The sequence below is a fragment of the Armigeres subalbatus genome, chromosome 1 (genome assembly GCF_024139115.2).
Source record: "Armigeres subalbatus isolate Guangzhou_Male chromosome 1, GZ_Asu_2, whole genome shotgun sequence".
In the NCBI taxonomy this organism is placed as follows: domain Eukaryota; kingdom Metazoa; phylum Arthropoda; class Insecta; order Diptera; family Culicidae; genus Armigeres; species Armigeres subalbatus.
This window is the reverse complement of record NC_085139.1, coordinates 267,228,478-267,289,425: the sequence shown is the minus strand read 5'-3', so window position 1 is coordinate 267,289,425 and position 60,948 is coordinate 267,228,478. Positions and strand designations below refer to the sequence as shown.

The window sequence follows — 60,948 nt, the reverse complement described above, 5'->3', positions numbered from 1 at the left end:
AAATCGAATTAAACTTAAAAGTGACAGTACGGAAATTATGAAATCCCCCGCTCATAAGAATGGCTGGTGCTACCCAGCAAGACCAACAAAACATCTATCAAAAATGATTCAATATCTGTCAAAAGTAATCTTGCTCTGCGAGCAGGGTTATTTGGAAATTTTAGAACTGTCACTTTTAAGTTTAATTCGATTTTGATTTACGAATCGGACCAAAGCCTTAATATTTATAAACTTTGAGTGCGACCCTGGAGAGCCGAACTGTTCCGAACAGTTCCGAATCTGTTCCGAAGTAACTCGAAAATACGAAGATTGGCATTTGTTTTGGTTTTGTAAATATTCTGTTATCAAAATTTTGCAGTTTTGTTTAGAGGAGCAGGTGCAAATCTAATTTGTTTCAAAAGAAATTTGTGCATTTTATCTTGCGATACGATTAATCGTCATCCGACTCTTCATTAAGCCATTTTCCGGAATGTCACTGCTGTACAACACCGGCGATTGGTTCTCGCTTGGCCATGGAAACTCCTATAGGTAAATTATTCTGGCAGAGCCTTCCGAAAGCAATGACTCATTGGCTGCAAAACTCCTCGTTTCTTTTTGGGGCGGACATTTTTAGGAAAGTCGATCTATACACCATGGATTGGCCGGCCAGTATCAATTTGGAGCACATGACAGTTCATGCCGCACCGTATGGCGGCCCGATCGCCCTGGTCAAAGATTCCAAGCAGTTCATCAAATTGTCGGGGGGAGAATCAGCAAAACCTGTGATCCGAATATTCAACTGTTCCGGACGATTGATTTCGACGATTAATGTGAGTTTTTTTTTCCGGGGGTTGGGTTGGATTGTCTTTTTCATCAAAAATTTAACTCATCATTTTTTTTGTTCTGCATCCAGTGGGATAATGGCAACAGCGGCAATATCATTTGTATGGGTTGGTCCGATGCGGAAGAATTCCTAGTGGTGCAGGCGGATGGGTCCGTATGGCGATACGACATGTTCGGAAACTTTCTGCACAAATTCAGCATGGGTGCGGATGTAACGGACGTACAGGATGCAAAGATTTTTGCTTCCAGTTCGGGCACGGGAATCGCTGTGCTGACCAGTAGTTGGAAAATTTACATCGTCAACAGCGTGACGGACCCGAAGCTGCGGCCGTTGTCAGAATTACTCTCTATTTCCAGGTAATATTGAATGAAGATTTGAAGAATGAAGAATTTAAATTGTATTTAACATCTTAGTGATCTCACCTGTTGGGAGCTGGTGTCCAAAGACAGGAACACATGTTGTCTTCTAGCACACGGAACCGACGTAGTTTTAGTTCGTCATGGAGATAGTGCCCCCATAAATCACATTCTAAATATGAAGAGCGAATACAGCAGCATCATTGCCATGGCGGTTTCCTTCAATCATCGCCATCTGGCGATCTACACGAACACCGGGGCCATTTGGTTGGGGTCGGCCGATCTTCGCACCAAATATTGCGAATTTGCAACTGGTCGCACCGAGCGGCCGCAGCAGATTGCCTGGTGCTGCAACGAGGATCTTCACCCGGATAGTCAGGCCGTAATTGTTAGCTACGTTTCGTTGGTTCAGGTAATAGGAATAACCGGCGATTTTAACATCTATACGTACGACTCGCCAACGACGTTGATCCCTGAAATGGACGCCGTTCGGGTGCTGACCAATAGTTCGCACGAGCTTTTCCAGCGGGTACCGCAAAGCACGAGCAAGATTTTTGGGATCATCAGCTCCCAGCCGGCCAGTTTCCTGTTCGAGGCACATATGGAGTTCCAGAAACGCAGCCACAAATCGGACGAATTCCTGTGTTTGATTCAGGACGACTTGGGTTCGGCTGTGGGCGTGTGCGTGGAAGCCGCCGGCCAAGAGTTCGATTCGCTCACCCAGAAGAGTCTCATTCGAGCGGCCCATTTTGGAAAGAGTTTTCTCCCAAGCTACAATCCGGACGGGTACATTGAGATGTGCCGGGTGCTGAGAGTGCTGAATGCGCTGCGGGAGCCGATCGTTGGAATGCCATTGACGATGAGGCAGTGAGTTGATCTGGAGGTGACGATTTCCTAATTAGGAGGATTAATTTTGGTTCAATTCCAGGTTCAACCATTTGCAACCGTTGGTCATATTGGATCGGTTGATATTCCGGAAGCATTACGCTTTGGCGATTCAGATTGCAAAACATCTGAAGTTGCCCGAATCAAGGATTCTGGAGCACTGGGCTTTCCATAAGATTGAGCACGACAAAAGTAAGTCTGATCAGTATTAAGAAGAACAAATTGCAGAGCAATTCACTAACTAACAGTAATGATTTTCTTTCAACAGACGATGAAGAAGTGGCGCGCAAGATTTCCGACAAGTTCCGTTATCACCCGATGGGTGAGCGGGAGCGCATTTCCTTCGCCAACGTGGCCAAAAAAGCCCAACAAAAGGGTCGCAACAAGTTGGCAATTACCCTACTGGAGCAGGAACCACGCAAGAATCTACGCGTTCCGCTGCTGCTGGAGCTGGACGCCAGTGAAAAAGCTCTCACAGCGGCCACCCAGTCCGGCGATACAGACTTGATATACATGGTAATCCTCAAGATGAAAAGCACGACAGCACTCAGCAAGTTCCAGATGATCATAAGGCGGTTCCCATTGGCGCATGATCTATACAAAAAGTACTGCCAGACGAACAGCCTCTCCACGTTGAAGGACATCTACTCGCAGGAGGATGATTTCCAGGCCCAAGCGGAATTGGGATTAAGAGAAGCGTTGGATATCAACAACGTGGAGGTGTCCATTCCGGACATCAGTGGAAACTACAAAAAGGCAACCCGAATGCTCGAAGCGGACGCGTGCGATGAAGCGAAGAAATTGATGAAACATCAAAAGGTATTGGACGAAAAGTACCAGAAACGCTTGTACGGAAAACCCCTGCATGAAACCATCCACCAGCTATTGATTCTGGGTGACATAAAGTACGCTGACCGGCTGAAAAGTGAATTCAAAGTCCCAGAAAGACGATACTGGTGGCTCCGGATAAGCGTACTAGCCCTGCAGTTCCAGTGGGATGAGTTGGAAAAATTTGCCAAATCCAAAAAGAGTCCCATCGGGTACGAACCGTTTGTCGAGGTTTGTCTCAAACACAACAACGTTGAGCAGGCGAAGAAATATCTCCCGCGATGCAGCGAGGAGAAGAAGTTCAATTGGTATTTGAAGGCGGGCTGTCTGTTGGAGGCTGCTTCTTTCGCGTACGATCAGAAGGACATTGACGGACTGTGGCTGGTTCACGGTCGTTGTGCGACGGATTCGGCACTGATGGCCAAGGTGGATGGCTTGATCCAGCAGTTGACGACGAAGAAGTGAGGTCAGACTGGCCTTTCCGGATCGGTTTAGGTTTAACTATCGAGGTAAGCTATAATCAAACTCCAATATATGTGTAATGTGTTATATGCTGAGTTTTACATGGAAAGAAAGCCTTTTCAAAGTTACTTTAAAATGTTTTTGAGATTATGTAGGATTATGTGTTTGTTGAACAAAAGGGGAATATCATGATTGGATAACTGAAGCACTGAGAATCTGAAGGAAATTTAATCAAATCGGTTGCCCCGAGTAACAATGTTAACCATATTAGTCACATGAATTAGGTAGAAGGCCGGAATAAGCTCTGTTTTTTCGTAATTTAAAGCAATATAAACCTTGGTATTTATGGTCTCTTTGACGTAATCGCGTAATGGGACTGTTGTTGTCAAAAGAATGAGTAGGAAAGTGACGCAAATCATCGATCGATCCATCGTGTTTTCTATGCATTGAGGAACAGGTCCTAGCTCAAAACAGGTTTCTACTGCTGCTTCGATAACAAATCTATGACACTGTTTCAGTGTTATTGACCGTGAAACCATTGACAAGGTCCACAACTAAAATAATAGGCTGGAGGATAGGATGATGACATTGATATTGAGATGCATCTACTCGATTGAATATTTATATGTTTGTATTTTTTTCATCGTAAAGCAGTCAGAAGAATCAAAACATGATCATTATCTAAGGATATTTGGACCAAGATATTAACATCCGAATTCCTAAGTCGTTCTGGATTCCGGACATAATTTGCTGGTGTGACGACTCGTCACTGACGAGTTCCTTTGAAACCCGCGAGCCTGCTAATCTCTGCTATTCAACGTCGTTTCAAGTGGATTAATACGAAGAGCAGAGACGGACACGATTGGAGATTTCCCATAAGGTGCATTCTACTAGTTGGCTAAAATGCTCTGCCGCCGCTGATGATTCTGCGTCGTCGCTCCGCAGATCATAATTTTATCACACTTACTTACTTACTTATGGATCCTGTACACCTCCGGTGGTGCAAAGGGCCGACTTGAAAGATCTCCATCCTAAGCGATGCCCGGCTATCGCTTTAACCTGTTGCCAGGTTAGATTTCGGTCGACTTCTTTTATTTCTTTATTGAGGCTTCTCCGCCATGAGCCTCTGGGTCTGCCTCTGCTGCGATGTCCCGCTGGGTTCCAGTCTAATGCTTGCTTACAGATTTCGTTTCCGCCCCTACGTAGAGTGTGGCCGACCCAGCCCCACTTCCGATCCCGAATTTCTGTTGTTATCGGCCTCTGGTGACAACGACGATGGAGCTCGTTGTTTGAGATCCAGTTGTGAGGCCACCAGGCCCGAATTATATACCGCAGGCATCTGTTAATGAACACCTGCAGCCGTTGAGTGTTCTCCACTGATACACACCATGTTTCGCTAGCGTATAACAGCACAGATTTCACGTTAGAGTTGAAAATTCGTATTTTGGTGCGTTCACTTATCTGCCTGTTTTTCCAGATATTTCTTAAACTCGCAAAGGCAGCCCTTGCTTTCTTGATCCGTGCGCCTATGTCGATCTTGGTACCGCCGTCTGACGCCATTTGGCTACCAAGATATTGGAAGCTTTCAACATTCTCCACTGGTTGCCCGGCTACTGTGAAACTGGAAGGAGTCACCGTGTTTACATCCAACGATTTGGTTTTGTTGACGTTGATGACTAAACCTGCCGAGGAGGAGCGATCGGCAAGGTCGTTGAGCTTACTCTGCATATCAGAGCGCCGTTGCGCGAGTAGTGCAACGTCATCCGCCAATTCGAAGTCGTTTAGGTGCTCCATGGTTATAGGCTGCCATAACAGCCCGCGGTTTGGTTCACGGTCAATCGCATCTACCAGAATCTCATCGATTACGATGAGGAACAGTAACGGTGATAGAATACATCCTTGTCTCACACCAGCTACGACCCGGATAGGGTCGGACAGGACCCCATTGTGCAGCACTCTACACGAAAAGGCCTCGTACTGTGCTTCGATGAGGCCGATGATTTTCTCAGGAACCCCCTTGCGTCTCAGGGCGCCCCACATATTCTCGTGATTGAGACGGTCGAAAGCTTTTTCGTAGTCAATGAATACCAAGTAAAGGGACTCTTGGAATTCGTTGACCTGCTCCAAAATGATGCGGAGCGTGACAATATGGTCCACACAGGATCTTCCGGCACGGAATCCGGCTTGCTGCCGCCGGAGAGTCGCATCGATCTTCTCCTGAATCCGGGCTAGGATAATTTTGCACAGAACTTTGAGAACGGTACACAGCAACATAATGCCTCGCCAGTTATCGCATACAGTCAGGTCACCCTTTTTGGGCACCTTCACTAAGATACCTTGCATCCAGTCGACCGGGAAAGTTGCGGTGTCCCAGATATTACGAAATAAACGATGCAGTAGTTGAGCGGATGTCATGGGGTCAGCTTTGAGCATCTCGGCTGATATGCGGTCGACTCCTGGGGCTTTATTCGATTTCATGCTTTGGATGGCTGTTTGAATCTCTAGCAGTGATGGAGCTTCGGTATTGACACGTGTTATACGTCGGATCCTAGGCAGATCATGCCGAGGTGGTGATGGCCTGGTTGGCACTTGAAAAAGTTGTTCGAAGTGCTCGAACCAGCGTTTCAGCTGGTCAGTTGGGTCGGTCAATAACTGATCATTCACGTCTTTCACAGGCATCGTTGCATTCATCTTCGCCCCGCTTAAGCGTCGTTAGATATCGTAGAGGAGGCGAATGTCCCCGGTTGCGGCGGCTCTCTCTCCTTCGTCGGCCAGAGAGTCTGCCCACGCTCGCTTGTCCCGTCGACATGAGCGTTTTACTTCCTTCTCAAGAGCCGCGTATCGTTGACGGGCTAAGACTTTGGCTCCTCTGGTTTTCGATCGCTCTATCGCGGCTTTGGCTTCTCTTCGCTCCTCTATCTTCCTCCAGGTCTCATCGGTGATCCATTGTTTTCTCTGGGTGCGTAGTTCGCCCAGATTGTTCTCGCTGGTGGCGATGAAGGCATTCTTGATGGCGGTCCATTGGTCTTCCACGCTGCCACCTTCCGGAATATCTGCAGCACGCGTCTCCAGTTCTTCAACGAAGGACCGTGTCGTATTCCAGCCGAAAACGGCTGAATGGAATCCGCCGTTGAAGAGCGGTGCGACTGTTCGTTTTAAAATTCGACAACAAACTGCCGGTGCAATCTTCGTCGTCGCTTATCAACCCGATGGCGCTACCAACACCATCTCACACTGCGGTGGCAGCAATGCGTTAGCATTGCCATACTCCGCCGCGCAACCTCTCCCAGCCCCTCACAAGCTACCGATTCATTGGCACACACTAAAATGAAGCAAAGTTCGTCAGAAAATTCAATATGTTGCTCTCCATACTCTCAAATACTCAATCATGCACAGATTCTTTCACGATAGAGATCAGTATTAGCGCATATGCAAAATTGAGAGTTCGAATCAATTCTAATGTAAAACTTGCCACATTGTACGGTAAATTGGGGCACGCGAAATATGTGATTTCACGATTGGTATATTTGATTGCTTATGTTTAATGTACAATCCGCAATAGCAGAATCAATTCATAGTCTAGAATCACTTATACAAACTAAAATAATTAGCCGCTTGCTCTGAATACTACATCTTTCTCCTTCCCTACTCTTTCAACTTTGTAAGAATATGATTTCAATTTTATAAATATTTCATTATAATGAAAAATCATACCTAAATTGCTTCAAAATAAATTAAAACAATTCATAATATTGTAATACCATCAACATCTAATGCAAAGAAGAACAAACTTGATATGTCAAGTACCGTCATTTTTTTTTTAAAAACTAATTATGATTGTGGGTCACATTTTAATTTTTTTTTCTTCGAATTCTACTTGCTCTTGCACAATTCGGAATACACAAAAATGCCTCGAGTCCTGCTCGGTACTCGCAAAGAGCAATCCTCTATAGAACTTACAAACGTAGTCCTACGTCAACATTCTTTGGAGTTCTACTCACTCTGGAATAAATAAAAAAACGCCTCGGAGTCCATTTGCAAAATGTATTCCTTCATAGAAGCCACAGACGTAATCCTACGTCCTTCTATAGAATACCCAGATGAACATGTCTTGGAGTTGCATCGGAGTCCTGCTCTGCATTCGCAAAGTATACTCTTCTATAGAATACACAAACGATGTCCTACCTCAAAATGCCTTGGAGTTCTACTCGCTCCGGAATAACCAAAAATGCTTTGGTTCACATTCGCAAGGTGCACACTTCCATAGAATACACAGACGAATTCCTACGTCAAAATGCCTCGGATTTTTACTCGCTCCGGAATGAACACAAAATGGAATAAACAAAAAAATTCTCGGAGTCGTGCTCTGTATTCGCAGAGTGTGGTCCTCTATAGAATACCCAGACGTAGTCCTACGTCAACATGCTTCTGCGTTCTACTCGCTTCCAGAATAAACACGAAAATGCCTCGAAGGTCGGCTCGCATTCAAAAAGTGTACTCCACATAATACACAGACGTAGTCCAGCGTCAACATGTCTCGAAGTTCTACTCGCTCCGAAAAGAAACAAAAATGTCACGGGATCTTGCCATGCATTCGCAAAGTGTACTCCTCTTTAGAATACCCAGATGCAGTCCTACGTCAAAATGTCTCTGATGTTTACCCGCTCCGGAATGAAGACAAAATGCCTTGGAGTCCTGCTTTGCATTTTCAAAGTGTACTCTTCTTTTGAATACACAGATGAAGCCCTACTCCAACATGCCTCGGAGTTCTACTCGCTCCGGAATAAACACGAGAATGCCTCGAGTCCTTCACATTTGCAAAGTGTACTCCTCTATAGAATACACAGCCGTAGTCCTACGTCTACGGAATGAACACAAAATGTCTTCGCGTTTGCAAAGTGGTCACAGACGTAGTTCGACGTCAACATGCCTCGGAGTTCTACTCGCATTCACAAAATAAAATGCCTTGGATTTTTACTCGCTCCGGAATGAACAGAAAATGTAAACAAAAATTTTCTCGGAGTCGTGCTCTGTATTCGCAGAGTGTGGTCCTCTATAGAATACCCAGACGAAGCCCTACTCCAACATGCCTCGGAGTTCTACTCGCTCCGGAATAAACACGAAAATGCCTAAGAGTCCTTCACATTCTCAAAGTGTACTCTTGTATAGAACACACAGACGTAGTCCTACGTCAATATTCTTCGGCGTTCTACTCGCTTCAGAATAAACACGAAAATGCCTCGAAGGTCGACTTGCATTCACAAAATAAAATGCCTCGGAGACCTGCTCGCTCCGGAATAAACAAAAATACCTCGGAAACCCGTTTGTTCCGGAATAAAAAATGCCTCGAAACCTGCTCGTTCCGGAATAAACAAAAAATGCCTCGGAGACCTGCTCGCTCCGGTATCTTTTATTCGATCCTCAGGAGACCTGCTCGCTCCGGGATCATGTTTTAAAACACTCGAAGACCTGCTCGCTTCGGTTTTTTTTCTATGATTTCGGAGACTTAAATGAAGCAAAGTTCGTCAGAAAATTCAATATGTTGCTCTCCATACTCTCAAATACTCAATCATGCACAGATTCTTTCACGATAGAGGTCAGTATTAGCGCATATGCAAAATTGAGAATTCGAATCAAGTGTAATGTAAAACTTGCCACAATGTACGGTAAATTGGGGCACGCGAAATATGTGATTTCACGATTGGTATATTTGATTGCTTATGTTTAATGTACAATCCGCAATAGCAGAATCAATTCATAGTCTAGAATCACTTATACAAACTAAAATCATTAGCCGCTTGCTCTGAATACTACAGACCGTTTCACCGTGGCATCTTCCAGTCGGCGTGTGTTGAATCGTCGTCCAACTCTTTCCTCCTGCCGACGAATCCGCGCAATGCGCAGGCGTATTTCGCCGATGAGGAGGTGATGATCAGACGCGATATCGGCACTACGTTTATTCCGTACATCAAGAAGGCTCCGTTTCCATTTTCGGCTGATGCAGATGTGGTCGATTTGATTTTCTGTAAAGCCTGGAGACCCACGTGACCTTGTGAACCGGTCGATGAGGGAAGAGCGATCCCCCGATCACCATGTCGTTATTACCACAAAATTCTGCGAACAGCTCTCCGTTTTCGCTCATTTCTCCGAGACCATGGCGTCCCATAATGCGCTCATGGTTCGAGTTGTCGGATCCGATCTTCGCATTGAAGTCGCCCAAACAGATCTTGATATCACCCTTCGGAATTTTATCACGCCGACGACTAATTTCAAATTATGAAAAATGTTTTTCAATCAAGTCAAGAATCCAAAATTTGCATTCAAGTTTTTTCGAAACGGTTTTAATAAATTTCTATAGATTAAGAGTTTGTTTTTGTGGTAAAATTAAACTGTCGTAAATTTCAAATTGATGTTAACCTTCCGCAACTCGCGTGGTCCTGGATCACTAACGCAGCCCCGTCGCTCATGTGTCTTTATTAGAGACACATCCAGCCTGGCTCACCTATTATAGTCAAAAGATTATTGTATTGCTCGGTTGCCATTTATCCGGGTACGTTGGAGAATTTCCTCCAAGAAGAACAATTCGTCAGTCATCATCAGGCAAGTCTTCTTCTTCTTATTTCTGTTTTGGGTGGTGCTTTCTTTTGTGCACACACCCACCTAATTGGACCGGCATCGCAGGCCATATGTCCACCTATCTCTACTTTATACTCCGGTGGAGTTTACAATCATTGTTTGCACTCTTCTTTATCGACATGTTTCGATGTTTCTTAAATGTGTCTTACAATGGCGAGTCTTCTTCTCTTCTCTTCTTCTCATTGGATTTACATACCCACACTGGGACAGAGCCGCCTCGCAGCTTAGTGTTCATTAAACACTTCCACAGTTGTTAACTGCGAGGTTTCTAAGCCAGGTTACCATTTTTGCATTCGTATATCATGAGGCTAACACGATGATACTTTTATGCCCGGGGAGTCAAGATAATTTCCAATCCGAAAATTGCCTAGACCGGCACCGGGAATCGAACCCAGCCACCCTCAGCATGGTCTTGCTTTGTAGCCGCGCGTCTTACCTCACGGCTAAGGAGGGCCCAAATGGCGAGTGTTTGTTTGATTTTACGTCCGTAGACTTTTTTATTCGTGTATAGTCATATAGACTTTAATCCCTTTATATTAAAGGGTGTGGAATCGAACCCATGAACCCATCTGATTTAGAGTCAGACGTGTAGACAACCCCCTACAATCAGGCAGTCATGACGGTAATGGAACGTACACACGGTCAAGCAGTTTGACCAACATTGACTCCACCTCTCGTTTATTCAAACATCCATCAAGTTTTACCAACAGCGGCACGAACAATCAATTTATTCGACCAACAATATCACACACGAGCGACCGAAGCGCCAACTTGAGCACCAACCATCAACACATATATGGGGGTTTGTGCAACTTCACTACAAATGCTCAAACATGTTCGACGAACCTTGACTCCACCCCCGACAACTAAAACCAAAATCAAACCGTTCCAACCGAGCCGCCAACTGTCAAATGGTTGTTCGAACTTCACACATACGAGACGAGCTAGCCTTGGGCTGAAAGTTTCTTTAATAAAGATATATATAAAAAAACACACGCGTTCAAACAAAGGAGCAACCGAAGCGTTTTCTTGGGGGCGGAGTCAATGTTCGTCAAACTGCTTGACTGGTATGTACGTTGCATAAGGCTCGTTCCCCAAAACGCTACCGTATGTGTGTGGTACTACATGATAAACATAAACAGAGCATGCCACATGGTAGTGGTCATATGACAACTCCTCGCACTTGCATTCATTGCAAGTGCAAGTATTCACGCGTCGTAGTAACCCAGAATATCTCTTCCTCATAGGCTGACCAGATCATTTCGGTGCAAAAACGGGACAAACGCACTTGCAAAACGGAACATGTCAAAAAACCTTGTGATAACATTCAAGAGCTGTGGAAATTTCAAAATCGATTGGCTTTATTTTTATTTTCCGTGTGAGAAGTTAGAGAAAGTTTTTAGAGTGCATCATTCACCACCCTTTAAGCTAGTTGTGGAAAAATACTAAACTACAAATATTTTACTCTTCAAAGGGGCTTGGACAAAAACACGAAGGAATAAAAAAATAAGCATCATCATTTTTTTTTAAATTGAGGAATTTTGAAATTTTATTTTAATCCACTCTCAAACATGCAATTAGGCTATCCATGAGGACATTCAGCGATGGGACTGACAATCTAAATCAAAACAAAGTGTGTATGCAGTTGAGGCCCTCCTTAGCCGTGCGGTAAGATGCGCGGCTACAAAGCAAGACCATGCTGAGGGTGGCTGGGTTCGATTCCCGGTGCCGGTCTAGGCAATTTTTGGATTGGAAATTGTCTCGACGACCCTGGGCATAAAAGTATCATCGTGTTAGCCTCATGATATACGAATGCAGAAATGGTATCCTGGCTTAGAAACCTCGCAGTTAATAACTGTGGAAGTGCTTAATGAACACTAAGCTGCGAGGCGGCAATGTCCCAGTGTGGGGATGTAATGCCAATGAAGAAGAAGAAGAAGAAGAAGAAGCAGTTGAAGGCAACTCACTTCTGGTGTAAATCGCGTTTTTCGCAATTTCCTTTGGATTGTTCTGTCAGTCCGGTCAGAATCTGTCAAAAAATCAAGGTAAACAAAAATCGTCAGCTGATCGCAGCTGTCTTATGGATTGTCTAATATTATAATAATTTTATTACTAACCATTATCACGTTGTTGTACGATTAAGGCAAAAATGTCAAAAGACAAATACGAAAAGAGCAATAGGGTGGGATTATTGATTTCCCGTGCCAAAACCCTTTCCCATGAATATAAGTGGCGGAAAATCTGCGGATAAGAATAACATAACAAGAATCTCAACAAATGTAATTCAATTATTTCCATGTCAAATCTAATCAATCCACAGTCCTTTTTGATCGAAATTGATTTAAATGACGGTAAAAGTAACCTCATGTCTTGGGAATCTTGTCCATTTATTTTGTCCCCTTGTGCTTCCAAAGAGGCGAGACTCATGCAATTTCGTCGCTAAAAGTAAAACAGATCCTGGCTAATTTGGTAGACTGCTTTACAGCTCGGACTCTTAGAGATTTCCGCCGGATTGTATTTTAAATCAGGCCGAAATTCTAATTTTCTACCAACGGAATCCACACATATGGAAGCAAAATTTGCAGACAAGCTTCTGATCTGTAAACCAGTCTTAAAGCGTGGGAAGACCAAATTTTCCCTTGGTTTGAAACCGCTCTAGACTTTGAATAATTATATCTTTATTAATACATAATAAAAAGATAATAATTGAAAAAGAATCAAATAAAAATATGTGATAAAGCAGATTAAAAAAAAATAGAATTACCTACCTCTCAAGATTGAAAAATAAATAAAATAAACTTAATCTGGGAATTAGAATGTCGTCCCTGCGCTTATTTTTATTGACGTTGAGACGTGACCTGATTTTCAGGATATTCTTGCTTTAAAAAAATCTTGAATAATATTCCAAACATTCAAGAATGTGTTCCATCCATTATTGTGTACATACGATGTGAGAAATTGTAATTAAATTGATTTTTTATTTGGTTTATCGACGGTTGGGATTAATATACGGGCTGTTATTAATATGGGAACAGATACCCTACCAAGTTACCGGTTCCGTTCAAGCCACTGCCAAATTAGCCAAATTCTAAGGATTAATGAAAAAACGGGACAAATTGAGGATTTTTTAGATTACGACGGGACAGCACAATAAGGTCTGAAAAACGGGACTGTCCCGTTAAATACGGTACGTATGGTCAGCCTACTTCCTCATTCAACTCCAAGCAATCTGACAGGTAAGACGTGCTTACTCAAATGGTTCCTTTTCACAGCATTATATCAGATTTCCACAATGGCGGTCCTGCCAGGAGTTACAAATTATTCATCGTTGCAATGCTAAAAGGAACCTAATAAAGTAATTTAGTTGAAAAGGGACCATTTAAAGTTTATTTTTTATCAGAATTGCTAATCCGACAGATAACCACAGATTACACAGGATTTTGTTTTTACACGATTTTTTTTTCGCTCGTATTTTTGATCGTGTGACTTCAATTTGCCACCAAACTCTTCGCAACATGTTTCAAAAAATCCAGAATAAATCAAAGAAAAATCACATGAGAATTAATATACGTTAAACATTTAGGATGAGTGGAAAATTGAGAAAACGTAAATCGCGTAAAAACAAAATCCAGTGTACTTGCTTTTCAGGTGAGTGAAAAATTACTGTTAGCAAAGACACGGGGTTCCCCTGACTGTTATTAACAAGTATGCGGAAAACCTTGGGTAATGTTTTTTAATAGAATTATTAAACAATAAATTATTAAATTTGCCCCTACCTTTAATAATTCACAGGTATTATGACAGGATTGAAACGTAGCGGTGTAAGGTTTGAAGGTGGAACAGAAAACAAGATTGCAAAGCTTAATTCGCTACTCAAAGATTTGTTCAGTATTGTCGATCTGGGAGAGTTGGCCAAATGCAAGAATATAGAGAAATAATAATTATATCTCTATTAAACCGGATATTCTTTTTAGCTAAGAACGTTCAATTGAATCAGTATGCTGATATACCAGTGGTATACTGTTATGATGTGCCAGCTTTGATTCAACGCTTTAAAGACAACATGTCCTTTAAAGATAGTGGCGTTATACGGCTATAAGTGCTGGCTTTGGCTCAACACTTGCCTGAAAAATTTGAACCCATTTCTTTGATTTGGAACAGTTTGTTTAAACTGAAAGGTTTAGAGTTTATTATTGCAGGTGACCTTAAGATTATGAACCTGATAATAGGAATAATGGCCCACTCTCCAAGAAATCCCTGTCCATATTGTGAGATCGAGAAAAAAAACACCTTGGTATACAGAGCGACGTTTCCTGGACTATTGGAAACATTCGTGATAACTGCGGCCGTGATACAGGATCTAATAAAAAACGATAAAATCGAGCAAGCAGCGTAGAAGTACTTCTCATTTCTGGTAAGGACAATGATTAAGTGTCCTCCTCCTCCACTTCCCGTGATCCCCGGAATCGTCAACGCCATCTTCAAAGCATTGGGAAAATTGAGCCCAGACTGGGCAGATTTGTGGGTAAATCAGGCGCATGTCTGACATCTTCAGCGTACATACGTCATCACTGGGCGGGCATGCCACGATCTTCTTGACGCTGCGGAGATTCTACAAAATAAGGCGGTTTTAACAAAGTTTGTTGACGTAAGTATGAGTGGAGCTACAGTAACAAACAAATATGCAACTAACATTTGTGTTTTTTGTTCAAAGGTTTTGAAGAATTTTCAAAATGTCTACAATTCTTGCTTTTCATGTGGATAAGTTCGTTGCTTCATGGGATAGTTTGGTTCTCCCGAATAACTCCAAATACCATATCACAAAATTCCATGTAAAATAATTTTGTAATACATTCGGCCATGGGCTGGGATGGCACAATGAGCAGGCATCGGAGTCCGTCCACAGCGATTTTAACGCAACATGGGAAAGATATGGAACGCCAAATACGTCAAAGTTGTATAAAGCCCAACTCTTGCACGCTGTAATTGATTCCAATAGAGGACATGTGTGAATTTAATCGGAGTAGACAATAGTGGAGAGTTGTAGATTTAATTAGGGTTAACCATTCTTAGGTGTTTAGAAATGAATGTAAAATAATATTAAACTTTTCCTAATTTTTAATTATTCTTAGGTTAAACTCCTCTGCATAGCATAGCACAGTAGCTAATACTTTAGCATGAAATTTTACTGGCAGTGACAAAAAAAACTTCTTTTATTGCTGACGCCACCTTGGAAGCAGGAAAAAATGCATTTGACGAGATTTTATATTGCGTTTCTTCGATATAACGCAGTTGCAGCTCCAAAAGGGCGTAACTACAAAAAGGGCCCTACGATATTTTTTTTTAATTACACCCAGAGATGCAGTTTAGTGCCAGAATTCAGCTCCGGGTATTACTTTTGATGGAGATTTTTTTTGTTAATAACGGTCAGGGGAGCACCGTGATGTGAAAATGAAACAGCAGAGGAAAAGTGTATAGCACTGAGCGGATCTTCATGATCGCGCAGAGCGGGTCAAGTGGACCGCGCAGAGCGAATTGGAAGAGCCCCATGAAGCGGCCACAAAATATCGCGCTTAGCTGGCCAAATGTACTACACTTAGGCCACAGACAAACAGACGTAACACTAAGGAAATTCCCATAAACCATGAGCTCAACGGTCGTTTTAAACTCAACTGCTTGCGAGTTTCACATCCAGGGGCGCGCGCATCGTATACCTTTGTATTTGACATCTCACACTCGTACCTTCTGTTGACATTGTCGTACTAAACTTTGTTTCGTACAACATGCACGTTAGGGGCCGTACACATATTACGTAAGCACTTATGGGGGGAGGGGGGTCTGTCAATATCTTACGCTCCATATAAATAAAAAATCTTTTGTATGAAAAAAATCTCACAAGGGGGGAGGGGGTGGTCGAAAAACCCAGAAAAATTGCTTACGTAATAAGTGTACGACCCCTTAGGTGGTGGTAAAATAACTGGGCGATGGATTTTGAAACAAATTGTTCAAGCTGTTACGTCTGTTTGTCTGTGCTAAGGCTGTGAAGTGAACCATTTCACCGATTCGTTTAGATTGGACGATAACTAGAAGTCTCAGCTGGATTTTTATCCGGCTTCAAAATTGGAACAACTTTGGCGTTTTTCCATTCATCTGGGAAGTATGCCATTTGAAAATATTTGTGAAATAAATTAATCAAAAAGGATAAAGGAAGTTTTTTGATAAGTGTGTAAGTAGAAAATACCATCATCACCCGGTGATTTCATATTTTTAAGGGTCTGTCTCATTTGGAGAATTAAACTTAAAAGTGACAGTTCGAAAATTAAAAAATCACCCCGTTATAAGAATGGCTGGTGCTACCAAGCAATTCCAATAGGACATCGATGGAAAATGATTCGATATCTGTCAAAAGTAATCTTGCTCTGCGAGCAGGGTTATTTGATAATTATGGAAATGTCACTTCTAAGGGTCTGTCTCATTTGGAGAATTAAACTTAAAAGTGACAGTTCGAAAATTAGAAAATCACCCAGTCATAAGAATGGTTGGTGCTATCCAGCAATTCCAATAAGACATCGATGCTAAATGATTCGATATCTGTCAAAAGTAATCTTGCTCTGCGAGCAGGGTTATTCGTTAATTATTGAAATGTCACTTTTAAGTTTAATTTCAGTTTAATTCTCCAAATGAGACAGACCCTAAGTTTAATTTCAGTTTAATTATCCAATTGAGACAGACCCTAAATTTTCTAGTAATAGATCTCACTTCATCCAAATCAGTTCCTCTCAAACTGCTGAGCAAGTTTTTGAGCCTTTTCGCAATTTGTTAATAAAATTTTATTCCCCTCTTTAAGCGCTGGAATTGGCTTTTGAGTTTTTTTTTAAAGAATTTTCGTTAATTTCCAAAAGGGATCGCGAGTTCTTTGGTATTGCCTTCGCCTCACATTTTTAAGACGGATCAGTAGCTGAAGATCGTCGTCAATAATAATGGAGTTGATAATTTCACATTTAGGAATTGCAATGCCTCTGGCTTCGGCAATTAAATTTGTCAAAGATACGAGAGAGAAGATATTTTAGTTACCAGATAAAGATTGTCGCTGTCGTCGCTGTCCGGGACATCTTTTGCTGGCGAGGATAGGGGATCAAAATGTCAATGAAGGAAAAATACATACGATTTGACAGTTAGGTACCACACATGTTTCGGACAGCAGAACAAAGGGAACCGAAGCGACAATCTTTATCTGGTAACTAAAATATCTTTTTACGAGAGCATTATCAATATCACAGTTGATAGGAATATGTACCAACATCAAAATCCCTTTTGATACACGTTTTTATATAAATTTCAATCAGCTCTATGATAATTAAAAGTAGATCTGATTGGATTGTTAATGGCTTCTTGTGAGATTTCAGAAGTCACAGGAAGGTGATCAGAGTTAAAGTCATCATGAGTTACAAATCGGCCACACAGCTGACTTAAATCCGTTAAAACTAAATCAATTGTAGAAGGATTTCGACTGGAAAAAAACAAGTTGGTCCATTGGGATATTGAATAGTATAATATCCCGCAGAACAATCAAATAAAATGAACGGTGTTTGGCATTGGAGTCACCAATTATGGAAAACTTGGATTTGTTGCGAGTTAGAATTTGAAGATCAGCTCTCAACAAATTCCTTTGCTGCCCATTGCACTGGAAAGGCAAGTAGGCAGCAATAAAAGAGAATTATTGTCCAAAATTTGTTTCAACAGAAACACCCAAGGTTTGAAAATTTTTTCGATCATTTCGGTTAATAGAATAATTTGGATCTCTTTTGATGAAGAGTTTACTTACTTACTTATGGATCCTGTACACCTCCGGTGGTGCAAAGGGCCGACTAGAAAGATCTCCATCCTGAGCGTTGCCCGGCTATCGCTTTAACCTGTTGCCAGGTTAGATTTCGGTCGACTTCTTTTATTTCTTTATTGAGGCTTCACCGCCATGAACCTCTGGGTCTGCCTCTGCTGCGATGTCCCGCTGGGTTCCAGTCTAATGCTTGTTACTTGTTATTTCGTTTCCGCACCTACGTAGAGTGTGGCCGACCCAGCCCCACTTCCGATTTCGAATGTCTGTTGCTATCGGCCTCTGGTGACAACGACGATGGAGCTCGTTGTTTGAGATCCAGTTGTGAGGCCACCAGGCCCGAATTATATACCGCAGGCATCTGTTAATGAACACCTGCAGCCGTTGAGTGTTCTCCACTGATACACACCATGTTTCGCTAGCGTATAACAGCACAGATTTCACGTTGGAGTTGAAAATTCGTATTTTGGTGCCTTCACTTATCTGCCTGTTTTTTCAGATATTTCTTAAACTCGCAAAGGCAGCCCTTGCTTTCTTGATCCGTGCGCCTATGTCGATCTTGGTACAGTCGTTTGACGCCATTTGGCTTCCAAGATATTGGAAGCTTTCAACATTCTCCACTGGAAGGAGTATCCGTGTTTACATCCAACGATTTGGTTTTGTTGACGTTGATGTCTAAACCTGCCGAGGAGGAGCGCTCGGCAAGGTCTTTGAGCTTACTCTGCATTTCAGAGCGCCGTTGCGCGAGGAGTGCAACGTCATCAGCCAATTCGAAGTCGTTTAGGTGCTCCATGGTTATAGGCTGCCATAACAGCCCACGGTTTGGTTCACGGTCAATCGCATCTACCAGAATCTCATCGATTACGATGAGGAACAGTAACGGGGATAGAATACATCCTTGCCTCACACCAGCTACGACCCGGATAGGGTCGGACAGGACCCCATTGTGCAGTATTCTACACGAAAAGGTCTCGTACTGTGTTTCGATGAGGCCGATGATTTTCCAGAATGATGCGGAGCGTGACAATATGGTCCACACAAGATCTTCCGGCACGGAATCCGGCTTGCTGCCGCCGGAGAGTCGCATCGATCTTCTCCTGAATCCGGGTTACGATAATTTTGCACAGAACTTTGAGAATGGTACACAGCAACATAATGCCTCGCCAGGTCACCCTTTTTGGGCACCTTCACTAAAATATCTTGCATCCAGTCGACCGGGAAAGTTGCGGTGTCCCAGATATTACGAAATAAACGATGCAGTAGTTGAGCGGATGTCATGGGGTCAGCTGGGGCTTTATTCGATTTCATGCTTTGGATGGCTGTTTGAATCTCTAGCAGTGATGGAGCTTCGGTATTGACGCGTGTTATACGTCGGATCCTAGGCAGATCATGCCGAGGTGGTGATGGCCTGGCTGGCAGTTGAAAAAGTTGTTCGAAGTGCTCGAACCAGCGTACCAGCTGGTCAGTTGGGTCGGTCAATAACTGATCATTCGCGTCTTTTACAGGCATCGTTGCATTCATCTTCGCCCCGCTTAAGCGTCGTGAGATATAGAGGAGGCGAATGTCCCCGGTTGCGGCGGCTTTCTCTCCTTCGTCGGCCAGAGAGTCTGCCCACGCTCGCTTGTCCCGTCGACATGAGCGTTTTACTTCTTTCTCAAGAGCCGCGTATCGTTGACGGGCTAAGACTTTGGCTCCTCTGGTTTTCGATCGCTCTATCGCGGCTTTGGCTTCTCTTCGCTCCTCTATCTTCCTCCAGGTCTCATCGGTGATCCATTGTTTTCCCTGGGTGCGCAGTTCTCCCAGATTTTTCTCGCTGGTGGCGATGAAGGCATTCTTGATGGCGGTCCATTGGTCTTCACGCTGCCACCTTCCGGAATATCTGCAGCACGCGTCTCCAGTTATTCAACGAAGAACCGTTTCACCGTGGCATCTTCCAGTCGGGGTGTGTTGAATCGTCGTCCAACTCTTTCCTGCTGCCGCCGAATGCGCGCAATGCGCTGGCGTATTTCGCCGATGAGGAGGCGATGATCAGACGCGGTATCGGCACTACATTTATTCCGTACATCAAGAAGGCTCCGTTTCCATTTTCAGCTGATGCAGATGTGATCGATTTGATTTTCTGTAAAGCCGTCACGGGAGACCCACGTGACCTTGTGAACCGGTCGATGAGGGAAGAGCGATCCCCCGATCACCATGTCGTTATTACCACAAAATTCTGCGAACAGCTCTCCGTTTTCGCTCATTTCTCTGAGACCATGGCGTCCCATAATGCGCTCATGGTTCGAGTTGTCGGATCCGATCTTCGCATTGAAGTCGCCCAAACAGATCACCCTTCGGAATTCTATCTACGACGGCATTGAGTTGACTGTAGAAGTTCTCTTTGATGAAGAGTCCAGGTTTAAAAGAAGTTCTGTTATAATGGCAATGTGCGCATTATGAACTGATAGAAAGTTGAATAATCATCTTCCTTACCCTTTAAAGAGCGGGCATTCCAATTCAAAATTTTCAAAGAATTATTTGGATCCATAAAACGAAGTCCAATAACAACTTTTTGAGTAAATTTGATACCAACCTGAACAGCTTTAGTTTTGGTATTTGCTTTGAACATTGCATCAACCATATGATGCAATTGTTCAGTTAGAAAATCGGAAGCAAGCAAACATGCTACCTGAATCGTCAGAACGAACGTTATTTTCCGTTGATGAATGGCAACGGGTACACGCAAAAAAATGTTGCGGTCGAAACTACCATTCCGAGGGTTAATTTAAGAATACGCACCGACGATTTTCAGCAGACAACAAACCCGTTTGATTTTACCATGCGCGCAGTAAAAATCAACTGTGGTCCTGGTGGAATGTTGTTACATGCACTGAATCAGTGGTGAATTTGTCTGAATGCATGGTTAATTTAACTGAAAATTTGTGGTTGTTTTAAAAACATGGCGTAGTCTACAAAATAGTAATTGTTACCATGAAAATTTTTTCTGTGGATGAAATTCATTCATCGCCAGTAAATTTTCAGAAACGTTGATTGTGGTGGGTATGAACTGCTCGACCGCGGATTTTAGGCGTTTGTAATATGTTTACCCGGCGAACCTGGGATCTTTTTGGAATTTCCCGTCATCAATTTTGCACGGGAACTTAAAACGTTTTGCGTGAAAGACATGGCACATTTAAATTTATTGGAATATTCTCTCGCAGGACAGGCGTCCTTGGCGTGAGAGGTTCCACCACAAATCATGCATTTAGCATCCATATGGCAATGTTTAGTTCCGTGACCCCACTTTTGTTATTTACGGCACTGAGTGGGGTTTTGGAAATTTCCCCCAGGCCTGTGGAAATATTCCCATGTAACACGGACATGGGACATAGTGCAGTCCTTTTCCAAACTTTGTATATTATTTATTTTACTTTGTTGAAGTGAACTAAATTAAATTCTTGAGAAATACCCCTCTGGGAAGTACCAGCGAGATTTTTTTTTCATCTTAATTACTTGGACTGGTGAAAATCCGAGTAATTGAGACTTTTCAATACGACTTTGAACAATCGCTCAGTTTTGTCGTAGTATTTGAAGAATTTATGGCGCTTCTCAGTTAAATACTGAAGAAGACGTTTGCGATCCTCAAAGGATCCCGGCAAAACGCGGCAGTCACCCTTCCTGGCAATCTGACATGAAACCTTGATCCCCTGAAGGTTACTCAAAATCTCATTCCTAAAGCCAGAAAATTCGGCAACAGATACCACAACTGGCGGAATCCGATTGGCTAAGTTCAATAGGAGAAGAATTATATTCAATGTTAGAGTTAGAAGGAACATCTGAAGTCTGCAGCTTCCTTCTATTTTCTCCGCGCTTTGACAGGACGGTCTTGAAACCTTGTTTCTTAGAAGGAAGTGGAGAATTCAGAGACTCGCCCTTCCTCTTGTTTTTAATAATGCTCATTGCTGAGCGAGGAGATGTAGAAGGTTACAGAAGGGTGAAATTGCTTTGGGTAGTATTTAAAACTTCCTTCGAATCGCACAGAATGGTACCCGGTAGGATGCTCTCAAGGCATCATTGTTTGTTAGGGGTTTGTGAACAGCAGCTGAACGAGTCTCACTTACAGAAATACGTTCAAAATGTACACATTTCTAATATTAGAACCGTGGTTTGAACCAGTTTGATGAACACATATTCAAACAATTCCTCGGGATCAATTTCAGAATAGAGAGAAAAGGAGAGACCGAAATTAGATTTTGGAAAATATTTCCTCATTTTATTCAGCATCCATCTTCAGTGTCCATATAGATATCTATGTATATTCATGTACATGGTTTTGTTTTCGGCTGTTCCTTTTTAGTTTTTTGTTTGCTGTTTGTTTTATTTCATAAATTTAATCTTCTCATTTACGCGGTGACTTGTATCTTTCTTCCTGTTTGACGGAACTCTCCAATATTTGTCTTTTTTTCCATGTTGGTGAGTGTGTACCGTGTGTTTGTTTGTGTTGTTTGCTGTTTTTATTTTATAATTATCATATCGCTACAAGAAGGGGATAATAATGGAATAATAAGTAAATATATCGTCGTTGAAAAATCCATTTACACTTAGACAATAATGTGAAACTTGTTCGGTTTTCATTCCACTATGCCACCGACGGTCCGTTTTCCAAACGTTCCTCTCGTGGTAGTTATGTTCCTTCGCGTCTCCTCTGTCTGTGGTATACTTCACGCAAAATGAGTGGCTGTTACTGCTAAATCCTACAACTATTGCAACAAGTAAGTGTTATCCGGTGTGCTTGCATACGGGTTGCTGTGGGAGTTGGTTTTTTTTCCTACTAAACTGAATAAAACTCTTAACAAACTAAATAATAGTGTGACTCGTTTGCAATTGTTTCTAGTTTCATCTGTTTGTTAAGAATTAAATATAACTCTGTTAGAAGCTGTTATTTGATTAAACATTTTGAAGATGTGAAATCTATTTCGGTGTGCATGTGTGTAGGGGTGTAACAGAATCCGATTTTCGTTCTATAGCAAGGATGGTTTCTGTATTTGTTTCTAAAAAAAAGGAAGTACAACCTGCTGGGTACTATTTACAATTGAATCGTTTCGATCTCTATTTGCTTGAAGATTTTTCCAGTATTTTTCTATGTCGAAAGTCGCATTTTCTCTTCAATCCGAAATGTATAAGCAAAACATATTAAACACAAAAAGCTTTGTAATATTAATAATAGTTAGTAGAGTTTTGATGATGACCAGAATTGCAATAATATCCAAATAGATACGAGTTAAAAAGAGAAATAAATTTAGATCTGTTTTGATATTTTCTTCTTTCTTTCAGCTGTGATTGGTTTATACAAGGCATGCCTTCAAGGATGCTCGATATTGGAAGATTGCTTCCTTCATTTTTGTTTCTACTACGGCCCGTTGTCGTCCATTTTTGGTTGGCAGGCGTTCGCTGCACAACACAATCGTATAAAACATCCATCGAAAAGGGTCTGGGTTCAAGTCAGCCTCAAAGGTACCTGCGGAACGAGATGAATTGAAATAAATTATTCATTTAACAGTTTCTACTTTGTTGCAGATGATAATGGTTTAATTGTGAATTAAGTTGTACGATGCAGGTAAAAACCAACTGGAAGAAAAGTTCATCTTTGTTTGATTCAGACAACATCATCTTATGGTTAATGACACATCAATATAATAGAGATTATATGTTTGATATGTTGATGTTGCTTTCTTTTCAGACTTTCAGCAGAACTACGGAAGGGAATTACCGAATTTGAAATTGAACTTTGTTAGAAAGACTGCGCTTTTCAGCGCTCTTTGGTCATATGATGATAAAAGTATTCAAGTATGAAGGTGGTAATTCAGATGCAATACAATTGGAAAGTTTTGTGACTCATCAATTTACAGCATGCAATGCAAGTGACTATACACAAACATTATGGAACAAATTACACGTTGTTACAGAAATAATGCGTACAATCATTGGATTATTTTGCACAGGCCTTCAGGTATGTATTTAATATAATTTAAGTAACAAATTTTTCGTATTGTGGCATACTCATACATTGTTCTGATTATCGGAAACGTGTCATTGATTTTTAACTAATTGATATAGGTGCAATCATATTAACTATCATAAAGGCTACCAACAAAATTTTTAATGGCTCTTCTAAAGAGTTCATAATAATGAGGAAATCTTAGTATGATGAAACGATACACGAGTTTCCACTTCTGGGCTCAAAACCTTTCAATATTTCATGAATATTCTTGTACTACTTAAACATGGAATGCTAAGAACCTTTCAACACACCTTTCATCACAAGATTCATGCATGGAACTTAAAGTAAGTTTCAGGGATACAGAAAAACCTTTGGATCAGACACTTTTATTGCCTACCTTATGGCTGATGATTAAAGATTTTAAAAAATGGGAAGGTCCATAACGAGTTATGTGTTTCTGAAAATAGTTCTGATTAGAAGAATATTTTGAAGCGAACATGGAAGTTGCGGAATATTGGAAGTCTATGTGGACATTTTGAGAAAGCTTGAGAAGAATATAACGATTTTCAAAAAAAAAAATGTTAGTAACTGTGAGACATATAGCTTCCGTATAGTGCACGCAGATGAATGTTGTGCAACATTTTAACTTAGATAAATCATTTCAATGATATTAACTTTCGATGCACTAGTTTCTGAATTTGTTATCAATGTCAACAATTAGTAAGTGAAACAGCATTTTTATCATAGTATATTATCTCCAACGTGGTACGAAGCTTAAAAAAATACGAAATCGTTGACCCGGGCTCAATAGATGACAAATTGGACAAATGATTTGTAGTTGCATATAGACTCAAATGTCCTTAACACAGCTCTCTTCTATGAGCTCGATACTCTTCAAGGAGGAAAGCCTAAAAAGTCTAAACTATCATTTATCATAGCACACAAAGGTTCTGTAAAGTTTTGACTAAATTGGGCTAGTCGCCATTTTGGTTAACTTTAATCCGAAGCCAAAAAAGTATTGAAAAGTGACTCGGGTGATGTAGAGGTCAAGAGATAGTGGAATGAAATGGCCGCTCAAGTTGATAAACAAACTAATTCGAGGTATTGCAAGAAAAGCTCTTTATCTCATCAAATCAAAGAAGTAAACGCAGAGTTTGAAGAAATAGTTTTAATTACAATTGAAAACGATAAAGACGATAGACGATAAAGATGAGAGACTAAGTCTCTTACAATCGTTACATGCCACGAAACGAAAACAAGCTCATCGCGATCTGATACAAGTGCTCTTAAAACAGAATCGGAGAACCAGTCCACATACACAAGCTAATTTGATTATTTGTTGGAGACAAGAATTTTTGCGCAAAGCCTGTGTAAAACAAGTCAAAATGCATCATCAGCAATAGTGCCCCCGGAATGGAGCGTTTTGAAAAGGAAATTAACATGGAGTATATCCTCCCGAACCTTTATTCTTGTTAACATTGGCTCCTGAAAGTGTAACAAAAGAATTTTCAATCTGATTATTCAACTGTTTTCTTTCAATGAAGCAATGCGGAGATAAAGCTGATATTTTGTGTTTAGACGTTGAGTGAATCGAGCAAGAGGAAGAACTTTAAGTAGTGGAAATAATTCTTTCGATTATTTTAGAATCCTCCAAAGTTTTCTGTATTCAAACAAGTATTATGAGTTTGGAAGTATGATGATGATGATGATGATGATGATATATATATTATATTTCCAAATTCTGACTTGTCTAGACCGATTTTTGCATATGATATTTATTAAAACCTGAAAATAAACTGGAAAACTCAGGGAATTTTTCCCGGATTTCGAGTAGACACCCTGGAAATACTAATTGCGGAAACACAATTATTTTTAGCAAAATGACCAAAAAATTATCTAACTTCATATTAAAATTTATCTAACTAAAAATTATCTAACTTCCTTAATGTTTATTCAAGTCGTTTACAATTATTACACATGGCAACAGTTTATCAAAATACCTGTCAAACTGATGCAGTGCTGCTAGTTTACCGTTTTTTATAACTTCAAGAAATCGAAAACGTACTCTAACCCCACTCTACTCTAATTAGATGTGTTGTAACTATGTCAATTATTATCCGATTTTTGACAATTCAGAGATGCCTGAACTAGAAATTGAATGTAGTTTTACCATATGTTCATGGAATCGACCTTTACCATCGGATACTGGAGATATTCAGGCTTTTCGATGTTAGGTTCAGAACCGTAAATTTGTAAAATAAAGCAGGGCACTTGCTGATTGGAACCGTATGTTATTATTCCAGAAGTCTTCTGATACGTCAGGAATGAAAAACCAATCAAAAAGAAGGATCCTGGAGACGCTGGGGTGCCCCCGGGGAACCAGTAGTTTTTGCACCAAAACCAGTTATTCGAGGGCTCGTTTTTCATGTTATATGATCAGGACGTGAGATATGAATAAAAAATGAACCGCTTTAGGGACCTACGAGTTGCCCCAGGAGAGCATGTAGAAGGGGATATTTTAGTTCAAGCGCCAAAATCACTCATATTGTATATAAGATGGACTCAAACCATAATTACCGAATCTATACCACACTTCACTGTTGGACAAACAAACTCAGGTTTTTATTTCCACTGTGGAAAACCATGAAATAGAGTGGTCTAATGACTTGTTTTGGCATAAAATCTGATTTGTTGGGACGTAGTACTGTGTCCATTAAGTTGAACTTTTGTGGTAAAATCTGATATATCCCCTTCTACTGATTTGCAGGGAAAACTCGGAGGTCGTGGACATAGTCTGAGCAGGGAATCAATATTCGAGCAACGCCAAACAATATACGCTTTGTCATCAACAGAGTTTGTTGCTGACAAACGCATCTCTCAACAAGCCTTAATCAGAACCCGAACACAATATGACAAGAATCATTTGCCTTGCATGCTCTGATATTTCCGAGAATACGATGCTATTTTTATAATAAGAGTTAGATTCTCGAATATTTGCATAAAAGCAGAAACTACGATAGCATAAAACCGAAATTTGCTGTAGAGATAATGCAAAATAACGGGATGAAAAGTTAACAACAAAATTGTTTTCTTTTTTGTTGCTGACAAAATTTTTCAAATCTTTGTCATTATTATCTCCGAAAGAAACTATTTTTTTTGACGTAAACTACGTCTAAGGGGAAGACTCGGATACAGGGTGTAAAATGAAAATTTCAAAATTTGGGACCGTCACGAAATCATGTAAGATTTGTAACATAATTATCTTTCAATGGATTTTAAAGATTTATATATCAATAGATTCGCAAACTCTCCACCAATTTGCCAGTAGTATTGAAATTTTTGATTATCGACGCTAAATATTGAAAATTTTAGTTCTTTCATGCAACATGCATGCTCTATACAGCGTGTTCCAATCCTTGGTATTTGCCTACTTTTAGGGTTTTATCAATAATTGAACTGGGGTGTATGAATGTGGTGGTCCAGCTGCTAGACAGTGGAGTCCCCAAGATGAATACAATACTAGGTGCTTTAATCTACCCAGTTTGGGGAGGAGAAGAAGGCGGGGAAAACAAACCGACTGGCTCTCCCATACTAAAATTCAAGATGGCTGGATCGTGAATTTGGCAAATTGGAACTCCTAATGGTGTATTCATCTTGGGAGTCCCTACTCCATCACAGAGTGGAAGGGGCTGCTAAAACTGGGTAGTATTGTCGGTGGGATGGTTCCTTTTCTTCTATATAGAGCGGAATGATTTGTTCAGTTTAGTTTTACATAGTTTACGTTGAGGGGTCGTGTCTTGTATACAACCACAGGATTTTTTGTTTTTAACCACAACTTATCCCAATACCCACCACAAATGTACGGAACTGAACCCACCTTCGAAAAATCCGGAATATCTCCGGTATTTGATGGTCAAGGTCGTTTCCATGAACATATCATAAAAGAACATGAAATTTTTAGTTCAGGCATCCCTGAATAGTCAAAATCGGATAATAATTGACATAGTTACAATACATCTGATTATACCCTAAATTTGCCTATCCTAGTTATTTTGGACATCCCATGTATGATATTTAGAGGTGTGCGCCGCCGCCGGTGGCAGTTTTTGGCACGCCGCCGCCGCCTCCGACATTTCATTTTTGTATCGTTTATATCCAAAAACCTCATTGAAAATGAATTTTTGAACGGAAAAGAGTCGTTTGGCAGAAAGCCATTTGGCCGAAGACCACAAAGGCTGAAAGTTGTTTGGCCGAATATACCGTTTAACTGAAAATACTATTTGGTAGAAGCCGAGCAAAGTTTGAGAAGAAAATCGATAACTTGTTTTAATGTTAATGTTGGTTTCCGATAACAAAATAAGTACACCGTTTGATATCATATCATTCAATTTAGTAATATACAGCAAAAAGGGATAAAAATATGTAATCAATCATGATGATTCATATGTGAAAAGAAATTATGAATCAATTCGATGTCAAAATTAAAATATGTTTTTAATATGCTCTCATTATGTTTTCAGACTTTGCTAGGGTATCTTGCCTAAAGTTATTTGCCCGAGAATGTCATTTAGTCAAACAGTTGCTTTGGCTAAAAAAAGGTTGGCCATATAGCTTAATAGCCGAAAATGTCCTTTGGCCGAAATAGTCGTTTGGTCAAAAGTGTCGTTCGGCTGAATTGGTAATTTTCATCTAAAAAAATTGATGAACTTCCCCAGAAAATTCTTCCAGTTTTTTAGAATATTCATTTAGAAATTATTTTCAGATTTTCAACGAAAACTACTATCAAGTTTTGAGAACTCTTTGGAATAATCAAGAGGAGATCTTTGGATTTACCAAGGAAAATTGTTTGGAATTTCCATGAGAATCTCTTAGTTTTCACGGGAAGTTGTTCAAAATTTCTACCGGGAAATAATATGCACGGAAAGTTCCTATTGAGTTTTTGTAGGGTATTCTTTGAAATTTACCCAGAATATTGTGACTGGCAAAAGGGATGCTTTAATTTTGATTTCCTCAATCTAAATTATTTAAGATGGCTAGTTTTTAATCCTTTATTAGAGTGATTTTTTCGCAGGGGGATCAGCACTAGACGGCTAGTTTGGTATAACCAACTTTTAAACAACGGAAAAACGCTCGGAATTGTTGTGTATTTCTTCAGAAAATTCTTTCTATTTTCAATAACAACTTCTTGGGAAATTCCATTGACCGAAAGCAACAGACGGCCGAACTAGTAATTTGGCCATCAAAACCGTCTGGCCGAAAATGCCGTTTAGCCGAAATGGATTTTTGACATATTGGGCCATTTGGCCAAATGCCATTGACTGAACGATTAATATGGTTAAAAATTGGCCACTCGTTTGGCTAAATGACCTTTTTGTCAATTGATCATTGAACAAAATTCCTTAGCCTCTCTTCTTTTAAGTCGATATTGGCCTTTAGTCAAAAGATATTTTAGTTACAGGATAAAGATTGCTGCTGTCGTCGCTGTCCGAAACATCCTTTGCTTGCGAAGATAGGGTGCTAGCCAAGAACTATTTAGCAAAATTAACGTTAAACGGAAACTGTTATTAGGTCATAATTGGTTTGACCGAAAATGTAGTTTTGTCGAAAGCGACGTACAGCTAAAAGGAACATTTGTGAATAGTTGTTTGCCGTGACAGGTCATTTGGCTGAAAATGCCGTTCGGCCGAAATAGTCGTTTGACCAAGGGGTGGGACGCTGAGCACAATGTGCCAAGCACACTTTTTTACCGTGTGTTGGAACACTGTTAATCAACAATGAACAATCAATTCACAATGTGGCACACTGAGGCACACTTTTGACATTGACATTTGCAGAATGTCAAAAACCGGCAACCTTGCCAATTATTTTCATTATTCTCCCGCTTTTTCCGAAACATTTGCAAAAACTACCCCGTTGTTTTTTTTAAGTCATGTAAAGTTCAGCAAAATAGATTTTCAGGACGAATATTTTGTTCTTTTGTGAGAAACGGATGCAAGCGTAAATTTGTTCAGACTGCTCATGTGAATCGCAAAACAACCGCAAATTGAAATTAAAAACAAATATCTAGTATGAGCTTGCGTTGACGTGAGAAGGAGAAGGAGTAGCTATTTTGTTCACTTGCTCAAGTGTAGAAAAAACAATTAACTAACCACTGTTTGTTCATGTGAAAGGCATATATTTTCTTCCGTCTCTGAAATCAAATCCATCAAAGTTTTCTTGTAGTTCATTGGGATTTCTTTACGGAAAATTTCTTATCCCTAGAAAATTCCCGTACTGGCCCGCACCCTTTCGTAATTTTGAATATACTTGCCCATGCTAAGTGGTTGATGCAATATGTCCCAGTCTGATTTATAACTATTTTTAGAAGCAATGAAAGTGAAAATAGTTACAAATTAATGCAAGTACTAAGGGAAGATCAATTAATTACGTAACGCAAAAATTGACCTTTTTGAACCCCCCCTCCTATGACACACATTTTGTATGAAGCATCTGAAAATTTGGTATTGATCGTCACACTTCAGGCAACTTCTCTCCCCCTCTAAGCGTTACATAGTTTATGGATGATCGCAAATGGGTTATGCCGGTCGTTTTTGAATATAGTCAATAAACGAAGGAAATGGCCATGTTTTTTCCAAGCTGAAAAGCTCCAATGGAAACGACACATCCCGCGCAAAACATGGCGTATATTGAGTGGATTCGTCTTTCGTACGGATTGTGTCGTCTTTTTCGTGAACTTTCCGGATCTTTGTGTCGTTTCCTTTGTCAGCTCCGGTTAATCGATCAAAATCAAAAATTCTCTTACGTTTGACAGAAGTCATAATGTTTACGCTCGAACAGTGCTGCCAAAATTTATCGTTTTTCAGTACTTCTGTCAAACACATAACGTGGCACATTATGGCACACCGTGGCACAAATATTTAAGTGAACACAATTTAAATTGTGCTCAGCGTCCCACCCCTTGCGTTTGACCGAATAAATCATCTGACCAAAAATGTCTTTCGGTAAGAATTGTCATTTGGCAGAAAGAGCCATTTGGCCAAAAAATGTCCTTTCTGCAACTTCTTTGAAAAGTGTCGTTCGGCTGAATTGATCATTTAGCCAAAATGACGTTTAGCCGAACAGGTCATTTGACAGAAAATGCCGTTTACCTTCCGGGACTCGCTTGGTTCTGAACCGCTCACGCAGTCCCGCTTCTGTTGTGAACAACAAGCATGCTTTTTTCGAAGGTGTTGTGATTTTTACAATGGCGCGAGTCCCCGAAGGTTAACCCAAAGGGTTGTTTTGCCGAATAGCCAAATTAGCAGTTTGTTAATGGAATTTGGTTAGATGACTTTTGGCTTAAAGGCCAGCATCGACTTAAAAAGCAGAGAGGTTACAAAATTTCGCTCAACGGTCTTTCGACAAATAAGGCCTTTTTGCCGTTAATGTCATTAGGCCAAGCGGATGGATATTTTTGACTAAATTACCCGTTCAGTTATTGAAATTTGGCCGTATGCCGTTGGCCCAAACGATATTTTCGGACAAATGGCCCATTCTGTCAAACGATCATTTCGGACAAACCACCTGTTAGGGCAAATGACTTTTTCGGCCAAATTACCAAATCAGGCGTATGTCGCTTTCGGCTAATGGTATTTCCCAAGAATTTCTTATGGACAATACACTAGTCGTTCGATAACTGCAACACGTTTTCGTATCAGTTAGCGAATGCCGTTCGATAACTGCGACGCATTATAGACGTCAAACGATTATCAAATGACGTCAAATGCAATGGAAGTGCACCTGATTGTGCAGTGCAATGCAGATATCATCGACTTGGAAATCGTTTTGAAGTTCAGTTGTCCGACAACTGCAAAACTGATGTTACTTTCGAGTTTAAGTTAAAAACAATGCATTTAAATGACTATCAGTTACTGAACGTAAACTGTACAAAGAATTTCCCGTAAAAATCTAATAATTCCGAACAATTTCGTTGAAATCCTAAGACATTTTGAACAATCCTTCGCAAAAAAATCTAAAGAAGCTTCCGTTAAAATTCCGGAGAATTTCTCGTGAATATTCCAGAGAACGTTTGAGGTTTTGGCTTTCAGTCTTTTGGGACCAAAAACGGGGTTTTATGTTTTCATCCCGTTTTTGATCCCAAAAGTCAGAAAGCCAAAACCTCAAACGTCACCATCTTAGTCGAATCAATTAAGAAAGATATTCCAGAGAATTTTCCTTGAAAACTTCTTAGAGTCTCCCGTGGAACGGAGCTAGCCGTTCTATTCTAGACTGAGAAAGCCAATGTAAAACCAGCCGCACTCTCCTACAATTATGAAGAATTGTCTGTGTAAATTTCGACGAATGCTCAACAGAAGCTCATCACGAACTTTCCGTGAATTTCCGAAGATTTTCCTGTAGAAGAGAAGAACAATTTCTCGTTGAAATTTTGATGTTTCTCATGTAAATTGCGACGAATTTTATGCTGAAATTCCAGACAATTTTCTTTGGGAATTCTAAAGAGCTCCTCTAGGTTTCTCTAGGTCTAGAAAGATTTCTCGAAACTTCAAAGTAGTTACCGTGTAAAATCCGAAAATGATTTCCAAAGTTAGGGAAAAACTTATAGAATGTTATGAAGTTCATTGGATTTTAATGCAAAATTCAAAAGATGTCTTGAAAATATCTCGAAAAAATGAAAAAAAAAATCTTTGAGAAACGCAATAAAAAAATTACCACGCCGATTCACGCCGCCGCCGGGTAAAATGGCTTTCGGCGTGACGCCGAAAACGCCGCCGCCGCCGACCAAAATTCTGACAAACGCCGCCGCCGATGAATATCGGACCGGCGCACACCTCTAGGTATACTATATGAGATGCATTAGTCATTTTGATCGAATTCGAGTTAATATGCTCTGTATAAGCCTTCAAATTTGAGATAATCTACTCGAATAAACTAAGTGAACATTTTTGTATACCTCATAAAACGTATGTTTCCTCACCAAATTCCCTCTTGATCAAACTTCCTCCGAGTAAATATTTACATTCTTAGCTGTGATTTAAAAGCTATGTCAGCTATATTAAAAGCTATTTCAAACCGTCTGCGACCTAGCAATTGGTAAAAAACCGCACTTTTATTGCATCTAACGTCGATTGACAACCGTTTGACGTCTAGAATGCGTTGCAGTTATCGAACGGCATTCGTTAACTGAAAAGTAAACATTTTGCAGTTATCGAACGGCTGTTATCTTATTCCGCCAATAAACATTGTTTTAATTCCCCTCCAGAAATATCCCCTGAATAAATATTTACCGTGGGGCATCGAAATCCGAACACTTAAGCACCTTAGTATTGAAAAAGTCATTAGAAAATAGGAATCGAATGATACAGGAATCGTTGATACAGGCGAATGAAGGCTTCTACTTTTGAAGTGTTTCACATTTACTCATTAAAAACTAAGAAACACATGATAAAATAATGAATTAAATCAACTACTCCTGACTCGAAATCCGTCCACCGTGGACGGATTTCGAATCAATAGATCAAAATCCGTACAGCTATTTCTTAAATAAATATTTAAATTGAAACAGCCTGATTGACTAAACACCACTGTAAATAATTCGATATGCACCTTGAGAAGCGATCCCTTCGATTTGTATTCCGATTATCTTATGCAATGATTTGCAAAAAGATATTAAAACACAGTTACTTTTGGTGCAATTATGCTCTACCCGAAAACAAAATGGCGGCACAAACTCCGCGTTTGGTGAGTGGAGATTTGTTTTTGATTTTTGTGGTTTTAATTTCAAAGCCTTCGTTCCAATTCTATGCCCTAAAAGCTTACTGTCAAGTATCTGAACAGGATAAGATTAATTACGCGGAGACGAGCCAGCCTCGGGCTGAAAGTCTCTTTAATAAAGACACAAAAAAAAAAGATTAATTATTTCTACATTAATTACCTTTCTTCTTCTTCTTATTGGCATTACATCCCACACTGGGACAGAGCCGCCTCGCAGCTTAGTGTTCATTAAGCACTTCCACAGTTATTAACTGCGAGGTTTCTTAGCCATGTTACCATTTTTGCATTCGTATATCATGAGGCTAACACGATGATACTTTTATGCCCAGGGAAGTCGAGACAATTTCCAATCCGAAAATTGCTTAGACCGGCACCGGGAATCGAACCCAGCCACCCTCAGCATGGTCTTGCTTTGTAGCCGCGCGTCTTACCGCACAGCCAAGGAGGGCCCAATTACCTTTAACCTTCTTTAATTTATTGATATCTCATGATGTGGACGGAATTCGGTGTTGTACGGATTTCGGTCCACGGTTTCGGCACGGTATACTATAATCTGTCATTTAAGCCCCAAACGTAATACAACGGAACGGCGACGGAAACGGCAAATTTGACAGAAAATATATGGGCCAACTGTCAAATTTTCCGTTTCCGTCGCCGTTCCGTTGTATTGCGTTTGGGGCTTTAGAGGTTATTCCAGCTGCAACCGTTTGCGTCGCTCAAGAGCTATCTGTGTCCAAAATATCAAATAGTAAATTGTGCATTTTGGAAAATTTATATTGCAATATTTCCAGTCGCAAAGAGAAAAGCGAGTGTAAATGTTTGCATTTCTCTTGCACTTTATGGCGCTAACCATCAACGACAAAAATATTTGGCTTTATACGGATCACAGAAAATCAGGGTTTAAATTTTAGTTCTTTATCCAGTAACGACCTATGTGATACAGTGAACCTTCGCTAATTGGGTTTCTCTTTGGGGCCTTTTGACGTAGAACTACGTCTGTCTTTTATATATTGGGATACACTTTACGATTGCAAAAAATCGAAAAACGTCACGAAAATATGACAGACTTTGATTGTTAATATCTCAGCCGTTTCTCGATTGATTTTCAATTTTCTTGGACCATTCGATCAAGGAAAAGTCAACGCCAAGGAAGAATCTATACCCGATGTACACTGAAGTCGTTTATTACGCGTTTTTTACACGAATCGCTTTTTATGCGATTATTTTTCACTCGAATTTCGGGATTTCCGTGGATCATTCAGGCGGGGTCTATATTTCTTGCCGCGCAAAATTATCTTTTGTTCAAAAAGTAAACAATATTGACGCTTGTCAAGAGGGTTCCGTGACGCAGTTGGCTTCACATTCGCCTTATAAGTGGATGGTCATGGGTTTGATTCCCAGCCTCCGAACTAACTTTCGTCAAGTCGCCGAAAGGTGCAGCGACTGACAACGACCCTCTTTACGACACACGGACAATGACAACCAGACCCCCACAGTAATGGAAAACACGGACTCGATAATGGACATAAATCGAACCACCTCGTGTGTCATGTGTTTTCATTGATCCCTGTATATTGAATATGTTTCGTAAACTGTAAACCTCTTTTATTAAGGTTAAGGTAATTGTTTTACCATAAATATGCATTGTTCGAAGAACTTAGTGTTAATGGGTAATGATTTAAACCAGCGGTTCTCAACCTGGGGTACATGTACCCCTGGGGGTACCTTCACTGGCCCTAGGGGGTACCTCGGACACAAATGCGTAATGGCGGAGGTATTACAATTCCAATCAAAACTCATTGGTATAGTTTTGATAATAGTGTATTTTTATTTCAAAAATTTATATTGTACATAATATACAATGCGATCAATAAATCCCAATTGAATTCTGCCTTCCACAACCAGCACAATGTATGTATAAAGGGCTGCGGAACAAAAGATCGAATGAGCAAAACGTCGAATGAACAAAATGATTTTTTTTCACTAATGCTCGGTTGCTTCGTTGCAAGAGGATTAGAAGCATCCTTCTACGCATCTCGGAAGCCTTCTTCCAAGCAGCTTGAAGGCCTTCTTACAAGAGGCTCGGAAGCCTCCTGGGCACTTCAGAAGGTTGCCTCAAGTGATTAGGTTCAAGAGGCTCGTAAGCCTTCTTTTAAGAAGCTCGGAAGCCTCGTTTTAAGAGGCATGGAAACCTCCTTTCAAGAGATGCGATAGCATGGAAACCTTCTTTCAAGAGGCTCGAAAGCCTTTTTCAAGAGGTTCAGAAGCCTCCTTTCAAGTGGCTGAAAAGCCTCTTTCCAAGAAGCTCCGAAGCCTATTTTCAAGACGATCGGAAGCCTCTTTTCAAGAGGCTCAAAAATCCTTTTTAAGAGGCCCAAAAGCCTCCTTTCAAGAGGCTCGGAAGCCTCCCTTTCAAGAAGCTCAAAAGACTTCTTTTCTAGAGGCTCAAAAGCATCCTTTTCTAGAGGCTCAAAAGCCTCCTTTCAATATCTTTTCAAGAGGTTCGGAAGCCTCTTTTGAAGAGGCTCAGAAGTCTACTTTCAAGTGGCTCAGAAGTCTTCTTTCAAGAGGCTCAAAAATCTCCTTCCAGGCTGAGAAGTCTCCTTCCAAGAGGCTCGGAAGGCTTTTTCTAAGAGACTTCTTTTCTAGAGGCTCAAAAGCATCCTTTCAAGAGGCTCAAAAGCCTCCTTCTAAGAGGCTCGGAAGCGTCCTTTCAAGAGGCTCGGATGGCTTCTTTCAAGAGGCTGGGAAGCCTTACAAGAGGCTCGGAAACCTCCTTTCAAGAGGCTCGGAAGCCTCCTTTCAAGAGGCTCAAAAATCCCTTTCAAGAGACTCAAAAGCCTCCCTCTAAGAGGCTCTAAAGTGTCCTTTCAAGAGGCTCGGAAGCCTTCTTTCAAGAGGCTCGGAAGGCTTACAAGAGGCTCAGAAGCCTCCTTTCAAGAGGCTCAAAATCCTCCTTTTCTAGAGGCTTAAAATCCTCCTTTCAAGAGGCTTGGAAGCCTCCTTTCAAGATCTTTTCAAGAGGCTCAGAAGCCTCCTTTTAAGAGGCTCAGAAGTCTCCTTTCAAGAGGCTCAAAAGCCTCCTTCCAAGAGGCTCAAAAGCCTCCTTCCAAGAGGCTCCTATCAAGAGGCTCGGAAGACTCCTTTCAACATCCTTTTAAGAGGCTGGGAAGCCTTCTTCCAAAAGGCTCGGAAGCCTTCTTTTAAGAGGCTCAGAAGCCTCTTTTTAAGATGTTTGGGAGCCTTTCAAGATCCTTTCAAGAGGCTCAAAAACCTTCTTCCAGGCTCAGAAGCCTCCTTTCAATAGGCTCAAAAGCCTCCTTCCAAGAGGCTCGGAAGGCTCCTTTCAAGAGGGTAGGAAGCCACATTTCAGCAGACTTAAAAGCATGCTTTCAAAAGGCTCAAAAGACTCCTTCTAAGAGTCTCGGAAGCATCCTTTCAAGGGGCTCGGAATCCTTCTTTCGAGAGGCTCAGAAGTCTACTTTCAAGTGGTTCGGAAGTCTACTTCAAAGGGATACAAAAGCTCAAAGGAGCTTCCCTTCAAAGGGCTCGGTACTATTCTTTCAAAATAATTGGAAGCCTAATTTCGAGAGGGGGTACCTCAATTAATGCAAAAGTTCCAAGGGGTACCTCTCAAGAAAAAGGTTGAGAACCGCTGATTTAAACTATGTCCATGTTAAATTAGTAACTGTACGAAGAACAGTAAATGATTATGCGGGTATTGATAGTTTTCTGAAGTTCTTGGAAAATAAAATATCATTATGGAAGAATTTCCCTGAAAAATTCTCGTACAAATCCCGTAGAATTTGCCGAAGCAGAACTGAAGAATTCCACTAGGGAATTCTGAGGAAAGTGTCGAAGAAATTCCGAACAATGTCCCGAGAAACCCTGCATAATTTTCCATAACAATTACCAAACACATTCCAAAAAATGAGAATTTCGAGAATATCCCGGGAAAAATTCAAAGAATTACACGAAGTTTTTCAAAATAAAGACCCACGCGTTTCCTTTAGAAATTACAAAAAAATCCAAGGAAATTCTAAAAAATCCTTCTCGAGAATAATTTGTACAATTACCCTAGAAAATACCAAAAAAAGTCAGACAGAAATACCGGAGAATATTCCAAGAAAATTATGAAAAGCTTCCTAAGAAAATTCCAAAGAATTGCATGAGGAAATTCTCCAGAATGTTCCGAAGATGTTGGAAAGATTTTCCCAGTGAAATTTCCAAAATTTTTCCGAGAAAATTTCGAGGCATTTCCCGAAAAAATAATAAATAATTTCCCGAGGAAATCCGAAGAATTTCCTGAGAAAATTCTGAAAAATTTCCTGTGGAAATTCCAAAGATTTTACAGATGAAATTCCGAATTGGAAAAATTGGCACGAAGGAATTTTGAAGAGCTTCCTGAGAAATTCCGTGGAAAAATTCAAAGAGTTAGTCGAGAAAATTCCGAAGCGTTTCTTATGGAAACATTTCCTAATGAAATTCTAAGGATTTTTCCGATGAAATAACAAAAAAAATCATAGAGGAGATTCCGAAGATTTAAAAGAATTTTCGGGGAAAATGTGGAAAAAAATTCTAAAGATAATCAGATAAATTTTCTAAGGAAATTCTTCTCTTATTTCCCGGAAAATTCTTCTGGTTCTCTCTGGACATTTTTCTGTATTTTCAAGAAATTCTTTGAAAGTTCTAATGTAGTTTTTTCTTAATTTTCATCGTTTTTTTCCTGAATTTTATTCGAGAAAAACCATCTGAAATTTTTCAAAAGATTCCTCCGAATTTTTCCATATTCTGAATTCTTTGCTATCCAGTTTTCCGCGAGCGGTAATGGCCGCCAGCTTGCCTGTGGGTTAGTCTCTAATTTGACGTTTCTGGAGGTCAACTGCACCCACCGTTCGAGCATTTTGAACAATGTGGTATATACGAAGGCTTGAATTAACTTAATCAGCACCTTCTTATATGCCACATTGGTCAGAATGCTCGAACGGTGGGTGCAGTTGACCTCCACAAACGTCAAATCAGAGACTAACCCGCAGGCAAGCTGGCGGCCATTACCGCTCGCGGAAAACTGGATAGGGAGTGGGAGGGGGTCGTACCAAGCGTTACGGTTCAAACGTTTTTTTTTAATCATTGTAATACTGACATTTTTTTGGAAAATCTCATATTGTTCCTACGAAATCCTTTGAAAGTTTCTTTTTGAACTTTTAAGGAATTCTTTCGAGAATTTTACCTCAAATTTCTATCCAGTTTTCCGCGAGCGGTAACGGCCGCCAGCTTGTCTGCGGGTTAGTCTTCGATTTGACGTTTGTGGAGGTCAACTGCACCCACCGTTCAAGCATTCTGACCAATGTGGCATATAAGAAGATTAGGTGAATTCAAGCTTTTTAAATAGGGTATCCAATCATGGTTTGAGCTAGTGAAAAGCGTATCATGGTTTGAACCATTTTAAAATCAGTAGAAATTACCATCGCTTATTTAGGTATACTGGAAGTGATAGAGTTCATTTAAACTTTTGTACATATTATGTAATACAATGGAGCGATTTAAAAACGTTCTGAATTTGCGCTAAATTCCCCCCATCATGATGGCATGATGCATCAGTGGCATAATTTCAAAAAGCTCGTGAAGGACGCATTGTATGACACAGGAGTGTGATCAATATATCAAAAGATCGCTATTTTTATCTCTAATCGATTGACATCATCATACAATTGAGAAACAGTTTTAAATAGTTAAAAGAGTAACATTTATACAAGGTAAAAACTGAGCATGGTTTGAACTAAATTCGTACCATGGTTTGAACTTGTAAATGCAGTCATGTTCTGCTGCTGTCCGCTAGGAGCGCTGCATGCGCCTAGCTGGAGCATTTTGTTTACATTTCCAATATGAAAAAATCGCAATTTTCATATCGATAATTTAGACGATTTTCACACGTTTCGAGTTACTAATCTAATGCGAGAAGATGAATAGTAAAACAAATTTGCTTTTCTATAGATTTCCTCAGCATTTCATGCATGTGATTAGTATTATATTTAGGAGCTGCTGCAGTAGTTCAAACCATGGTACGAATTTAGTTCAAACCATGAACAGTGTAGTTCAAACCATGGTACGAATCAAAGTTATGTAATTATTAAGTTTTTTCAATGAAACTAAGCATACATATGTGCACCCAGGATGTTTTTAGAAAGATAATGAACTAAGCTTCCATATGAACTAGAAATCGCAGTTATAACATGTCCCTTTAATGAAATAAATCAACTTTGTTTGACGGCTCATCTGAAAACCGCCATTTGGTTCAAACCATGATTGGATACCCTACCACATTTTTCAAAATGGTTGAACGGTGGGTGCAGTTGGCCTCCACAAACGTCAAATCAGAGACTAACCCGCAGGCAAGCTGGCGGCCATCACCGCTCGCGAAAACTGGATAACATTTTTTTTCTGTAATATAATAATATTACAGGATTTCTTTGAATACACACAGTACGAATAGTTCCATATTACGAAGTTTTTTCTGAAATGTTTTATTGGATAAATAACACTGTTCAATTTCCCCTACATCAAAATTCTCCCACAATTTTTTTCGCAGTTTCGTTACCGCTACTTTACCATACATTTATTTGATTAAAATAACGTTGACCTTCATCTATGAACGATACTATCTAAGCTCAAAGTAGAAGGGTGTATTTTCGAAACTATGACGAAGAACAGAAGCGAAAGCAGAGACATCTAGAATCTACTCACCATTTCGAAGTAACACCCCGTCGCCTTACAGGTACTTCCGGTAGTTCCTCAGGTCTGCACTTCCACCATAGCCAGCCCCATTTTCACCGTTCTCGTTCAAATCGACCGCAGCGGCCACCGATTCGAACGAGGGCGGTTCCACCAGGCTGTCGTTCAGACTGCTCTCCAGCTCCTTCTCGATCGACGATGCCGTCTCCTTGGCGTTGCGTTTCCTACCCCGCTTGCCGGTGCTACCACCCGGTGGTCGACCTTTCCGCGACGAACCACCCGGCGATGCAGCCGAATCGTAATCCCCAGCAGCGGCCGCTGCCGCTTGACTAGCCTTCGATCTCCTTCCACCGGCGTTGGAGCGCCTACTTTTCTTGGTTTTCCTCTTGTAGCCGTTCACGTTGTAGTCGTAATCCGAGTCACCACCTTCCGGATCGTCCAGATCATCGTCGTTCAGGGCCATCTCGTCGTAATACCAATCTTTGGGCAGGGGTTCTTCCTTGGGCGTGGGTTGGTTCTGGTGACTGTCCTTGCTGTCGGCGTCCAGTGTCGCCCCCAGCGAGGATTCTTCCAGCAGTGATGCATTAAACTCTGACTCGGCAGTCGCTGCCAGCTCCGTGGAATCGCCAATTGGTATACTAGAGGTTCCACTTGTTCTAAAATTGCTAAACGGTCGCAGGTTCTGGATTTTGGTCAGATACTGTCGCTTGGACTTTCGCCACCGTGATGATGGGTATGTGTAAAGTTGACCTTCCCGGTGCCCGGGCATCCGTCGATAGTGCTTCGCGTACAGAGTAGTATGATTCTGCGCTACTCCAGTTTGCGAATCGAAGAACGGCAATCGCATCCTTCGTTCCAGACATAATCGAGTATTGAATGATGCACTGACTTCTAAAGTCTCCCGATAGGTAGAATCTCGCATATAATTTTCAATTTTTTGCAGGTTTGGCATCGACACTATATGGATGTCCACTCCACCTGATGAGGCCATCCTGATCGATTCACTAATGTCACTTGCTTTCTCCCTCTTAGTTCTGACTGCTTTCACACTGCACTGCAGCTTCTTCTAATCAGTCAATCAATCGCAAACAATTGCGGTGGAATTTCGATTTTGCCTACGTTTTGCTTTGAAGTGATTATCTCAATGACGGCAATGGCCACTGTGATAGGTTTCTATTTTTCAACTTTTTTCCTCTGAGCTGGCCTGCTTTGATTCGCTTTGCTCTCGCTCTCTCGCGTTAGATTCATTCGCGGTCCAGCACTAATAACATCATCACTAGCAGCAGTCAGTCAGTGTTGCACTGAACGCGGCGAAGAAGGATGAAGATGCAACGAGAAAGAGAGTGCGGAGTAGACAGGCCAGGCACACTGCCAGCGTTGTATTCAATAGGCAGCAACAGCGAGCTGCGGCGGCGATAGCAGTCCGAGTACCGTTCAAAACATAGAGGTATATTTTTTCTCCCTTCTGCGGATTTCGCTGGTGTTCGTGTGCGGAAAAAAAGCAGCACAGAAATTACCGAACCGTCGCCACCTTGGACGATGGGTAACAGCAGTCCTTTCGAGTCGGTATAGCTCTCAACTGCACACGAACTGAAATTTCACACTCCATCGATGTATCATTTTAGCTGGTTTGAGGTACTTCCGGCGAAAGATAAATATTTTTACTGATTTCACTATGAGCTCGGGTCTTTTCAGCGCACTGCAACCAAAATTCACTGTTACACATTCAAAACGAGTCACTCTCTCAAGTCGCAAAACTGTTTATGGGATCTTTTCCTTCTGCCTATTTTTATATGTATTTGACAGATTCGACGATATTGCTACCCGTTAGAACGAATGCGATGGATGTAGTGCAGATTCTCGATGGAAAGAAAGCGAAGAAAGCATAGGTAGGAAAGTGGAGTAAAGTTGCCTGGATTTCGCAGAACGGAACAGTGGCGGTATCTAACGGGAACACATGAAATTAAAAAGCGTTGCTTGAGTAGCAACGCGTCGCTTTATTGTAATGACATTTAAAATGGCAGTTGAAAATTTCGGATCCCAAATAAACAAAGTGTTTTAATTTTATTTTACTTTTTCATTGAAACACAAAACGTGCAGATAGCCGCCCTTCCTTCTGAGCTGAAGCCAGATCTCACAGATTCGTAGCTTTCGATTCCATTTTCCAGATTACATAGCAAGGGTGCAGCCGATCCCCGGCTACACTGGCTGCTGTCGCTTGTACTTTCGCATTCGTCAAGATTGTCACCACTTCCGGTACCGCCGAGCCGGGACGGTTGAGCCATCAAACAAGGATGTCGAGTATTGCCTGAAATTTATCTCATGTTATTTTATAAGCTCAGTGGTAAAATATGGATGAGACAAACCAGTGATAAGCACTGCTATTAGATGGGAGATGTAGCTTTTGGCCAAGCGCAGGGTTTCTATTTTAGAAAGTTTCCTATTTTTCGGTTCGGTAGGAATTAACAGACGCAGATTGGTGAAAGCCGAGTTAACACTGAAATGAAACAAGAAGATAAGAATAGAAAATTATAACTTGTGCTATTTATGTAAGATTTATTGAAATTAGCCCAACTCTTCTGCTTTTTCAATGGCTTTGCATTCCAAAAGGAACTTGGCCTGCCTTTGAACCTAGATTCTATTGGCATTTCCTTGCCACTCGCATGAATGTGTATCTTGTGTGGCAGCAAAATGGATACACTATGCCCAAGCAGCCCAGAATGTTTCCTACTCGAAAGCATCCTAGGCCGAATATTACACACCATCTCTGGATTGACAACTACCTAATTGTAGACCCCAAAGCAAACTTAATTTTTTCCAAGATACAAGTAAAAGCAACGTTCCATTATAGTTAGTTAGTTGTCATTGTATTACCTGAAAAAGTCATCGAACGTTCAAATTTTCCTGTTGACTACATCTCATTTAATTTATTTTCACAGACTAGATGGGTTACTTCTGATGACCCGATGGACGATTCTGGTACAGTATTGACGGGTATTGCAGCTGAGAAGATTTAGCTAGAAGAGACCCCAACAGGTTCACCTAGAAACATTAGAGAACTAAGTAAAAACAACGGAATGCAAATAGCAAACCTTAGCGGTGAACGGGATGAAGCACATCAATTTTTCAGAGAGCCCAGAATATTACGAAATTATTAAATCTACACGAGGAGAGAACGTCCGAAGAAACTATTGAACGACTTAACGCTAATAACTTGAACAAGAAGGTACATGTTGAAATATATATTAAACAAAAAATATACGTTTTAATTCTTTGTGTAGGGAGATGACGTTCATTATTGGACCTGTGCGAAAAAGCGTAGCGTAAATATTTTAGATCGATGTGGAGCGACGCTTATTTCGCGACTCACAACAGAACAGAGGTATAATACAGACACCTGTAAAGAATATCGTCACCGAACTTGCTGGAAAATTTTTGCCTACGCTATAGATAGCTGTTAGAAAAATGAGCGATAGAAACCGTGAACCTCCGTCGTTAATCATTAGCGTTTGTGCCAAGAATACGCCGTTAGAGGTTTGTTTTTCATTAATAAGGTGAAGTACAGTATAAACTAATTATTTCAAATCAAAAGGTTCAGGCAACGATTTCGAAACCAGCACAGAAGAAAATATGTCGAAGAAACCGCGAACAAATTAAAACATATCCCGAAGCTCCTGAATCGAGGGAAAATTATCAAGAATTTGACGAATGTTACATAAAAAAACTTTCAATGGGATCCAGTCTAGTTGGATGAAAAGTCACCGAAGCAGGAGTAATATTGATAATCTCTACTGCAGGTAATAAAATGTCTGCAGTTATTTGTAAAAAAATGTTGAAAAATTACAGACTATGTAAATCGTTTAGCTTCATCCAAGCTTGTGATGTTGGATTGGACTTTTGCCACAGCTACGCAAGGTTTCCGTCAAATGTTCTCCGTTTTGGCATCCATCGGTAAAAAAGTCAGCGGAACTTTCCCCTATGGTATATTTTTTGCTGCAGTCTAAGTCGGAAGAAACATAAACCGACGCTTTCCAGATTTCTGTCAATTACGCAGCTCAGACCAGTGTCGAAATTGATCTGGAATTGGTCATCACTTACTATGAGAAAGCTGCAATAAATGCGGTTCAGACCGCTTCGTGCTTTCGTGCTGTGCGGTTCTTTCTCTCTTTGCGGAAGGAAGTTTTTAATACTACCCGAAGCCTTTTTTAATTTCAACAGTGCTTCTCAGCGCTATTTGTACCCACTGATCCCGTTACGATCTTTGCAAGGACCCGTGCCTTCGTTTCACGTTGGACCCGTTTGCGGAAGTAAAATTCCGACAAGCGGTGGTAATCCTGCAGGGACACCGTTCTGGGAAAAAACCTCTTAGAAGGTCACGTCTCCATGCTCAGCAATGAGTATTAACAAAAACAAGAGGAAGGGGAGTCTCTGAATTCTCCACTTCCTTCAAAGAAACAAGGTTTCAAGACCGTCCTGCCCAAGCGCGGAAAAAATAGAAGGAAGCTGGAGACTTCAGATATTCCTTCTAAATCTAATGTTGACATTGTTTCTTCTCCTATCGAACTGAGCAATCAGTTCGATTTGATTAATGATGAAATTGAGCAAATCGAATCTACCTTTAGCCCAGGTGATTCGATTCATGCGAAGAAACAAAGGATTCCGCCAATTGTGGTATCTGTTGCCGAGTTTTCTGGCTTTCGGAATGAAATCTTGAGTAACCTTCAGGGGATCAAGGTTTCATTTCAGATTACTAGGAAGGGTGACTGCCGCGTTTTGCCGGGATCCTTTGACGATCGCAAACGTCTTCTTCAGTATTTAACTGAGAAGCGCCATAAATTCTTCACATACAACGACAAAACTGAGCGATTGTTCAAAGTCGTCTTGAAAGGTCTCCCCAGTGATGATAAATCACTGGATGAGATTAAAATTGAAATTTCGCTATTACTTGGATTTGCACCAGTCCAAGTAATTAAGATGAAAATAAATCTCACTCTGGTACTTCCCAGAGGGCATTTCTCAAGAATTTTATTTAGTTCATTTTAACAAAAGTGAACTAAATAATATGAAAAAGTTGGAAAAGGCCTGTATTATGTCTCATGTCCGTGGGAACATTTCCCGCAGGCCTGGGGAAATTTCCAAAACCACACCCAGTGCCGTAAGTGCCAAAAGTGGGGTCATGGAACCAAACATTGTCACATGAATGCTAAATGCATGATTTGTGATGGAACCTCTCACGCCAAGGACGCATGTCCCGTGAGAGAAGATTCCAATAAATTTAAATGCGCAAATTGTGGGGCGATCATAAATCTAATTTCTGGGAATGCCCTTCACGCAAAAAAGTTTTGAATTCCCGTGCAAAATTGATGACGGGAAATTCCAATCGGATCCCAGATTCGACGGGTAGAAATTTTTCAAACGCTCAAATTTCGAAACCGGTTACCGGTCGAGCAATTCATACCCACCACAATTCACGAACAAATTTTGTAGCTCCTCAACGGGTAAGTAGCAAGCACTTCAGTAAATTCCAATTTTCCCATCGCTGCTGGTAGACAAAATTTCTCTTCTCAAAATATGGTTTATACCCATTAGCATTAGCATTAGCATTGTTACGGTGTAATTCGTAGATTGGACACTAGTGATACTCATGTTTTACTTTTGAGATCCTTATCTAGAATGCTATCAGAAATCAAGAAAAGAAGTGGTCCTTGATTCCAGTCTTAAACAAAAATAACAAAAGCATGAGGATTACTACTCCTGGCCACGCCCATCTTCACCGTAACTAGGGAGAGGAAGGAAGTGTTGATGTAGTACTTACTTAACGAGAGGCCACCGACTTAGCGACACCCTCATAAGTACCACGGACTTGGATAATGAGGAAGGTAATCGTTGGGTCAGGATTTGCCTGTAGCTGGCAATGCAACCGTGGTAGATCTTACCCCGTAACACACCACGCAAAGGTGTCTACCCAGCATTACGGGTCATCAAAATATGGTTTATACCCATGTCCCAAAAGAAAATAACGGTCATATTGCCGATTCAGGTAGCATATCTGCTTCCGACATTGATTTTCTAACTGAACAATTGCATCACATGATTGATGCAATGTTCAAAGCAAATACCATACCTGAAGCTGTTCAGGTTGGTATAAAGTACACACAAAAAATTGTTATCGGACTCCGTTTCAATGGATCCAAATAATTGTGTGAAAGTTCTAAATTGGAATGCCCGCTCTCTAAAGGGTAAGGAAGATGAATTATTCAACTTCCTAACCGTTCATAATGTGCATATAGCCATTATAACAGAAACTTATTTAAAGCCCGAACTCTCCATTAAAAGAGATCCAAATTATTTTATCTACAGAAATGATCGTCTTGACAGCGCCTGTGGTGGGGTCGCCATTGTCATCAATAGACGTATCAAACACAAATTATTTTCTTCGTTCGAAACCAAAGTTTTTGAAACCTTGGGAGAATTGGTTGAAAGCTGATCTTTAAATTCTGACTCGCAACAAATCAAAATTCTTCGTAATTGGTGACTTCAATGCCAAGCACCGTTCATGGAATAATGCTCAAAGCAATTCCAATGGTAAAATTTTATTTGAAGATTGTTCTGCGGGATATTATACTATTCAATATCCCAATGGACCAACTTGTTTTTCTTCCAGTCGAAATCCTTCTACAATTGATTTAGTTTTAACGGATTCAAGTCAGCTGTGTGGCCAATTGGTAACTCATGCTGACTTTGACTCTGATCACCTTCCTGTGACGTTTGAAATCTCACAAGAAGCCATTTATAATCCAATCAGCTCTACTTTTAATTATCATAGAGCTGATTGGGATTCTCTCAAACCCTATATCGATAGGAATTTTGATGTTGATATTCCTCTCGATACCAAAAGTGATATTGATAATGCGCTCGTATCTTTGACAAATTTAATTGTCGAAGCCAGAGGCATTGCAATTCCTAAATGTGAAATTAAATTCAACTCCATTATTATTGACGACGATCTTCAGCTACTGATCCGTCTTAAAAATGTGAGAAGAAGGCAATACCAAAGAACTAGCGAAATGAAATTAAAAAACGTTTCGCTATTCTGAGAAATACCAACTTTGAGAATAATGTCTCGAAGTTGGATCCCAGTTCGAAACCCTTTTGGAAATTAACAAAAATTCTTAAAAAACCTCAAAAGCCAATTCCAGCGCTTAAAGAGGGAAATAAAATTTTATTAACAAATGGCGAAAAGGCTCAAAAACTTGCTCAGCAGTTCGAGAGTGCCCATAATTTTAGTCTAGGTCTCACTAGTCCAATTGAGGATCAGGTTACACGGAGCTTCGAAGACATTCTCAATCAAGAGAATGTTTTTGACCCTTCGTTAGGAACTAATTTGGATGAAGTGAGATCTATTACTAGAAAATTTAAAAATATGAAAGCCCCGGGTGATGATGGTATTTTCTACATACTTGTCAAAAGCTTCCTGAGAGCTCTTTATTATTTTTTTATAGTTAATTTATTTGACAAATGTTTTCAATTGGCATACTTCCCAGATAAATGGAAAAACGCCAAAGTTGTTCCAATTTTGAAGCCGGACAAAAATCCAGCTGAGGCTTCTAGTTATCGCCCAATCAGTTTGCTTTCTTCAATAAGCAAACTGTTTGAAAATATTATTTTAAATAGAATGATGGTTCATATTAATGACAATTCTATTTTTGCTGATGAGCAATTTGGTTTTCGCCATGGGCATTCAACCACCCATCAGTTATTAAGAGTAACGAATTTAATTCGGCTCAATAAATCTGAAGGATATTCGACTGGAGTTGCTCTTCTTGATATAGAGAAAGCATTTGACAGTGTTTGGCATGAAGGTTTGATTGTAAAATTGATGAATTTTAATTTTCCTCTGTATATCATTAAACTGATCCAAAATTATTTATCAGATCGCTCACTGCAGGTAAACTATCAGAATTCTAAATCTGATAGATTACCTGTAAGGGCTGGTGTGCCCCAAGGCAGCATACTGGGGCCCATATTGTATAACATTTTTACTTCTGACTTACCTGATTTACCACCAGGGTGTCAAAAATCTTTGTTTGCAGATGACACAGGTCTCTCAGCCAAAGGGCGAAGCCTTCGTGTCATTTGTAGTAGGGGAACGGTTCGCCACTTCATCTCATAGCTCCTATTTCCATCCCATCAAAAACAAAGCAATGGAAAGGAATTGTGTTTGTTTATTATTTTTGTGATTTTTTTCAGCAGTGAGCACGCATGTTGACAAAAAGAAGCGACGAATTTGGTGCCGTATTTCTTTGTTTAGCGATGAGATGGATATATGTACAGTGAGATGGAGATCGGAACAGTTCCCCTAGATTGCAAAAAAGTTTGGATATTTTCTCCACTTACTTGCAAAAATGGAAAATTTCCCCGAATGCTTCCAAAACTCAGCTTATAATTTTCCCACATAAGCCGAGAGCTTCTTATTTGAAACCTTCTAGCAGACATATTGTCACTATGAATGGGGTTCCAATTAATTGGTCTAGCGAAGCTAAATATTTAGGACTTCTGCTAGATCAAAAATTAACTTTCAAAAATCACATTGAAGGCCTTCAAGCCAAATGTAACAAATATATTAAGTGTCTATATCCACTTATAAACAGAAAATCAAAACTTTGTCTTAAGAACAAACTTTTGATTTACAAACAAATTTTTAGACATGCCATGTTGTATGCTGTGCCAATATGGACTAGTTGCTGCAATACCAGAAAGAAGGCACTCCAGAGGATTCAAAATAAAATTTTGAAAATGATTCTGAAGTTGCCTCCGTGGTATAGTACCAATGAACTTCATAGAATTTCTAATATTGAGACATTGCAACAAATCAATCTTCTATTGCAGCGGTTCTCAACCTGGGGTACATGTACCCCTGGGGGTACCTTCGCTGGCCCCAGGGGGTACCTCGGACTACAACGCCGAACGGAACGGACCGAACGCTCAGCACAACAAATATTAATATAAACTGTCAAAAAGTACAGTTTGTTCGGTTAAACATTGACGACGTCTTCAGTATTTCCGAAGTTATTTCTTTCGAAGTCAATAAAATAACAGGACGCCGGTAAAAGTTAACCAATATTTTCGGTAAAACTTTATTTGTATTACCAATCGATCGGTAAAAATATGTTTTTTTTCGGGTCCAACATTTAAAATAGAAAATAATACTTGAAATAATATTATAAATAGGAAATGAGTATTATGTGTTATAACAAATAGATTTTTAAATGCAAGCGTATGGTGGAAATAACGCGATTATAAAATCACTTTTTCCCCTTTTGAAGGAAGGATGAAGAGGAGCGAAAAAAAGAAGAAATTGCGATCTTATAATTATGTGTTTTGTTTAAGATCTATTGTTTAACACAAAATATCGGAAAGCATTATTTTATTATGCTGAATATTCATATGAATATGTTTTAGGAGTGATAAAATCAAGGAAACAATGAGAAAAGATCCAGTGAAAAATCAAGTGAGTGTGTATGTGTTCGATCTGAACGTTCGAACGTTAGTATGCGTTCGATGAACAAACGAATATCGATTTAGGAAAAAGGCAGTTTTCAGCGTTTTTCCAGCAATTCCTCAGTAATTGCTAGTTTTGATAAGTGAAAAATTAATATGGAAATGCCATGAATATATTATAATAGAGGGTAAGTCCGTAAATAGCCCCAAAATATTGAATTTAGTTCAAAACTTTATTAGTATTAGTGCGGATTTGAATAAAATCATTGTCATTATCGGATTGATTACGGTTTATAGAGCCTTAAGTTGAAAACATTGTAATTCCTACATGTTTCAATTCAACCAGAGGAAAAAAATTCTAACTGCCAGAGGCAATTGAAATGTATTAATAATAACTAAAAATATGACATAGCAAATAAGGATGATAGTGTTAAGAAAACACGGAACACCTAGTCTAAGAGATGAATGCATGTATTAGATAATTAGCAAATAAAATTAGTTTAAAAAAAAAAAATGAAAAAAAGGGAGAACCCGTCAGTTCTAAAAATGTTACCAACAAAAAAAATTACAATATTGACTACATGTCATATTGATGTTTTGTTAAAAACAACTAGTAGCCATTTGTTTATTTTTAGTGTTGAAATATTAGCAAAATAATGATGAAAAACGATTTTATGACAGAGTTAAGCCATTTCTTTCCTGCAAGTGCGTTAAAGTCCATTCTCCTCTGCCATTTACCCCACCAATCAATTCCATTATTGAACCTATGCCATGATTGAATCGAATGGATCGGTGTAAACTGATAGAGGGTAGCGAAATCATGCGACAAATAACTGATGGCAGTTAAATAAAATTTCCATTTAAAATTAGAAATTTTCCATAAACAATTAGGAAATTGCCAATAAAAAAATCAGGGTATGAGCAATAAATAATTATAAAATTTCCACAAATAAAACAAAATTTCCATAAACTATTAAGAACTTTCCTCAAAACAAAAATAAATAAGCACTTTTAAAAGCAAAAATAGCAATTATAAAAGAAGAATTTTCCATAAAGAAATGAAAATGTTCCACGAAAAAAATACAAAATTTCCATAAATAAATTAATATTAGGAATAAACAATAACAAAATTTTCCACAAAATAAATATTTTTTACCATAAAAAAATAAAAATGTTCCACAAGATAATCAATAAAGAACAATAAAAAAAAATTCCATAAAAAATACAAGAAAGTAATAAAGCTGATGAAATTTTACATGAACTTTAAACGCTTTTAAAGAAAGGGTCATTTATGGAAAAAAGCACAGTTTGATTGCCATTTTTATATTTCTTTATGGAAATTTTCTTATTTTTTTTATTGCTCTTTATTGATCATTTTGTGGAAAAGTTTTATTTTTTTTTGGAAAAAATATATTTATTTTGTGGAAAATTTTGTTATTTTTTATTGCTAATATTGTTTTGATAAGAAAATTATTTTGAGCTTTTTAGTGGAATGTTTTCACCTGTCATAAGACGAGTTTGAACAATCCCATTGAATTCCACCACTTAATTTAAGTGGTGGAATTCAATGGGATTGTTCAAACTCGTCTTATGACAGGTGCTAATATTGATTTATTTATGGAAATTTTGTATTTTTTTTTCGTGGAACATTTAATTTTTTTTATGGAAAATTCTTCTTTTATAATTGCAATTTTTGCTTTTAAAAGTGCTTATTTATTTTTGTTTTGTGGAAAATTTTTAATTGTTTTTGGAAATTTTGTTTTATTTGTGGAAATTTTATATTTATTTATTGCTCATACCCTGATTTCTTTATTGGCAATTTTCTATTTTCTTATGGGAATTTTCTAATTGTTTAGGGGGAGTATTTATTTTAGTCAATAACTGATTGTGGTGAAATAGAGAATAGAGCACAAATCGATAGCTTACTATTAAACATTTTTAGATGCCAGTGTTGATTTTGAATCTTAGATAAATCTGCCATCGATTGATAACAAAATCAAGAAAATCCGTTGAGAAATCTCGCTTAACTTTTCAAAAGGACCTAAGTAACATTTTTTTCATGAATTAATTTGAATAGCGCAATCAACAGAAAAACATGTAAGCTTTTGATTGCCGTACTCAAATTAATTCATGAAAAAATGTTACTTAGGTCCTTTTGAAAAGTCGATTTAGCCTCCAAAACCTATAATTATGTCGTGGCTGTCTCATTTTTATAAATTCTGAAATACAACCCGATATTCGTATCGAAAACAAAGGCGTTGTCCTATGTAAAAAAAAACAAATATTCCAAAGATTTTCTGGTCACCCAAAATAATTTTCACTTAAGAGTTATATGAAAACATATGCGGATATTTTCGTTTGTAGAAATTAAATGATTTGTTAGTGATGGTACTTAGAGTAGAGTGGGGCAAGAGTGCGCGTGGGGTAAGAGTACGTTTTCGATTTTTTGAAGTAATAAAAAAGATAAACTAGCAGCACTGCATCAGTTTGACAGGTATTCTGGCCAACTATTATCATGTGTAATTGTAAACGATTTGAATAAACAACTAGGGAGATATAGAGTTAGATAACTTTTTGGTCATTTTGCTAAAAATAATTGGATTTCCGCAACTAGTATTTCATTACCATATATACGTTCAATCACGTGAACATTATACCATTTTGATAACCTATTGTATAGAGTACTTTATGGTACAGAACACCAATCCGGTTGGTTTTCCAAGAAGTCAAAACCATTACTTGAATAATTTTTGGGACTGTGGGGTAAAAGTACGCAGGAACCGGTGGGGCAAGAGTACGCATATGAATCTTCAAGTTATGATGTCAAACCCGTATCTCCGGCCGAAATAAGACTTCTTCCAGAGCGTTAAGAACCACAACTAAGAAAAAAGGGACAGAATTCGAAATTATCACAAGTTTTTAGGATAAGTTGAAGAAATTCGGTGTTAGAAAGGACTTTGCGAACAAAGCACTGAAGCGAAATAATGAAATTGTGTTAGGACTTGTTGTACACCTAAACATAGTACGAAAACACAATTTCATCTAAATGATAATTTCATTTAATCAAAAGAAACATTCATAAATTACGCAACGTTTAGCTGGGAGGGTTGTGAGATGTGTGACGATCCATATAATTTTAGAGGATTCATACAAATAGTGTAAGATAGGGGGAGGGTGATGAAATAGCCAAATTTTACGTTACGTGATTGGTGGACTTTCTTTAAGGAAAATGCCTTTGTATACGCCACGGGAAACTTGATATATATTTTTACCTCTGTATTTTTTGTATATATAAAAAACAAAGGTTTTTCGTATGAAAGTGCACATTTTTAGGACCCCCTCCTCCTTTAAGGGTTACGTAATCTTTAAACATTCCCTAATATGTGCTCATTAAACATAAATTAAATGTTATTAACTCTAATTTGTGTTAATATATACTTAAAGCACATGATTGGATAAATGCGTACTCTTACCCCACCCGATGCGCACTTTTACCCCACCGGTGGGGTAAGAGTGCGTTTTTCACTTGTCTTGCAATAAGGGTTCTACTAAAACGAATCTCAATAATTTCAATATTTTTTCCACTGGGTAACATAAAGGAAGAGTATATGAATCATCGACACAGATTTGATATGCAGAAGCTTGCTTCATAAGGGCCATATGATCGATTAAAAACTAAGTGCGTACTCTTGCCCCACTCTACTCTACCGCTCTCAATTCACTAAAAAAATGTAATTAATTTAAAGTGAATTGCAATTCCAACAAATACTTAGATTTTAAGTGAATTGGCAACTATATTTTGCGCGATATTGTGTTAGTGATAATAATGCCCGTCCACTAGAAGCGGGCGGGACCAAAACAGAGTAATGAAATATGAATGGTTTTGTAAATTGCTCTCATGAGGTTTCTGCACAATTCTTCATTAGCGATTGGTGCAAAACTTACACTTCTGTATAAGTACCCCACTCATGTATTTTCCATACGTTCGTGACAAGTAGTATTCCCTAGAAAAGTACATAGATATTGGTTTCTAAGTTTTTATTTAAATTTCACTCCATATCCTTTTGGAATGTATATGAAATGTGAGAAAGTTTTATTAGCTACAAGTAAGATCGTAAAAAAAGTCGATTTTTAAAGCCTACCTGATTTTTATAGTGCCAATTATTTTGAGTGTTGTTAATTACGAAATTCCCATGAAAATTTCGTTTAATTTACCGTAGATATAACGAACTATTTCCCGTAGAAATTCGGAAGTATGTCCTGTAGGACTACGTCTGTGTTTTCTATTACGGGTACACTTTTTTGTTGAGCCAAGTGAACGGAATGACGAAATGGTCTATTAAATTGATATTCACTAAAAAACAATCATATTCACCTGTGTGTTCGAAACCGCTCTCTCGCATTAGCCTGCGACCTCTGATGATATCCTCCATCTGGTGACACTCCTCCGTGCGAATCGTTGCCAAATCCTGATCCATCCGCTAAACCACAATCCATTCCAGTCGCCAGTCCCGCCACGTCTCCAAACAGCTCGTCGTACACACTTTGCATCACTTTTTCCACTCGAGCTGCATTGCCGAAGGATCTATTCTTTGTCGTTTTCCGACTCCTGATGGTACTCATTGTGTCACCGCACTTTCCAAACTTGAAAGTACATCCTTCCAGTGGTAAACCGCAATCACAACTACCGCGGTTGATCGTGCGATCGGGCAACAAGACCGGGGGCGCGTTTGATTGCGACGTTTTGTCTAGTAAGCGAACACTTGTTAAACGCATTAAGCCGTTAATGAGTAATGAGTGGGAAAAGATGCCGCTCGGCGATGTGAGGAAAGGAAGTTCCCTCAAAATATTTAGATCATCACACCATAGCCGATGATGATCGCCAACTACTGTCTGGTGAGGAGGCATTATAACTGGAACTGAGAAGCGCTTGTATGTGAGGAGGCGTTTGTTTGTTTTCTTTCCACGGCCTTTCGGAATCGAAGATTCCTAGCAAGTGATACTGCACGCACGCACTTGCCTTGCTTGTTGAGCTCGCTGTGCATGCTTATTGCTGATCGTTGTCTATTTCAGGGGAAAATTTATGACCTCTGTACCGGGGTCGGTGCGAGTGTCACGTGTTCACAGTTGGTGCGAGGATGGTTACTAATTTGCGGGTTTGTTATCCTATGTGGACATTAAGTAACGGATGTTTCGTCCTGATTTATTACATAAGAAGTCATATTGTCAGTAGTTCCCAAATAGATTTGATTTGGAATTGAGAAATTTTCATTTTCGAAGCATTGATTTTGTTTTAAAGCGACGCCAAACTACTTGTTCAAGTTTCAACACGTCGAAATCGTGAAAATAAAATATAACGATCAATTCCGATGTATTCGTAGTTTCACTTTGGAGTAAAAAAATCAATTCAAATACCTCAGACGGAGAGCCAATCACGGAAGTAAACGTGGCGAAATTGCTCTGCCGAAAACCGTTCGAATAGTCACGTACCGTGTAGGGTACGGAGAAAGGCGGCCGCGACAATGTTTGTCCGGTTCGGTTCTCATCGTGTAGGCAATTTCAATCCAGCGCAGTCCATGTTCATGTTTGCTTGGCGTGTAATTTGATTGGGACGTTTTACAACATCCGGTCTTTCGGTGCCGTTTTGTTATATTTCGGAATTGGCACGGAAATTCAACTCAAATTACCATCAGCTTCCGTGCGGCCACGGACTCAAGGAGCTTTGCATGCTAATGTATCGTTCTATCATCGCCGTCGTCATTATTTATACTGGTCGGCTTAGATGCCAATAAACGGGACGTAATCATTTTATCGCCACCATCGTACTTTTTTTCCCCCCGGTTTGCTTCCTTGTTATGCTGAAGAGCGCTTATCTCGTTATCATCAAAGTGGCTCTTGTGCTCTCGGTTCCCGTATTGGGTTGTATTTTCCATGAAAAGGATCAGAAGGATAATCCTTTCTAAGTGATTGTTTTGTTTCTTATCGCGTTAGGAGGACGTCGTTCTTCTCTTGGATCGTTTATTTGTTTTCTTCGTAGTCTTGTGTTGCTTGTTACTGTTCCACATTAGAGAGCCAGTTACTTTTGCAATTTCATGGATGAGCAAAGTTTACATTTGAGATTGTAGTCCTGAATATATTATAACATATAATCAGATAGAATAGTATTCAATGAAATTTGAAAATAGCTCAATTTATGTTAATTGTGGGCTGCGTGGCCGTCAATTGTCTAGACGCATGTGCTATGGAGTGCTGGTTCGATCCCCCCGTTAAGGAGGAAACTTTTCGTGATCAAAAAATTCTTCACTGGCCCATTGGGTGTTATGTGTCTGTTGTCTCATGCTAGGTGTTTAAGTGTTCAGTCTGTACGACCTCTTGTCGAAGACGGTGTTCATGTCTGTTCCTGTCTTTTCTATAATTATTCTGGGTAATAATAGATGTCCGAAAATAACATTTTGTGGCCAAATAAATTTTGTCATAACGGAGTTTCCAAAACTCTGTGCAAAGCGATCTCAAACCTTGTTCATGTTCAGTGATAGGCGACAGAAAGCTGGATTTTGTACAAGGAAATTCTGTGTGGACCATATTGTCTTGCTTCGTATCATTTTGGAATGACATTTGATCGATAGGCACATTACGTCGAATGAACATTTGGTCGAAGGAACGTTCAGTCGAAAGCAGACTTTAGAATGAAGAATCTTTGTACATTTGGTCGAAGGACACTTGATCAAATAGACATTTGGTCGAAGGCGAATTTTTGAATGAATAATTTTGGTACATTTAGTCGAAAGACATTTCGTCGAATGGCATTTAGTCGAATTGCATTAAGTCGAATGACATCTAGTCGAAAGGCCATTACGTCGAATGGAAAATAGACGGACATTTAGTTGAAAATGAATTTTTAATCCACTAAAAATACGTAGGACATTTGGTCGAAAGGACACTATGCCGAATGAACATTTGGTTGAATGGACATTTAGTCGAAAGCAGATTTTTTAATGAAGAATTATTTATTAAATATATTTGGTCGAATGACGTTTGGTCGAAAGGACATTTGGTCAAATGGACATTTTGTAGAAAGCGGATTTTTATTGAATAATATTGGTACATTTAGTGGTGGTGACTAGCCCCATGATTACTTCCGGTCTTTTACTATACTTAGTATAGTAATAGTCAAGCATTCGTTGTACATATTACTAATATGGAGGTTTGGCGTAATGAATTGTTATAGAAAATTATATAGGTTTAAACTCTGCTCCACATTATTTTTATGCCCTGATTCGGTGCGTTACTGTACTAATATCAGTTTCGGGTAGTAATGATAAGGTTTGAATTTAAATGAAATATAAATTGGGATTTGAAAAAAAAACTAAAATTGAATTGGGATTGGATTAGAATTTAATTTAGGTTGAATTAGAATTGAATTAAAATTGAATTTGCGTTGGATTGAAGTTGGATTGAAGTTAAATTGAAATTAAATAGAAATTAGTTTGGAATCGCGTCACTATTGAATTGGAATTTAATTAAAATTGGGTTAGGGTTGAATTGAAGTTTAGTTAGAGTTTAATTGGAATTGGATTGGAATTGAATTAAAGTTAAATTGTAGTTGAATTTATTCGAAATTTAATTGAAATTAGATTGAAATTGAATTGTCTTGTCTTAGCACATGCACAGTAGACTTGTTCATTTAATCATCGTACAATATTCTGTGAAATTGTTCTGTAACATACCAACTGCCCTTTTTGCAATTCTGAGCTCAATCGAGCAATCAGAACCAATTTCCAGATCGAATGAGTGACGGAGGTGTATTTTCCTTTATATTTTGACTGAAATCCCCATACAAACTTCAAATCAAATGCGCCAGCTTATGCAACAACCGATTGAGCTGAAATTTTGAGAGATTGATTTTCTCACCAAAAGACACAATCCTGGGGGGACACAATCCCCATACTAAGCTGGGCCAGTCTAATGCACAGCCAGTATTTAAAATCATCCTGGAAATGTCGGTTGTATTTCCTAGCATTTTCTTGTCAGCATTAATATTTGCAGCATATCAATAATATGTTACAAATATATTAAAACGACCAGGCCCACCGTGGAAATTAGATTGAAATTGAATTGAGATCAAATTGAAATCAAATTAAATAAATTTAAAATAAATTAAAATTTAATTAGGATTAAATTGGAATTTAATTAAAATTAATTAGGAATTGGATCAAAATTAATTAAATTAAATTAGAAATAAATTAAACTAAATTGATTTGATGCATTAAATCCTGGCCACAACAAATTTGGTGGTACAGGGCGGCGGACTCGATTATCCGGAGTGTTAAAAAAATTCACTCTGGGTAATCGAGCATTTTTTTGTTGTTGCTGAAAATATAACTTTTATTCGAATAATCTTTATTCCAGTAAAATAAAAGCTTAGGAAATATCCCGTTGGTTCGTGCATGGGTTATGACGGTTGTGACCACCGGTAGAGGTGTGCGCCAATTTGCAAATCGTCGTCGGCGGCGTTAGCCATAATTTAGGTTTCGGCGTCAAGCCGAATACCATTTAGCCACCTATTGTGCTTTTTAACAAATTAAGATTTTATCAGAATATTTTTAGGACATAAACGGGAGAATTTTTTAATTTCGCTTGAAAAATCTAATCCTCAGGAAATTGTTCCAAGTTTTTCGGATTTTTGACGGGAAATACTCTGAAGTTTCACGGGGATTTATTTGAAATTTTCATGGCAAACTTTTTAGCTTTTTTTCGAGATCTCTAGATTTTAGATTTTCAAGAAAAAGTTTTCCAAATTGTTTAGGAAACTGGTTCAGATATTCTTCGAAATTTCCACAGAAAAGTTTTCGAAATATCCGCGGAAAAGGAGTGTTCACGAAAAATTCTTTAAAATTTCACAGGAAATTCTTTAGAAATCTTATCGGTTCAATGGATCTGCTGGAATGTTTTGCGCTGCACGAATGCATCGTTCAGGGCATGGTTGATCGGGCAGATGGTATGTTCTGAACTCCTGGCCGTTTTTAAGACCCTGGAATAGGTTACGTTAATTCAAAACTCGATAATTGCATGTCTTATGATCACATAGATATTTTGGACATTTTGTTTCCACAGATACTTTCTGATGTATTCCAGAACAGTTTGGACGGCCTAGGACATCCGAAAAAAAATATTTCAACACCTTTTTAATTCTTTCTATACTAGATTCAATAGGATCTAGCGGAAAACCCCAAATCTATACTTCAAATCAATGTAAAAAAAGTCCTCATGGAAGGGTTAAGAAAATTCTTCAGGAGTTTCACAGGAATCTTTTCGGAATTTCCATAGAATTTTACAGATTTTTTAAAAATTCTATGAGAAATTGCTCGGAATTTCCAGTATGAGTTTTTCGGAAATTCCACTTTTTTTATCCGAACTTCTACGCGAAATGTTTAAGTTTCACGAAAACTGCTTCCAACGGAATTTCAACTGGATTTTTGTTTCGAATTTTTAAATATTTTTTTTTTTGGATTTTGGAAAGCTCTTTTTAGTCCATAAGTCGGAAATTACACATTTTTTTTAAAGACGAAGGATCGTTTGGCCGAAAGTCATTCGGCAGAGCGCCTTTTGGCCAAAAGCCAATTGGCCGAAAAATCCGTATAGCCGAAAGCCTTATAGCCGAACTACATTTGACCGAAACGGTGTTTTTGGTAGAAAATGAGTTGACAGAACGACTGAACTGGTAATTTGGCTAAAAAAGTCATATGCCCTAACAGGTTGTTTGTCCAAAATAATCGTTTGGCCGATAGGTCGTGGTCGAAAATCCAATTTGTACGAAATGGTAGTTTGGCAGGAAGGGCTATTCGGCCGAAATTGTCATTTGCTGAACAAGTAATAAAGCCAAAACTGTCGGCCAGATGAAAATCCTTTTTTCTAATGCCCTTGGCCGAATAACATGTTAAGGCGAGAGTTACCTAGCCAACTTTCATTTGAGCGAAACAGTTATAAGGTCGAAAACGGTTTTGCCGAAAATGTCCTTTGGCTGAAGCGACATACGGGCGAAATGGTCATACGGTCGAACTGTTAATTTGTCCGAAAAAGTTGTTGCCCCCCAAAGATGATTTGTCCAAAAATGGCGTTAGGCCGAAAATGTCATTTTCCATATGGTCATATGGACAAAATGTCACCTCGTTGAGCTAAATGGCCCTTTCTACTAAATGAGCATTTCGACCAAGAGGCCTTTTTGTGCCAGATGAACTATTCGGCCAAACGATTTTTTCGGCAATATGATCAGTTCGGCCAAGCCAAGTCATGACAGTCATTGGTATGCTTAGTTTTTTCTCCTATTGATCGTCGTCACGAAAGAAAAGGTACTAATCCCAAGTACCAATTTGCGACAATATACAGTAGATTGCTCAATTGAGCATTGTATAGCCACCCCGATTTGTACAATCACATATGCTATGCTATGCTATTGATCGTCGTCACGAAAGGCAACGTTAGCAACCATATCTCATACCCAAAAGCCATAACATCACGACCAAGAAACCAGTGGTAACCATAATAAATAAGTTTTTTTTCATTCCAGTTTCAGGTCTTTGACCGTTGTTAGTTTGATAGTCGCGACCCACGGCATACAAAAACAAGGCACTATCGACACGTATGTAAACATCGATTTTCACTGTAAACAATTGACGTCACTGTTATTGCTGTTCGGGACGAAGCAAGCCAACGCTCTACGATTTAGTTTAGCCTTCTTTTGTACTCGTTCATACTGCGATAGCAATCACGTCACTTCTGAACTGTCATTTTCTTAACGAGTCTACCTTGATTCTGTATACCGTGGTCGCGACCAATACTTGTATCTTTTCCTGAGAATGTCGTGCGAGACCTATGGATGGTTTTACGATGACTTCAATGATAATCCTCACATACATGCAGGAATTTAACTTATCATTTCATTATCATTTAGTATTCAGCCAATAACTCATTCCAGAGGCGGAATTCCGAAAAGTGTTGTATGGCGGACTTCTAGCGCTGATTCCCCTCTACAACTTTGTCTAAGGGTACATTGATCATTGATCTTTGATGAGTTATTGGCTGAATACTAAATGATAATGAAATGATAAGTTCAATCCCTGCATTAGACTGGCCCAGGAAA

General features: G+C 39.5%; 3 protein-coding genes and 1 long non-coding RNA gene across 5 annotated transcripts; 2 read left to right on the top strand and 2 right to left on the bottom strand.

Annotated features, from left to right (window-relative positions):
* Positions 1 to 321: 321 nt before the first annotated feature.
* On the top strand, positions 322 to 23,276 carry LOC134207399 (vacuolar protein sorting-associated protein 16 homolog). Its single transcript, XM_062683122.1, has 7 exons — positions 322 to 528; positions 614 to 809; positions 893 to 1,179; positions 1,237 to 2,046; positions 2,108 to 2,256; positions 2,333 to 3,401; positions 23,138 to 23,276. Exons 1-6 carry the CDS (start codon positions 470 to 472, stop codon positions 3,355 to 3,357), a joined length of 2,526 nt encoding a protein of 841 aa, XP_062539106.1. The 5' UTR covers positions 322 to 469; the 3' UTR covers positions 3,358 to 3,401; positions 23,138 to 23,276.
* On the bottom strand, positions 22,050 to 42,050 carry LOC134207400 (zinc finger protein ubi-d4). The gene is made up of 2 exons (XM_062683124.1): positions 40,320 to 42,050; positions 22,050 to 23,321 (listed from the first exon to the last, which is right to left on the bottom strand). Exon 1 carries the CDS (start codon positions 41,296 to 41,298, stop codon positions 40,345 to 40,347), a length of 954 nt encoding a protein of 317 aa, XP_062539108.1. The 5' UTR covers positions 41,299 to 42,050; the 3' UTR covers positions 22,050 to 23,321; positions 40,320 to 40,344.
* Positions 23,579 to 43,829, top strand: LOC134207402 (uncharacterized). The gene is made up of 3 exons (XR_009978367.1): positions 23,579 to 23,813; positions 43,247 to 43,533; positions 43,589 to 43,829. It is a non-coding gene; the product is annotated as an uncharacterized LOC134207402 (long non-coding RNA).
* Positions 42,251 to 54,723, bottom strand: LOC134207401 (uncharacterized). 2 transcript variants are annotated; one of them, XM_062683126.1, is made up of 4 exons: positions 54,297 to 54,723; positions 54,184 to 54,266; positions 42,674 to 42,804; positions 42,251 to 42,615 (listed from the first exon to the last, which is right to left on the bottom strand). In XM_062683126.1, the coding sequence occupies exons 1-4, from the start codon at positions 54,714 to 54,716 to the stop codon at positions 42,377 to 42,379; spliced, it is 873 nt and encodes a 290-aa protein (XP_062539110.1). In that variant the 5' UTR covers positions 54,717 to 54,723; the 3' UTR covers positions 42,251 to 42,376. The 2 variants fall into 2 exon arrangements, with proteins under 2 accessions (XP_062539110.1, XP_062539109.1); XM_062683125.1 differs by having other exon boundaries at positions 54,184 to 54,722.
* Between the last annotated feature and the right edge of the window lie 6,225 nt (positions 54,724 to 60,948).

Coding starts and splice junctions, on each gene's coding strand:
- LOC134207400 (XM_062683124.1), bottom strand. CDS start 41,298: ATGGCCTCATCAGGTGGAGTGGACATCCATATAGTGTCGATGCCAAAC.
- LOC134207399 (XM_062683122.1), top strand. CDS start 470: ATGTCACTGCTGTACAACACCGGCGATTGGTTCTCGCTTGGCCATGGA. Junction 529..613: donor GGCCATGGAAACTCCTATAG/GTAAATTATTCT, acceptor GGACATTTTTAG/GAAAGTCGATCTATACACCA. Junction 2,257..2,332: donor TAAGATTGAGCACGACAAAA/GTAAGTCTGATC, acceptor TTCTTTCAACAG/ACGATGAAGAAGTGGCGCGC.
- LOC134207401 (XM_062683125.1), bottom strand. CDS start 54,716: ATGCCTCCTCACCAGACAGTAGTTGGCGATCATCATCGGCTATGGTGT. Junction 42,805..54,183: donor GAGCGGTTTCGAACACACAG/GTGAATATGATT, acceptor GTTTCATTTCAG/TGTTAACTCGGCTTTCACCA. Junction 42,616..42,673: donor AATAGCAGTGCTTATCACTG/GTTTGTCTCATC, acceptor GATAAATTTCAG/GCAATACTCGACATCCTTGT.